We start from the raw sequence: 64,579 nt of genomic DNA on the forward strand, positions 1-64,579 counted from the left end.
CATGCTCCCACTGTAAATCATATGATGTCCAAACACCTGTGGGAAGCTGATCAATGACTCCTGAGTCTGACTCCTGACCCTCAGGACCAAGACTCTTAAACTTTCTATAACCAAAGCTTCTCCTTCACCCACCTGGAAAGCAAATGGAAGCCATCATGTCAGGGGCAGCTGAGGCAAGGACCACAGCACTGTCTGGGGAAATGGCTGGTACTGGGGGGTTGAGGGGAGGGGGCGGGTAATTTTCATTTTAAATACAGCAAGGCCAGCGTTGGGAGTTTTCTCTTGACCAGTCTCTCATGATTGACACTGGAGGCCTAGGATTGCTGGGTCTTAGTGCTCACACCGAGCACAGAGCTTTGCAGTCATCGCAGCTCAAGGTTGTAAAGGAGAAGGCACTTTCTACACTTGCACTCACCTGTTGGAGCACAGAAGGAAGGCGTGACAAGGCCACCAGAATGCAGGGGCCATAGGTAGCTCCTCGTGATCCGGAACCCAGTGTCATCACAGGACTCTGGGAAGGTATTATTGCAAAGTCAATAAAAGCTGCTTGATGAGGTCAGGGTCACCGAGGAGGAGAACAAAATGGTCAAATCCAGACATCTATTCCTTTTTAAAAATATATATTTTATTGATTTCAGAAAGGGAGGGAGAGGGAGAGAGAGATAGAAACATCAGTGATGAGAGAGAATCATTGATCAGCTGCCTCCTGAGCACACCCGCTACCGGGGATCGAGCCTGCAACCTGGGCATGCACCCAGACAGGGAATCGAACTGTGACCTCCTGATTCATAGGTTGATGCTCACCACTGAGCCACACCAGCAGAGCCAGGCAGCCATTCTTGAGCCTGTATGAGATTGAAGGAACTCCGAAGGACCAAAGGAAGGCATGAGGGGTTGGAATACCTAAAGTTTGGAGGAGGAGATTAAGTCCAAGAAATACTGATTTGGACAACAGGATGGTGACAGCCAGAGGGAAGGAGGGGGACAGAAGAGGGCAAAGGGGGGATAAGTGAGGACAGAAAGAGGCTTTGCTTGGGCGATGGGCGCACGATGCAGTGTGCACATGATGTTTTACTGAGCTGTACCCATTGGTTTTGTTAACCAATGTCACCCTAATAATTTCAATAAAAAAAGAATTTTTGCTTTGTTGCAAATACGATGACTCTGCTGCATATTCCCAACACCAGATGATCGTTCCTGGGAAACTCAGGTATGTGTGTATGACTGGATTTACTGAGCTCACAAGGAGGACACGTGCACATCTGGACAGCTGGAAACCCCACTCCTGACTGCTTGCACCTGAGTGGAGAGGGAAGCAGACAGTTGGCGGCTCATCGTGGGAGCGTCATCAGCAGCGCTCGGAGAGGAATGTCATTGATTCCCATGCTGGGGCTTCCGGTCCTGATGGCATCAGGAACAACAAGCAGCCTGCTGCAGAGGTGAAAACAGCGCCTCCAGGAAGGCAGGGGAAACGCGTATTGATGTGACCAGAGGTTCTGAGTGCCCAGTGCAAGTCCTGGGTCTTAAACAGATTTCTTGGTGCACAGCCCTGACAGATGTCTGACACCCTGCTGTCCCAGCCACACTCTGAGGGTCTTGAACGCTGTTTGTGCATTCTGGAGTACTTTTCGGGGGGAGGGGAGGGTGTTGCTAGATATATTCAAGCTTGCTTTTAATGTAATTGTTAAAGTAAATACTGCACCCCCATGGTCAGACATGGTGGACATAACTTTTTAGTTCAATTACATGCAGCCCACTCCTGCCCTTCATCGCCCAGTTGCTGTCATGTCCTCACACCGCTGTTGTCATTCGTGATCTGTTTTCTTCCAGAGCTTCATTTGCACAGAAATGAATATATATATTCATAATTCTCACCTCCCTTTGACCCCAAAATAATATAGCATAAAGCTGTGTTTTGTTTTATTTGGGGACTTGTATGTTTGTATTTTTTTATCTTAATTTTTTTACTTAAAAAATGGGTATCTTTGATACCTTCCAGGTCAAGAAGTTTTCTTATTGTTTGAACAGTGAACGACCATAATTTTTAAACTTGTCCCATTATATAATCGTAATTTAGGTGGGATACAATATTTTGCACTTGCAAATAACTTGTCAAGAACAGAGCCAGGAGAAGCTTGGAGCAACGGTCATTTTGCATGTGGGCAAGTCTATCCGGAAAATAAATTCTCAGAAGTGGGAAGGGCATTCAGATTCATAATTCTGAAGATATTGTGTGTCTAAGTATGTGTGTGTGCATGACTTATTTTAGAATCATTTTAGATTTACGGAAAAGTTGTCAAGATAACACCAAGTTCCCATATACTCCTAACAATACTGTTTGTTTTTTATATGCATACAAGAACATTTTTATGTATTCAAATCTATCTTTTGCTTTGTAGTTTTAACTTTGGCAGAAAAATAATCCATGATTTTTGTTTAGTTATGTTTTGGTTTCATCTTTTACATTGAATTCTCAAACTCATCTGAATGTATTTTGGTATATGATACAAAGTTTAGGTAGCAATATACATTTTTCCTTTTTAAATGGAAATTTCCAAGTATCCTAGCATCTTTCATTGGCTGATTTTTCTTCTATCTCCTGGTTTGTAATTCTTCCTTTATTACATACAAAACTTTTATTCGTACCTGGATTTACTTGTGGGCTCTCTATAACAATCCAATCAAAAAAATGGGCAAAGGACCTATTACTTTAATCTGGCTTTTAAGTATTGATGTTTGAGGGATAACTTCATATTTTCATTAACTCATTACTTTTTCTCTTGTTTTCTATTTTAGCTATTTTTCTTGGCTTGATAGGTAAGCCATTATACTTGTTAATAGCAGTGATTTTGTCCCCTTTTAAAAGAATACTTATTGCGCTTGCTCTCACTCCTTGTTTTATTCCATTGGCTGGAACGGAAGCGATGGGAAAGGATGGTACCAAGTGCACAAACAAAGGGGCCTAGAGAGGAACGCCTCTTCCCATGGGTGCAAGAGGGAAAGACAAACGGGTCAGAGTAGTGGGAAGTGGGAAGGTGGAAAACTGAAGGCCTTCCCATCGGATGGCTCATGTCTCTGCAGAGTGGGAGGCAAGGTTGTCCTCTTAGGGATGTGGGTGTGGGGGTGGGGGAGGAGGCAATGAATGAGCAGCTTCCTCTGGTGAGGACTGCACGGGACTGTGTCCCCAGGATAAGAACCAGGTTTCAGCTAAGGTGAGAAGGTAAAAGGAACATCGTGAGAGAGGCTGGGGGTAGGGAGCGTGTTCTAAAAGGGCACTGTGGGAGTGTTTAGGAGCGAAGGGAGCCGGAGAAGTTTGGGTCATGGAGAGAAGGCTCAGAGCACTGTGGGCAGGAGCGCATTGGAGGGGCTAAGTGGTCAGGGAAGCGTCCACCTGGGGTCTGGCCGAGGATGACCGGGCTGTGAGGATGACTTTGTTGGTGCAAAGCTCCTGAAAGGAGGGGTGTCAGCGTCCCGTGACACAGGCAAGTGTGGAGCTGAGAGTTGCCACAGTGAGAACTGATTGTCCTTCTAAGAGGGTCCTAATCCAGGAGAGTAGACAAATGGACCCCTCAGCACATGGTCAAGCTCAGCCGTGCCAGGGCGTCCAGTGCTGGCCACTACAGCCTGTCTCTGCTGCTGATCACAGCCCAAGTTCTAGACAAAATAGGAAAATCAAATACCCAAGGGCTCTGAGAAGTAAAGGGTAGCAGCTAGATTGGGAGGAAAGTCCAGACCTAAATGACTAGTATTACAATGCGTTTCTTACTTTTTGTTTTCTTCCTTTAACCCCTGGTTTTGGCCTGAGGGTGGCCGGAGTGGCCAAACTGCATAGCAGGTCCCATTAGCAAAAACTGAGAGAAAACCCCTTCTTTCTGGCCACAAGACCAGGTAAAAGGCCATGTTCTGTGAGCCGGAAAGAGTGGAAGAAACCCTCATGGTTTTCTCTTTTTCCCACCACGGCAGGGACAGCAGAGGTACAGACACAGAAAATTGAAGAATGAAGCTGCTGTGATCCTAAGGTCAGAGCAAAAAGAAAGTGAGAATAATCCCAAGTACTTTTTTGTCTTTTCTCCTGTCGGTTGGCCCCGAGGGCGGTCCAATCACTTGACGCACAGGCGTGGTAGGTACCAAAACTCTGTGAGAAACCTGTATTTCTGGGCAGAGGAAGAAGAACCAGAAGCCCATGAAATCAGAGAATGAGGGGTGGGTAATTCTGAGGAGCAGAGACCAGGAGCAGCGGCCGCAATAATTTTGTGTATGAACCAACACAGATCCCACGATCGCCATTAAACCCCATGAGTGTGGAACAGACCCAAAGAAGTCCAGTAAAGTCTGTGCGAACAGGACTATGATATAAACTGCTGACCAAGTCCCAGACTACACCCTGTGTGGGGCCAATTTACACAGCATAGCCAAGGTTTTGGACACCCAACTGCCACTGGACCAGCCCACACATAGTAGGTGAAATAGAACTTGCAAGCTGAACAGAATCAGGTTGCTTGCCTGCTGAAACAAAAATAAATAAATAAATAAATAAATAAATAAATAAATAAATAAATGAATAAATAAATAAATAAATACACTTTGTCCAGTGGATTTTAATAGGACTTAGATTCTCACAACATAATATTCAAAGTGTTCAGGATACAAACTAAAATCACTCAACATTCCAACAACTAGGAAAATGTGGCCAATTCTTTTTTTTATGTTTTTATTGATTTCAGAGAGAGGAAAGGAGGGAGAGATAGAAACATCAATGAGGAGAGAGAACCATCAATCGGCTGTCTCCTGCATGCCCCCTACTGGGGATCAATTCCACAACCCTGGTATATGCCCTGATGGGGAATGGAACCGTGATCTCCTGGTTCATGGGTTGATGCTCAACCACTGAGCCACACCAGCTGGACAAATGTAGCCAAATCTTTAAAAATAGACATTTAAAAGATGCCAACCCTGTGATAACCTAGATGTCGAAATGATTAGACAAAGACTTTAAAAGAGTATTATAACCAAACTCCATGAGATATAGGTATACATTTTTTTTAATTAATTAATTTATTTATTTATTTATTGCTTAAAGTATTACAAAAAGTATTACATATGTCTCCTTTTTTTCCCCCCTGCCCTTGACAATCCCTTGGCCTCCCATACCCCCCAGTGTCTTGTGTCCATTGGTTATGCTTATATGCATGCATACAAGTCCTTCGGTTGATCTCTTACCCCCTCCCTGCCCCCGCCCCCCCCCCCACCCTCCCCGGCCTTCCTGCTATAGTTTGACAGCCTGTTCAAGGCAGCTCTGCCTCTGTATCTATTTTTGTTCATAAGTTTATAATGGCCTTTATTATCCAGAAATGAGTGAGATCATGTGGTATTTTTCCTTCATTTAGGTATACATTTTTGACAAGAATGTAAAGATAGACATTCTCATAAGAGAAAAACGATTTTATAAAAGGTGAAAAATATAGAACTAAAAAAATATGATATCTGAAATAAAGATTTCACTGGATGTGTTCAAAAGAAGAATGACAATAACAAAAAGAAAAGAAAGTGAGTGAACCTGAAGGTAGATCAATAGTAATTTTCCAATCTAAAAACAGAGAGAAAAAGAATAAATTAAGTTTTAGAGACTTCTGGGATGATATCAAAAGTTCTAACATTTGCCGAAACTGGTTTGGCTCAGTGGATAGAGCGTCAGCCTGTGGACTGAAAGGTCCCAGGTTTGATTCCAGTCAAGGGCATGTACCTTGGTTGTGGGCACATCCCCAGTGGGAGATGTGCAGGAGGCAGCTGATCAATGTTTCTCTCTCATCAATGTTTCTAACTCTCGATCTCTCTCCCTTCCTCTCTGTAAAAAATCAATAAAATATATTTTTTTAAAAAAAGTTCTAACATTCATGTCATTGAAGTCCCTGATTGAGAGGAGATTGGTACGGAAACAATATTTGAAGAAATAAAGGTGAAAATTTTCCAAATTTTATGGAAGACATAGATTTACAAACTTAAAAATATTGGTGAGCCCCAGGCAAGAAAAACTCAGCAAATCATAATCAAAATGAAAAAAATCTTGAAAACATCTAGAGAAAAATGGCACATGACATATATGAGACACTAGTCCAATGACAGCAGACTTCTCATCAGGAACCATGGAGGCCAGAAGACAATGGACAGAACCTCTAAATCGCTGAAAGAGAATTTTCACCCCAAGCTTTATATCCTTTGAATATAGTCCCGGCAAAATAGAGACATTTTCAGATTAAGAAACACTAATAATTTTTCACCAGAAGATCTGCTCTAAAGGAAATTTTAAAGGATGCTCCTTAAGCTGAAGGGAAATGACAGCAAAGGGAAACCTAGGACTTCAGAATAAAGAAAGATGATGAGTAATAGAAAATAAAAAATCTGGATTAAAATAATAGGTCATTTTTCTTGTCTCAAGTTCTTTAAAATATGTATGGTCACTGAGAGCAGAAAGTATTTTATATTGGTTAGTGCAACTGGAATTATCATACATTGCTGGTGGGAATGCAAAATGACAGCCATTTTAGAAAACTATTTGGCAGGTTCTTATAAAGTTAAACATTTACTTGCCATATAACCCAGCAATCCCATTTCTAAACATATATCCCTAGATAAGTGAAAACTTAAGTTTACACAAAACTTGTATGCAGATGTTTAGAGAAGCTTTATTCATAATCATCAAAAGGTAGAAGCAACCTAAATGCCCTTCAATCGATGAATGGATAAACAAACTGTGGTACATCCATACAAAAGACAATCATCTACAAGTTATATGACAGTCTGAAAAAGGCAAAACTATAGAGATAGACAACAATTTGTCAAGGATTAAGGGTGGAAAGACTACAAAAAGGCAACACAAGGAACTTTGGGGGAGGGATGTATATTCATAATGGTGATTACATGACTAAGCATTTCTCCGAACTCAGAACTAAACACCAAAAAAGCTCATTATTTTCTATGTAAATTTATAAATAAGATTTTTTTTAATTTAGCCATCTGTTCATTTTCTCAATTTAACATGTCCCTCCCTTAAGTCACTGTACATATTTCTAAAAACTGAATGCAAGTTGGACTCTCTTAAATTTAAATATTTAAAAATTCACCGAGGGAGCTTGCTTTTAAAAAGAATATTACTGTGAATTCTTTTGCAAAGTAAACTTGGTTAGTGCAGCTGACACTTGCTATTGTCCATGTAACCTGGAGTTTTGAATTTCATCTGTCTAAGGTAAAGTAAATATGCAACTCTGATGATTTTTCAGGATATTCTTTTTTGGTTTTTTGTTTGTTTGTTGACAGCTCTGACCAAGAGTAGGTAGGGTAAGTTATTCTCACAACCTTTCCCAGTGCCATGACTGGAAGACAAAGAGTCAGAGATTCCTGGGCAGTTTGAGTGCCCAGAACCTGCCAATGGAGAAAGTTCCCTGATTCAGAGAGAAGAGGACACTGGGAGGCAGGGCTGGGGCAACCGAGTGCACAAGGACATGCCCTTGGTTAGGCTGTGCAGGCAGCTAAAGGTCACTGGGGCCCCAGCCCTGTGGAGCCCCTGGCCACATGCCTCCTCTCACCCTACCAGCCCCAGAACTCCCTGATGTCACGGCAAACAGCAGCGCCACGAGAAGGAGGAAGTTGCCTTTGTCTCCGCTTCGTGCTCAGTGATGTATGTCAGAGATGACACCTGTTCAACAAACCAGGTGAACGCTGTGTACCTTGTTCTGGCTGCTGTCTGGCTGCAGTTAGCTCAGGTGCTCTGCCCGCCAGCTTGCACATCCTGGTCACCTCTCCTCACGCCTCGCTTTCCCAAGCTGTGTTTCTGGGTCAGTAGTCTTTCAACAAAATCAGACAGCTCTGCTTTGCCCCTCCTAGCGGGGTGTTCCTCCTTTGCTCAGTAGCTTCCTGAAAACACAATGGGTGCAAATCTCATTGTTATCAGTCACGGAGCATAATAATAAATGCCGAGGGACTTCCCTATAAAGCAAGCCCCTTGGACAAACTGCAGTTTCCTTTTGTAAAGGCGCTAATCCTCCCGCCTCATCACACACACACACACACACACACACACACACACACACACAAATTTGCCAGTTTCTCCAGCTACTAACGCCTCACTGTACATGGTTGGTTTTGCTGGGGAGCAGAGAGGGGTCACTCTCCTGGCTCCTGCAATCGCCTGGGCTGTCCTGCAGGGATTCCTGGAGGCAGGACTGGCACTTAAGTGCTGGATAGCAAAACCACTTCTGGGAGCTCCGTGCTCCTGGCAAGGAATGTCCTCTTCTTTCTGCGGCACCGCTGCCTCTGCTCTTACTCCAGCTCCGCCCAGCAGCCGCACAGAAGAGGGCGGTGCCACAATTCCACACGAGGAGGATAGACTTGGAAAAGCATGCATTTGGTAAATCGGAAGAAATAGTTAGATTGCAATATGAATGTCCTCTCATATTGACCAAATACACCTTTCCTCTGGGCTCTCACTTCAACTGGAAGGGATCTATTAATACTGCTAAAAGTTCAAAGCCAAATGTAAGTCAAACTGAAATTGTGAACTCTCTTATTGCCGACCAGCCGACCAGCCAAAGAGTGTCACTAATAAGGAAGCGCCCACAGCACTGGGCTCAGTCCCTCCCTCCTTCTTCCCCGAGCTCTCCCTGCCTGCCTGACCTGCCTGCAGAGGAGCCGCAGGCCAGCGGGCTGATAACTAGCCCAGACCTACCCCATCAGGCAGGCCCAGCCGCTCGGCCTCGAGGACTCCACAAAGGCACCAGCCACAGGAGCAGAACTGCTTCACAACTGCACAGGTCCGAGTTCCTACGCCCTCCTCCCGCATCAAATCAAAAACGTTCAGTTTACCCACATCCATTAGGCCTACTGCTCAGAACCGCAGGCTGCCCCTCCGCAGGCAGAACACGCTCTGGAGCTGACCAACGAGGCCAGGGTGGGTCATGGGAGGATAAGCCTCTCCAAAGGGCAGGAACCTCCCACACTGAGCTCCTTCTCCAGCATCACCCCTCAGTGTCCCCTCCTCCCCTGGGCAGTGCCCTACCTGAACCGGCGGCTGGGCATCAGGACACACAGTCCAGCCCCATGGGTTAGGGTTGCCGGGGGCGGGGGGAGTGGAGGGGGGACCTATACTTTCAGGTACTTTCAGGTCACACCTGACACAGCCCAGTGACCTCCTTCAGCTTCGGAGAAAGCCCTGACGAAGCAAGGGCTGTTGCTTTGATGAAACGCACACAGATCGCAAGGCCTGGGCTGTGAGCACCTGTGTGCCTTCTCTGTGCAAATAGACTAAGCGCCTTCAGTGCAAAGATCGCAAAAGAAGAAAAAAAAGAGCAGTGCGAACGTGTTTCCATTGTACTTTAGCATGATTTTGACTAAAACCTTGAGATCCCCTGCCCTGTGTTGTTTTAACTTGATGGCATTTTATCAATCCCTTCCCCCGATGCTCTCATTGAAAACTAAAACCCTCAGACCATTTACATGCAAAAAACATCAGATGAGGAAATAACACACGAAGAACAACTGTCTTCCTTTGCTCACTGAGGCCGCAGCTGTGCCTGTCACATCTCTGGGCTGCAACAATAGACAGAAGTGTTAGGGGGGAAATCTTCCTTTTGTCCATTAGGTCCTTCAACAAGCAGGGCCAGACCAGAGGGTACCCTCTCTGCGCCCCACTCCCCAATCTAGAAAGCAGAGACAGTAACTGTGCTGACACCACAAACATGCTGGTGTTTGAAAAGATGCTTGGTAAACAGTAAAAAGCTATTCAGACACCAGCCATGACTACAGCCGTCCTGGCTACGGCGGCCTCACTGGCGGCCAGCCCTGGTGTGAGCAGCCAGACAGATCCTTCCCTTCTCTAACATTCAGCTGAGGTTTTACACCTCTAAGGGCACGTGTCCCGTATTGTCCTGTATCATTATTTACTGGTACAGAGACACCATGAGTCTTTTCTGCTGCCCCCCACTGACTCCAGCGCCTTGCACTTCGCATTGTTACAGTTCACCGAGGTTGCTCTCAACGTTTCCCTGGAGAAAGCACAGGTTCCTGGGCTGGCACTCAGGGCCCGGCCTGGTTGCGACCTGGCTCTACCCGCACTGACGCGCTGCTCTCCCTCTCAGCCCCCCTGGCCTGCGCACACGGCTCCCCGCACCCTCTGAGTGCTGTCCCCCCAGTTGGAACACACGCCCGATGTGACTTTCTCCATCCAACTCGCACCATCACTTAGGGTCAGCTTCACGCCACTCTCCTGTGAAACCCTCCGCAGGCCCCTTCCCACGGGCATTCCATAAGCGGCGCTGGTCCTGGGTGTCTGCTAGTGCCGCCAGCACTGCGCACGGAGCAGGGGGCACAGTGGTGAGCCTACCGGAGCTGAGCCCCTCCCTCAGAGAACCAGGGTCTCCCTGGTAATAACGGTCTGGAATGGAGACAGTTTGCCATGTGCGTTTTCCCTTTATTTCACCCACACACCTGGCTAGACGCAGCTCGAAAGCTAAACCTTTGAGTGAGGCTCTTCGCACCCGCCAACTCACGAGCAAAACAACACGTGGCACATAATAAGCTTATGTCAAAACAGTGTGCGCCTCCGCTCTTGGCTGTAGGACAAAAAAAAAGTGAGGAAGGTTCCAAAACTATGAAAGATATTCAACAAAATGATCAACTTAAAAAATAAAAATGCACCATCTTATGTACCTTGATGACTGACAGGTACAAGAGGTTTAGTTCAAGGCTCCTAGACAAACACAAGTTAATGCACATTATTCTGGAAACATTTCCAACTGAGAAAAAAGCAATCTGGTGCCATAAGGGTCCAGAAGCTGAGGCGGACGTGGGTTTCCAGTTTGAAGGGTGAGAGATGAGGTGTGTGACTTGTGTATTCATGAAAATCAGATGCCACCTTGTGGCCAGACGTAGAAATGCAGGAATTTCGCTGGCAAAAGAATTGATTGCTCTGGGAATCACTTACAGAATTACATTCCACGAAAACCATGCTCCATCCCAGTGGGGACAGTGCATTTCCACATTTACCCTCAAGACACTTCTTTTCTCTAACCTATGATGTCCTTACAGACATAATCCTTGATTCACACACATGCCACTTACAAGCCTCCTAAAGCCCGCCTTCTCTAATTCATAGGATTAGCTGTCGCCTCACCCTAAATCCAGTGATTATTAACCTCTGAAAAACTCTCAGAAAAAAATAACTTTTTGTTAAGCCTCACCCGATGGTATTTTTCCATTGATTTTTAGAGTAAATAGAAGGGAGAGACGGAGGAGAGAGAAAGAGAGAGAAATATCGATATGAGAGACACATCACTTGGTTGCCTCCTGACCAGGGCCCAGGATCGAACCCGCAACTCACGCACATACCCTGGACCGGGATTGAACCCATGACCCTTCGGTGCATGGCCAATGCTCTCACTACTGAGCCACACCAGCCATGGCACTCTCAGAAACATTTTGACCTCTGAAGAGTGAAGATGGCATCACAGATATTTTCAAGGATATTAGGTGAAACACAATTTCTTGGCAGAAGCAAAGAAATTTTCAGAGACAAGCGAATGCTAAAAGTTGTCTATATGAAGTAATTTAAAAATCTTTTATAATTTGTAATATTTATATTTTGTGAGAGCCTATGAATTAAACATTTCTATTTTACAATGTTTTAAAGCTGTTTACATTTCATAAAAGTAATAATTAATTTTGAGAGTACTGGAAAGTTCAGAATTTCCCTCAGACTGAGACTTATTCAACCGGAAAGGTCAATAGAAACATAATCATGCCTTCCTGCAGATATTATCTATTTGGATTGACAGGTGACAAACATACATCCCAAGATTCATACTTCCAGCTGAATGCAACCAGGTGAGCCAACGTGGCAGCGAGTCCTCTCCCTGATTGCATCTGTGTGAAATGTGGAGTAAAATAATGTGAAAATGTTCATGCGGCACTAGGCTTCTCAAGGTTCTAATGGGCACAGCTTTTTTTTTTTGAAATGTATTTTATTGGTTTTTTTTGTTTGTTTTTTGTTTTTGTTTTTTTACAGAGAGGAAGGTAGAGGGACAGAGCGTTAGAAACATCGATGAGAGATAAACATCCATCAGCTGCCTCCTGCACACCTCCCCACCGGGAACGTGCCCGCAACCAAGGTACATGCCCTTGACCGGTATCAAACCCAGGACCCTTCAGTCCCCAGGCTGACGCTCTATCCACTGAGCCAAACCGGCCAGGGCATGGGCACAGCTTTGTGGTGAGCATTTTCTATAATGAAAGTCCTTGACAACCGAAATCCCCGAGGACTCGGGGCAAGGTCCAAATTTCAACAGCCTGGGGCCCAAGACTGAAAGCACCAGCAGCAGCCTGGTAGCCGAAGACCCAGGGCTGGCAGCTTCCTGCGGTTGTTTCTTATCCTCTAGCACAGTGGCTCTCAACCTTCCTAACGCCGCGACCCCTTTAAGACAGTTCCTCATGTTGTGGTGACCCCCAACCATAAAATTATTTTTGTTGCTACTTCATAACTGTCATGTTGCTACTGTTATGAATCGTAATGTAAATATCTGATATGCAGGATGTATTTTCAGAGGTCTCCACCCACAGTAGCACATCTAGTCATCTTATCCATAGTTTCGTTTGTGAGCATAATAATGAAACTCTGTGGTCAGTTCACAATCTTTAGGCAGGGTACAGGGTCTGAGGGACAATTGTCCTGTATGACTACCCCTCAAGCTCATGATATGAGTAAAACCTGGGTAAATTACACATTAAGGGGGTCCTTTAATGGTACTGAGTAGGCAGTGCTACTGGGAGGAGCAGCCAGGAAAAAAAATGATCTGGCCCGGCTGGTGTGGCTCAGTGGTTGAGCACCCACCTATGAACAAGGAGGCCATGATTCAATTCCCAGTCAGGCCACATGCCCAGGTTGTGGGCTCGATCCCCAGTGGGGGATGTGCAGGAGGCCGCTCATCAATGATTCTCTGTCATCATTGATGTTTCTATCTCTCTCTCCCTCTCCCTCCCTCTCTCTGAAATCAATAAAAAATATATTTTAAAAAATAATGTTCTGAATGGAAAGACTGGACCAAACCCTGAGCCTATTATTCATTGTGGACGAAAAAAATTCCTTCACACAAAACGGAACATGAGGTTGTAAGGCTCATGGTGTCCAATGGAAGGTGACCAAAAGCACGGATTCATTTGTAAATGTTCTTCCTTTCTTACTGTCAAAATGGGTCTATTCCAACTTTCTATGTTGAAGAGATTATTTTGACATTGACTTAGATAAATAGCAATCTGTTTATTGATGCTATCTTGAATTTTCACCTTGGCCTCTATAACAATTGTTTTAAGATCAGCCAGTTTCTGAAAGGCCAGTTTGCAAAGCATACCTTCTGTGAATACCAACACACGGATCAGCTTTTTGTTGTTGGTTTGGTAATTTTTCTCTGGTCCATTTTTCGCACTGAGCACACAGTGGATAAGTCAGCATGCCCAGGGGCCGGAGCACTAGCCCTGCAGGCCACCAGCTGGTTGGGTGATCCTGAATGGTCTTGGGCATATCTTTTCACCTCTCTGGTCTATGGTTTCCTCATCTGTAAATGAAAGGGTTGGTCCAGAGGGTCTGTGCTAGTCCCTCCAGCTGGAACACCGATGATAATGTCCTATCCAGTCTCTAAGACAGTCACGAAGGTAGCTTACATGCTTTGAACATGAGGTTAGGGAGAGAATCTTCACAGCCTTTCAGCCTGCCCGCCACAACGAACCACTCATTGTGCTTTACTCCTCACTCCCTAAACTACTCTACAAATCCTGTATAATAAAAGCCTAATATGCTATGTGTCCGGTCAGCCAGTAGGCCGTTCAACCAATCAAAGTGGAATATGCTAATAATATGCTAAGGCCACTCAACCGCTCACTATGATGTACACTGACCACCAGGGGCAGACGCTCCGACCTATAGGTTAGCTTGCTGCTGGGGTCCGGCTGATTGGTGGGGTCCCTCGGCCGGGCCTGCACCCTCTCGCAATCCAGGACCCCTCAGGGGATGTCAGAGAGCCAGTTTCGGCCCAAACCCACAGGCCAGGCCAAGGGACCCTACTGGTGCATGAATTCGTGCACTGGGCCTCTAGTAAAATATAAAACTCCAGGAGGTTGATAGAGGAAAATGATGGATATGGTTTGTAGTTGTTACATCTCTCTGCCTAAATTCGGAGTGAGGCCTGCTGACCTGGGCCCAGCACAGTGCCTGAAAGAAAACTGGTCAGACTGAGTGCCTGCAGCTAGGAGGTGTGATGGCAGCAAGGTCCTTACTTTCACGGTGCACACGTGTGGCTTTTCTATGGCCCGTTTAATAGAAGAGTCTATGTGTCTAAACTACGTATATGCCTTATTTTTTAGAACAGTTCTTGGTTCACAGTAACATTGAGAGGAAGGTACAGAGTTTCCACCCCCTGCCCCATGCATAGGCTCCCCCATTATCACATCCCCCACCAGAGTGTACACTTGTTATAACTGATGAACCTACAGTAACACACCATTATCACCTGGAATCCATAGTTTACATCAGGGTTCACTCTTTGCGTGATACATTTTATTATGTGTAGTGACCTGTGTCCAGCATCATAGTATCATGCAGGGCAATTTCATTGGCCCCCAAACCCTCCACGCTTTCCCTGATTGTATCTATTGCACCTATGTGTCTATATCTATTCATCCCTCCCTCTAACTCCTGGCAATCCTGGTTCAATTTGCTCTCTCCATAGTTCGGACTTTTCCGGAATGCCACACAGTCAGAATCATACAGTATGGAACCTATTAGATTGGCTTCTTTCACATAGTAATATGCATTTAAAGTTCCCCTGTGTCTTCTCATGGCTTGCTGGCTCATTTCCTCTTAGTGCTGAAGTATATTCCACTGTCTGGGTGTCCCACAGTTTATGTACCCACTTGCCTATGAAGGACATCTTGGTTGCTTCCAATTTTGGCAACTATGAGTAAAGCTTCTATAAACATAGTTTTCAACTCCTCTGGGTTGAAAGGCATGTGCTCACTGGGTCATAGGATAAGAACATGCTGGTGTTGTAAGAAACCGTCACATTGTCTTCCAGAGCGGCGGCACCATTTTCATTCCACCGGCGATGAGCGCGAGCTCCTGCTGCTCACGTCCTCGCCAGTGCTTGTGGTGTTAATGCTCTGGGTTTGGGCCGTTCTAGTAAGTGTGGAGTGATATCTCATGTTTTTAATTTGCATTATCCTGGTGACATATGATGTGGAGCATCTTTTCATGCACGTATCTGCCATCTGTGTATCTTCTTGGAGAGGCATCTGCTAAGGCCTTTGGCCTATCTTAAAATCAGATTATTTTCTTCTTGCTGGATTGTAATGGTTCTTTGTATATTTTGAATATTAATCCTGTATCTGACAGGGCTTTTTGTATATATATATATATGCCCGGTCTGTGGCTTATCTTTTCATTCTCATGACAGTGTCCTTTGTAGAGCAGAAATTGTTTATTTTAATGAAGTCCAGCTTATCAATGATTTCTTTCCTAGATCATGCCTTTGATGTTGTATCTAAAAAGTCATTCATCGCCAAAACCAAGGTTGGCCATCTAGATTTCATCCATTGTTGTCTTCTAGTTTTATAGTTTTGCATTTTACATTTAGGCCTGTGATCCATTTAGAGTTTATTTTGGTGAAGGGGGTAAGGTTAGTGTCTGGAGTATTTGGCATGTGGATGTCCAATTGTTCCCGCACCATTGTATCGCTGTCAATTTCTCCCTTCAGATTCGTTAATGTTTGTATTCTGGTGTTCCTATGTTAGGTGCATATGTATTCATAAACATTACATCATCTTGCATGATTGAAACCTTTACCATTATGTACCGCCTCGCTTCATCTTTTATCACAGTCTGTTTTAAAGTCTATTTTTTCTAATATGAGTATAACTGCACCAGCCTTCTTTTCATTTGCATTTGCATAAGATCTTTTCCTCCCTTCACTTTCAGTCTGTGTGTCCTTGCTTCTGAAGTGAGTCTCTTACAGGCAGCATTTAAGGGTCTTATGCATCCATGATGCTGTCTCATACTGTTGCTCTCTTATTCCTTCACTCGTGGGTGGAGCTAAATTGGGCACTGGCATGGTAGGGGAGCCTATTCCTACATTCGATGAACAATGAGGAGTCCTTAAAGGTTTTGAGCCAGTGAGCAACATGGTAAGTCCCTGAAGCACGGGCAGGAGTCCGGAGTTGGGGGTGAGGGGGGAGTGGAGATCTGGGTGATCTCCAGCAGGCGCCGGGACATTTAGATCTGGAGCCCAGGAGGGAAGATGGGGTGCTACCTCCACATCTAGGAGTCACCTTTCCAGCTGAAGCTGCGAGGACAGATCAGCACCAAGAGGTGGAGATGACAGCAGGTGCACGGGCGGGACCTTCCTGAGCAGCCACCCTGCAGTGACCAGGAAGGAAGTGCAGCTGGTGGGGAGAGCCAAAGGGAGTCCCCACGGGTGACCTGAAGGGCGGAGAAATGGAAGCCAAGAAAGGGAGCAAGAGAGGGAGCTGCACCTGCCCAGGCAGAGTGAGGACTACGGGGAGGCCAGGGGTCTGCAGACAAGGCACCACCTGCCACGCCTCCCAGACAGCCTGCTGTCATCCTGCCCTTCCACCAGGCCCCTGCCGATCCATGTTGATTCTGCCTCTGCACTCATCGGTTGCACTTATTCTGTTCCAGTGTCCCTTGCCTTTCCCTTAGTCATCCTTCTTCTGGACAATCCCGCTGTGACACCAAATACCTGGCCTCCTCTGCATCCCTTCTCCACTCCGTCCCGTCTGCTGCTGCCAGATGACTCTTCCCGAAGCTGAGCCCGGTCACGATGTCCTCGGAAGGAAGACCCCAATGGCTCCCCGTTGCCTATTAAAGGTCAGGCTCCTTGTGACGGCAGCCAAGCTCTTATCTACAGCTTGTCACCATCGGGGAGACAAGTCTTCATGTTCCTGGGAGCAGTACTAGCCCGGCTCTACTGCCACCCAGTGGCCGTCTCTCTCTTGTGCAACACTGGGCCTCGAAAGAGCCCGGAGGCTAGCGCTTGTCTATTTCTGGGTATAGATTCCTACGTTCGCCGATTTCCAGCCAGCAGCACGTTACTGAATGCGAAGCTCGGAAGGGATGCAGACCATCCGCTCCAGGGGCTGTGCGGGCGCGGCTCCAGCCCACCACTGGTGGGGACAGAGCCAGGAACGGATGGGCCAGCTTGGCAATGGTATCAGTTACTGTTCCAATTCTGACAGACTAACTGGAACTTAAGAAAACACAATCAGCTCGGAGGGTCTATGGCCGCGGTTCTCAACCTGTGGGTCGCGACCCCTTTGGGGGTCGAACGACCCTTTCATAGGGGTCGCCTAAGACCATCGGAAAACAAATATATAATTATTGTTTTTGTGATTAATCACTATGCTTTAATTATGTTCAATTTGTAACAGTGAAAATACATCCTATCAGATATTTACATTATGATTCATAACAGTAGCAAAATTACAGTTATGAAGTAGCAACGAAAATAATTTTATGGTTGGGGGTCACCACAACATGAGGAACTGTCTTAAAGGGGTCGCAGCATGAGGAAGGTTGAGAACCACTGGCCTATGGGAAGGGCTGGGCTTACGGAGGTCCCTCCAGGAGCTCTATGCCCACGTGGGGCTCTCTGGTTCTAACTTCCCTTCCCTTAACTTCCTCTTCCCGTGGCTAACCGCCCCTCCATTGTGGCATGTACTCCAGAGTGTGCCGTGGCTTGCCATGTCTGCGTGCACTGGGTTGCAACCCTTGCTTTTCCCTGAATAAAGCCTCTTGGTGAGGAAACACCTAGTCAACACTAACTTCCAGCGGACACTTCCATGGCAGCCTCCGCTACATCTTGGTGGGCGAGATTTGATTGCCTCAAGGAAGTCTGGTCTTCCCGGGTGGCCTTGTGTCCGGCTGCAGGCCTGGAAGGGTGAGAACCCCACTTACACTTGCCTCTTTGCCCACAACACAGGCACAGCGCTCGGCTCACGGGAGGAACCAGGTTTGGTGGCAGACTGACTTCGTGGGGCAGGCAGGGGACCATCTGCTGAATGCATGCACATTCACTGGGAGCAGGTGGGCCTCCCATACCTGCCCCCAACCCCCATGTGGAAGCAACTACAAGCTACAAGTCTGCTTTGAGAAGCACAAGATTGGTCTTCAGTAAACTGCCAAGCGGGAAGTGTATCTCCAGCCTTCCTCACCCGCTGATCGGCCCCCTTCCCACCTCCTGGCACCTTGCCATGGGTGCCCAGGCCCTCAGTGAAGTAGGTGCTCTGGCCTCCAGAATCACGTGAAGAATCGAGAGTTGTCCTGGCTTCCCCGAGAGGTCTGAGACACCCCAGCCCCAGCCCCACTCCCTCCCCAGAAAAGGGTCAGTTCTCAGGTGTAAGCGGTGACCTTTAGGAAGCGTGTGTGGATCCTGGCCACCCCTCTGCCTTCCACTCAGAGGGACTCTGACCCTCCACAGAGGGGTCATCAGTGTGCATGTGAGAGAAACAGGCATGAGCATTCCGTGCACAGTGCCTGTCACCCTCACGCTCCCACACTAGGGAGAACAGCTGCCACACTCCGTGCAGGGTGAGCACTGCCAGGATGCAATAACATGACCTCTGGCTGGCGTGACCTCTGGCTGGCCGCCAGGGCACTCAGCTTCCATCTAGATAAAAGGGTGGAAAGGGACCATTCTGTCAGCATCACAGACCCTGGTCCTTAGTGCACGAGACTGGCATGGGCACACCCCATAGATTCGTTTCTGCTCTCCACCCACTTTCCTCACACTCTGGGACTCCCACACTGAGCCCACAACACTTCAAAGACCAAGGCTTTATTTGTCTCTAGCTCCAGTGTTACAACTGTAGCAGCACATCAGAACCCCCACACATGAACACACATTTCTCCCCTTCAAACAGCGGGCAACAATTGAGGCAGGAACTACGATATTTACTACAGTAAACACCCTTATAACATTCACTGTGTCTAGCAGGTAGGAAGCAGCAGTACCTTTGCCTTTAACAGGCACAATCGTCCTTACATAAAGTTACTGGCATAACAAAGTGTTGGAGATGCAGCCTTCAGGGCACAGGGCTGGGAATAAGACATCAGCATTAAAGAAGGAAAGAAAAAGAAACCATACAAAAGGATGTGGGCCAGTAAATACCTAGATTTCACCCCAAATTTTAAAAATATAGTCATGGACTGGATTGTTATCCCATTTGAAAAAAATCCATGTTTTATTCAAAAATAAAACTGATGAACAAGTGGGTGAATCTCCAATCAAGGTCTGACACACACATGCGCACACTCGCTCAGAGCTGAGCATTGTACCAAGAGGCATTGGCTGCCTGCAGGTGCCACTCCAAAGACACCACCAGCCAAGAGCAGGCCAGTTATGCTGAGTGGCCATCATGGGGGCGGGGAGGACACTTTCCTAGTTAGCCCTTCACAACCACAAAGTCACGATCAACAAGTGGACTGCTGTCGGCACAAGGCAACAGCACAAACTTCGGAGCTCAGGATGAGCCGGGAAATTAATTCCCACAAAATAAGCGATCATTTGTCTATGTGTAGTGCTCATGCAGCCCCAGGGAGACCCGGTGGGGAAGGCAGGACAGGTGGCATCACCCCCACTTCTATGCGATCCACTGCACAGTGGGGATCAGACCTCCCACCGGAGCCCAGAGCTCTGAACTCTCCCTCCATCTGCTCCTTGCCTCTCGCAGCCTAAGGGGTTTTCCCAGAGAAGTAAACAGCTTCTTCTCTGAATAATAGCAAAAACAAAATCCTGTAAGGAATAAGAAACATTGTGCAACAATGTGGTGAGTATAAGTGGACAAAAGGGGTGGTTGGGTAATTATTTTAGAATTTGATCTGTTTTTTCCATTCACAGAATTTAACAGAACACTGGACATGTTTAGAGAGTCGTAAACACTTGCCACAGCAACATGGTCGCCATGGGCTTTTGCACCCCAGGGGGGCAGATGCTGGTTAACCCTGAGCTGGGACAGGCCAGCAGCTGACCCCACCCAGGAGGATGGCCCACACATGGGAGCTGCCAGCGCCCTCTCCTGTCCCTCATCTGAGACTCCCAGCACGAGTGTCCCAAGATGAAAACTGTCCCAGCGCCACCTGGGTTCTTCCCAGGAAGTTATAGGAGCCGGGTCTGCGCCTCAGTGAGCGGCTCAGCACTGACTGCCTGAGGCCAAGGGCCAAGGGCGAAGGCTGGACCAGGCCTGCAGGAATGAAGCACACTTGTGCTCTGCTCCCTTTAAAAAGCCGGGCTCTGAAAGGAGGCCATCAGCTCATCCCTTGCAAGTCTGGCCGCCAATGGAGAGCCGTGGCCAGAGGAACAGGCCTGCCCGCTCTCCGTGATAATCTGGCCCAGACTCACCATCGCAGAGAACAAGGTAGTTAGGCCTCGTGTTCTCCACTGATGAGGACCTATGGGGGCTGAAGGAGGCTCCGGAGGCACCCGGACTTGTGCCTGAGGGTCTGGGCCTTGCTTCAGCGGCCAGGCCCCGGCTGGGGGGCCTGCCGCCTATCACTGCAGTGAGAGAAATGCCATATACTTGCTATGTGTTTTCAAATCCCTAAATCTGCACAGGGAAACAGATCAGGAGATTTAGTCAAAGCACAAACAAGAACACTAGAGCCGCCTGGGTTACCAGGGGGATGTGGAAAGAAGTCCTAGGAAATGGTGGGACTAATCCCAGCTGGTAGCCAGACGCTGGCGTTTCACGGGCTTCCAAGTGCTGGCCCAGGGAGGCGCACGCTCCGCCCCCGGGAAGGAGCCCCGTCATTCTAATTCTGCCGGGGCCACTGTCCTTCAGGCGGTCCTGTCGCCAGCACACGTGTGCGCCCACAGCAGAAGAGGGCGTCCCAGGGCCCGGTCTCTGGTCCTGGAATTTTAAGGAAAGACAAAGGCTAAAGGCACATGAAGGGAATGAATGAATGAAAGGGGAAAAAAAATAGCTGAAAGATACATATTATTTGTGTGTTTTTTCAATGTACCTCCCCCCAAGCCCCATAAAAAGAGAAATTCAAAAATATAAACATATTTATTATTTTACATTCAAGTGAAACTCCCATTTGGGGGCTCAACACAACTCTAGGCCACATTTAGCAATTTATTACTTGGGTGCCTTTTTATCTAACCCAATGGAAGAATTCCACCCTCCGTTTTTTAAAATCAGCTTTGTATTCCTAGCTGTCACACTTATCCGTACACACACAGGCGCACACACACACAAATCCAAAAACCTCTACGTAGAAAAATAAAGAATAAACATTACCCATCCATTTTATGCTGTGTACTAGAACTTTTATATACATAATGTGCTCTTTCTGCGTTCATGGTTTTCAGTCATGCACTTTCTTCCCCACTGTGTGACCTATGATTCGAGGGGCGGGGCCTGCCACAGCGAAGCAGGAAAGCTACATTCCTCGTAGGGGAGGAAATAGAAAGCAATTTCTCACTTTCCTTCCAAAGTCTTTCCCCCCCTACCACCACCTCGGACATCCCTGCGGACGGCCTCTGGGAGGCGGCTGTCCCATCCTCTCCTCTCTCCAAGGCGTCAGGGAACGGAAGGCCCCCCCTGAGAAGACCCTGCAAAAATAATCCCGCTGTGAGGGTGCGGGAAGGGAAGCAGGCAGGGAAAACCTTTTAAAAACACAAGATTCTGGAATCGCTGCCCACAGCCTGTTCCTTTAGTACGGAGTTCGATTCTCCAGCTTGTGCTTGGTGAGGAAGTACTTGAAAAATTCGTAGACAGACCAGGAGATGGCAGTGGAGGGCATCTGGTAGACGATGCGGGCCTGCATGCCCTTGAAGTAGCCTGGCAGGCCATTGAGCTGGTACACCGTCCGGAAGGCATTGGCCATGCCCGTGAGCCGGCCGCTGATGTTGGCCAGGCTGAGGGCCATGTTCTCCTGAGTGTTGAGAAGGGTCTTACAGACGTCCAGGGGGGTGGTGGCGGCCGCGGCCAGGGCCCCGGCCAGCCCGCCGGAGAGGATGTGGGACTGTGGGTTGTAGCCCCGGTGGGGGTTGACCTGTTCCTGCAGGAACTCGTAGGTGATGAAGTGGATGGACTGGAAGGGAATGTTCATGGTCAGCTGCGTGGTATAGCTCCGGTAGAAGGCCCGCAGGCCCTCGGTCCTCCAAACCGTCCGGATGCAGCCGAGGGCCGACCGGTGTGGCGAGTTGTACATCTGCATGCGCTGTTTCACAACTGTAGGTGGGCCGCAGGGTGTGGTGGACAGGCAGGCAGGGGGCAGTGGGTTGGTTTGGCCCCACCCCGGGTCAGAGTGCAATGGGAAGCCAAGCCATAAAGAAAAACAAGCAAGTTTAGACACGCTGGTAACAGGTCAGAGCGCGCACACACAGCCACAGCCGGAGACCACAGAGGGCCAGCTGCAGGCGGGCCGCGCGCCCACCCCAAACCTGAACCCTGCCCCTGGCCCTCCGGCCCTCCTGTCTTCACCTCCTGGACACGTGTCCCGTCTCTCCTTTCCTGGTCTGACAGGGTCATTAGCTTCTGTGTCACAGTGCTCTGGGAAGACTCTAGGGCAGTGATGGCGAACCTTTTGAGCTCGGCGTGTCAGCACTTTGAAAAACCCTAACTTAACTCTGGTGCCGTGTCACATATAGAAATTTTTTGATATTTGCAACCATAGTAAAACAAAGACTTACGTTTTTGATATTTATTTTATATGTTTAAATGCCATTTAACAAAGAAAAATAAACCAAAAAAATGAGTTCGCGTGTCACCTCTGACACGCATGTCATAGGTTCGCCATCACTGCTCTGGAATTACGCCAGCTCACTTCACGGACAACCTCCAGTGAAGGCCCCTGCTTGGTTCATACAAAAGTAGCTGAGGGTCAAAGGCCACGAGGCAAATGAGGGCCCACTGTGGTCCCTTAGGCTTGGAGTTGTAGTCATCCCCACCCATTGCCCAAATGAACACACAGTGTGCTTTTCTTTATTGTTAAAGGAATAAAGCCCATCAATCAACACGATGTCAAGGAGAAGAGGTGGAGGTTGACACTGGTTTTCTGCTCCTTTGAGAAGCGAACAATTCTCGCCTGGTTGGCATGCGCTAGCTGGTCACTGACCAGGCCCCCACATGAATCGCCTTAAACTCACACAGAGAAACCCACCTCCCAGTTGGAGCCGTCATGTCCCTGAAGGACAGAACAAGTCCCTGTCTGCTAGGTCCGGGGAGGCAGCTGACTACAAGTAAGAAATTTTAACCTTAAAAAACAAACTTGTAAGACAAGATTTAAAATGTTGACATTTCTCCCTTCTGGAAAGGGGTGGTTTTATGGGGGAGGAAGGGGAGAGAGTCCCTCCTCTCGCGGAGCCTAACCCAGCAGAAAGCAGGCCAGCACCAGGCCCCAAAGCTCCCTGTTACTCCGACCCGTCGGCTAGGGCCACTGGGACACAGAAAAGGCTGACGCGAGCCTGCACAGCTGAGAGCTGTTGCTCAATGCTCCCAAAATTCAAAAGGAAAAAGAGGTACGTGGGAGGAGATAGCTAAGCTAAAACAAAACGGCCAGATGTTCGCTTATGAACTCGAGTGATGCATACATGGGATTCAGAATACTCTCATCTCTACTCATGTACTCATGTTTGAAATGTTCCATGATGATTTCAACTTCCTTTTAAAAAAGCAAATTGAACATAAGCCTCCATGAAGGGCCTTTGACAGCCCCCCCCCCAAAAAAAAATGTGTCTAAGGTTGAGAAATGTTGACAAGGGCCAGAGGGCGTGTGTGTGTGTGTGTGTGTGTGTGTGTGTGTACAAAGATTTCAGACTAGTGCAGAAGGCGCACCAGGAGGGCTTGTTCAAACTAATTCCCTACTCCTACCCCCAGGTTCTGATTGATAGAGTATATTCGGATGGGATCTAAAAATTTGCATTTCTAATACGCTCCCAGGAGATGCTGATGGCTGCTACTCCCCAGATCACACCCCTGAGTAGCTCTGTTTGAGAGAACAGGAATACCAGAAGCTCAAAAACTAGTGCCCCTTCTTGAGGCCTTTACTAAAATGTGGTAAAAAAAAAAAAAAAAAAAAAAAAAAAAAAAAAAAAAAAAAAAGGATGTTCTTATTCTGCCTGGGGACCAGGAGTCCCCTTGCCCGACCTTCTGCCCCCACCCCCCGCCACCGCTTTTCCTGCCCCTCCGGCATCCCACTGCCACTCCCTGGGACCAGGAGACATTACCTTCTGCCGGGTTCATTACTGCATCGTGGAGCAGGGTGGCCATACTCCCAGCTATCCCTGCAAAACAAACTCCAGAAAATTACCCTCTGGGACCAGGCGCTCTGAGAAAGTTCCTGGAGCCTAAAATCAGATGGAACCCTGGGCACAGCTTTCTAAGAAGCAAAATTCACTACCAACTCCACCCAGGTGCGTGCTGACTTTCTTAAAGCCTTAACGTAATCATGGAAATACTAGAGAACAATGGGGAAGGAAGGTAAGAGGCACAGGTACCCAGGTTTTCATCCTGTAGAAACTCATTTTCTCTCTGGCAGTCAATCCTGGGCAAAGGTTAGACCGGCTAACGCTGGATGGTACCCAGAAAACACACCTCGTGGCTTTCCCCACCGTCTGGGTTTTAATGCTAGCTTGTCCCTCGCCTTGTCTACCCATGAACGCCCTCTGCACATACGCTGGGGCAATCAGAGGGGACGACACCATGCACACGGCTGAGAGGCAGGAAACACCAGGAAAGAAATCTTTAAGAAAATGCCTTAATAAGACCTAGGGCAGTAGTCGGCAAACTCATTAGTCAACAGAGCCAAATATCAACAGTACAATGACTGAATTTCTTTTGAGAGCCAAATTGTTTCAACTTAAACTATATAGGTAGGTACATTGTTATTAACTTAATTAGGGTACTCCTAAGGCTTAGGAAGAGCCACACTCAAGGGGCCAAAGAGCCGCATGTGGCTCTCGAGCCGCAGTTTGCCGGCCACGGACCTAGGCAATAGAGCACGGGAAGAGGACGTCAGGAAGACCTGCCCCTGGTGGATTTTCAGGGTTAATTTGCAAAGATATGACTTGTCTCGGACAGGGCCAATCATCTGGCTTCAAAAACCAGGAGTTTCAAAATCCTGGTTCAGGCCTGGGACTTTGCTTTTGGATTTGGGCTTCCTCCCTCTGTGGGTCACATGCCCAGTGATGAAGATGACTGCTGGAAGGTGAAAGGAATGAGTGACCCCAGGGTAAGGCTTCAGAAATATATGCTCACCCCCTCCCTCCACACACACTGCTGACTCTCCCCAGAAAGGTCAAAGTGCAATCAACCAGAGCACACACCACAGTGAAGCAGGCACAGCTGGGCAGACCCTGGCATAAACTGGGCACCATTTGGCATAACTTGCCATAAACTGGGCACCATCAAACCGCAGTCAAGGGGTCCAGTGGCCAAGGAGCTACACCATTACATAGGCAGTTTCAGCAAAAGGAGAGCCTTGAACTCAGGGATGGCTCAGTGGAGGCTCTTCGTGACCATCTCAATAAACGCAACTCATGCCCAATTTTTAAAAAGCAAAACAAATGTCTGCACACCAGCCAGATACAGTTATTACGACCAAGGTTGGCTGATGGGAAGGACACTTGGGGTTCTGCACAGAAAAGAGAAGGGGGAAAAATTGTTGCTGGTCACATCTACCTCTCCATTGTTGAACAATTAATTTTGTTAAAATAAGAGCACCGTGCACTGCCATCCACAGTCCCATTCCATACCCACACAGAAACCAAATGAGCCAAACCCCACAGGAGAAGCAAAACCACCACTCAGTGGGCCCGGTAAGACATGTCTAGGTAAGAGCTGCCCTCCAAACCCAAGCCCCCACCCAACTCCCAAACAACAAAAGAGAACTATTCCAGCCCTTGATCGCAGAGAGATGCCACTCAAACAAACAGAAGAGGGTGGGGGTGAAATTCCCAAGCCCCCAGAAGCTTAAGGTGGGAAAGGCCGTCTGCGCTGGAGCAAATCCTTTGTCAGCCATAAAACTTCTTGACCTTTTAAAGCTTAGTTACATCTTGACGTTGCAGAGACCTGTTGAACCAGTTTTTAAATAGTCTCAAAGAAGCTGTCCAGACAACTTTTTTTTGGAATCCAGCATTCAAAAGTTTTGTGTCTATTCGGGGTGTGTTTCCTAGATCTGATCATGAATGGCTTTTGAATGTGTCAAAAACAAAAACAAAACAAAAAAGTGAAAAGCCCACACAACAATGAAAACGGAAACACCTCTGTCACCAATCTCCCCAGCCTTCAGAAAGCGAAGAAGGGGAACGGGAAAAAGCATGTGTGCACGTGTGCGTGTGCTTGGGGGTGCGCGCGCACACACGGCGCTAGAGTTCTTTATTCACAAGCAAGCGTGGCGGAGACGAGGCCTCAGGCTGCTGGGTCACAGGGAGAAGAACCCTGGGGAAGGGTCTGTTGAGGACAGAACTTTCTAACTGCAGACAAACGCTTTCAAATACCATTGGCTATGTGGCTGTTTCCGTGGTGGTGGAAAACGGCATTTAAAGTCCTTTTCATTTTCTCATAGCAGCCAAAATACATGGCATGGGCCGGCCCTGCGCCCATGACCATCACGTTGAGCCCTCGCAAGGGCCTCCAGAAGCCTTCAGTCCGTACGATTTTCTTGAGGGCTCCGTAGATGCTTGTGTACTGGGCTTTGGGATCTGGATTCAAACTCTGCATTCGTGTCTGGGGGAGGGCAACAAAACAAGAAAAGAGGGGCATTAGTGAGGGCAGTCAAGAGGGACCCAGAGAGAGTGAGAGAAAACAGTCCATTTTCATCGTTTCACAGAATCTCTTGGTGAAGAAAACACGGGTTCTCTCCTTCCTGGATTGCTCACTGCTCATCTCTCCTCCCTCCCAGACATCTACACATTCACATGGATTTCATTACAGCCGGCCAAGGGGGTAAGGATGAGAGACAGGAGTTAAGACTAGGAAGACCTGCCCTGCCACTGGCAAGCTGTGTGACCTTTGACGCGTCCCTTAACCTCTTTGGACCTTGGGAATCCTTTACTAAAAAAAAAAAAAAAAAAAAATAGCCCTGGCCAGTGTGGCTCAGTTGGTTGAGCATCATCTCATGCACCGAGAGGTCGCTGGATCAATTCCCCATCAGGGCACATGCCAGGGTTGCTGCCAGCTCGATCCCCAATAGGGAGTGTGTAGAAGGCAGCCAATCGATGTTTCTCTCTCATCGATGTTTCTCTCTGCCTCTCCCTTCCTCTCTCTCTAAAATAAATAAAAAATATATATTTTTAAAATAGTCATGGGAATATAAAGTACAGCATAGGGAATAGAGTTAATAATATTGTAACAGCCCAGCTGGAGTGGCTCAGTGGTTGAGCGTCAACCTATGAACCAGGAGGTCACAGTTCAATTCCTGGTCTGGCACATGCTGGGGTCGTGGGTTCAATCCCAGTAGGGGTCGTGCAGGAGGCAACCGATCAGTGATGTTTCTCTCTCATCACTGATGTTTCTATCCCGCTCTTCCTCTCTCCTTCTATTTTCTGAAATCAATAAAATTATATGCTTAAATAATAATATTGTAATAACTATGTAAGGTGCCAGGTGGGTACTAGAATTATCAGGGAGAACAATTCATCCTATCTAATAATAGACAAACATGGTAATTAACCGTACCCCTGACACGCTTCCCACTGGCTAATCAGCGAGATATGCAAATTAACTGCCAACCAAGATGGCGGCCGGCAGCCAGGCAGCTGAAGCGAACAGGAGGCTTGCTTGCTCCAGTGATGGAGGAAGCCAAGGTTCCCCGCCTGCTGCTGCCAGCCTCTGAGCTTGCACTCTAAGCAACTATGTTGCAATTATAGAACCTAAACAATCCCCAGAAACCTGCTTTCAGGAGTCAGAGCTGGAGCGAGCAGGACCGCAACAGTGTTACACTTATAGAACCCAAACAAACCCAGATACCTGCTTTCAGCAGCAGAGGTCTCAGAGCTGGAGCCGAGCCTCAGAGCTAAAGCCAGCTCTCAGCTCCAGTGACAGCCATAGAAGGTAAATAAATCCCAGAATAAAAAAAAAAAGAAAAAAAGGAGAGGTTGGGAGTTTCAGTCACCCGCCAGCCTGAAAATGGCCCTCAGCCCCTCACCCAGACTGGCCAGGCACCCCAGTGGGGACGCCCACCCTGAAGGGGGTGTGACCAGCTGCAAACAGCCATCATCCCCTCATCCAGGCTGACCAGGCACCCAAGCAAGACCCCCACCCTGATCCAGGACAGCCTTCAGGGCAAACCAGCCGGCCCCCACCCGTGCACAAGGCCTCTATCCTATATAGTAAAAGGGTAATATGCAAACTGACCCTAACAGCAGAAAGACTGGGAATGACTGGTCACTATGACACACACTGACCACTAGGGGGCAGACGCTCAATGCAGGAGCTGCCCTCTGGTGGTCAGGCGCTCTCACATGGGAGGAGCTCTGCTCAGCTGCAAGCCAGGCTGATGGCTGCCAGTACAGCAGTGGTGGTGGGAGCCTCTCCTGCCTCCTCAGCAGCACTAAGGATGTCCGACTGCAGTTTAGGCCTGCTCCCTGCTGGAAAGTGGACATCCCCCGAGGGCTGCCGGGCTGCCAGAGGGATGTCTGATTGCCATCTTAGGCCCAACCCCCCAGGGAGTGGGCCTAAGCCCTGAGCGGTCCCAGACTGGGAGAGGGCACAGGCCGGGCTGAGGGACCCCCCCTTCCCCCCACCCCCGAGTGCACAAATTTTTGTGCACTGGGCCTCTAGTAAATTATATAAATCTCTAATCACTACCCTGTATACCTGAAACTAATACCATATTGAATGTCAAATGTAATTGATAAATTAAAAACAAAACAGGGTTTTCATGACCGTAAGTGAAACAATGCATGTGAAAATCTTCAATAAACTCGGAGACCTAGGGAAACATGAGAACTGGGTTTTGCCCTGACAGGCGGGGCTCAGATGGGCATTCTCCCAGGCACCGAAAGGTCACTGGTTCAATTCCTGGTCAGAGCACATGCCTGGGTTGTGGGCTCGATCCCCAGTTGGGGCGTATGGGAGGCAGCCAATAGATGTTTTTCTTCTCTCTCTTCCCCTCTATCTAAAATCAATAAAAACATGTTTTCAAAGAAACTAAGTATCATTATTATTATCCTGTTGTTCCCACTCCGGTTCTCGTCTTCTGTGTCCTCACTTATCTGAGACCTCCACGTTCTGAAAGCTCCTGTTCAATCCCTACCATGAAATCTCCCCGGATTCTAGAGCCCGTCTGGCATTTTTGCCATATGCATTTTGCTGTAAGCATCTTTGCCACAATCATTTTTGCAGCACAACTAATTGGCCACAAGGCAATTTTGCTGTAAAAAAATAATAAAAAATTAAAAAGGGGCATAAAAAGGGACACAATGAAACATGAAAAATTAAAAGGACTTTATTGCACAAAATGAAAATACATCATCTTCCACATCTTCCAAGTTTATCTGCTTGTTGATTCGCCTCCTCGTATGACATCACACTTTTTCTTTTTCCGCAACAATTTCTTCCTTCAAGTCTGTTTCCAGCTAAAGAACCGGTAATGCTCTCGAAGACTGTTGTGTTGTGAATCAGTAGCCACCGCTCTGGTATTCGCAAAGCTTGATAAACTTTTGGTGTTGATGGGTGTGAGGGCTGACTGTGGTCCCCAAAGGATTTGTAAACTGATGCGTGAACCATTTTCTACAATAGGATGAAATCTGGCTTCCCAGGTAGTTTTGTAATCTGCTTTCTAAATACTTGTTATCATCCACTATTTTAAGGCCACCACGACTGCTTGTCACTGTATAGACCATTACGAAAACTGAGATTATGTAATACACAAAGGGGAGTAACTGTGAGAAATTCGTTTATGGAGAAATGAAACCAAACTCACAACTAGGTTAAACACACGATGTCTGCCAAATTGTAAGCCAAACTATCAACTAGTCATTTTTATCTTTTACAGTGAAATTGCCTTAGGGCAAAAATGCTTATGGTGAAAATACCTAGAACCCCCCTCATTTCCTCTAAATACCTTTTACATCTCATCCTTGTAAGACAGCACCTACATATACAGGGTGCTGTTCCTAAATTTTTAACATGTAGTCTGGACTCCTGGAGGCAGAGATGGGCTCTCCCATCTCTGTTAGTGCCATCATGCTCCCCAGGCACCCGAGTGGATGCGATGGTTAATCTTATCCGTCAACCTGGTGAGTCCATGTTACCCGCACTGGCACCAGATATGGTCAAACGCTAGGCTAGGTGTTGCTATGATGGTACTTTTTGGATGAGCTTCACATGTAAATCAGTAGACTTTAAGAAAAACTCCATAGTGTGGGTGGGCCTCATCTAATCTCAAAGGCCTGAAGAGGAAAATACTGACATCCCCCAAGGAAGAAAGAATGCTGCCTCCAGACAGTCCTTGAACTTGAGCTGCAACATCAACTCTTCCCTGGGTCTCCGGCCAACCTGCCCTGCAGAGTTTGGACCGGCCAGGCTCCATCGTCACTCGGTTCGGAGAACCACTAAAGAAAGACCGCTCCCAGACCTAGCAGTTTCTGGTAATGACCTCCATCTGGCCTGTGCAATAAGAGAGTCACCTCTGGTTATGTGAGGAGGAGTGGCGAGGGGTGCCTGGGGAGGGCAGTGTGTGTGGAGGGGGCGGAGGCAGACAGCAGTGGGGCACCTGGTGCCAAGGCTCCAGAGCCAGCCGAGCCAACACCATCTATCTGAATTCTAGCTCTGGGACTCAGCTGGTTCCTTAACTTGGGGGCATAAAGTAACCCCAGAGAGCCACTGGCATGCGATAGCCTGGGAAACACCTGCTGTGGACGGGCAGTCAACAATGCCCAAACCTCTCCTGCCCGCCTCCAGGGATGTGCAGAACTCTCCCTTACAAAGCTGCTCACATCAACTTACAGAGGAAATTTCTGATTAGGTTCTCACCTCCCCTTTTTAAAACCAGGGGTGAGGCAGTGGGAGGAGTAGATATTACTGAACCCAAACGCACCGTCCTCCTATGGGAAAGAGACAGAAAACGGGGCATCTTTGCATATCCGTGGACTTCTCCATCCTCGGGGGCTGGTCCACTCAAGGCAGGCCACATTTAATGGCACGTGCCTAGAACAGAGAGAGACCCAGCCAAGGCCCCTCGGGCCCATCACAGCCATGGTTTGGGGGCGGAGCCTCTTCAGTCCTACAGCACCTTTGTTTCTTCAACCTGCCGGCAGGGAGCGCCCACTTGGGTCGGGCACCAGGACACAGAGAGGAAAAGTCAAGGGGGAAACAAGCAAAGTATGTGATAAGGGGAGAATGACACAGACTGTTCAGGGTGCCCAAAAGGAACTCAGAGAGACCAGGTTGCACCCTTACAGTCATGGTGCCTTTCAGCAGAGAGGCTGAGAGAAGCTGGAGGCGGCCAGGTAAGAAGTGAGGCAGAAGAGGCCGGAGCCAGAAAGGAAACCATCAGTTTAGTTTCTCTTTTTCCCGTTCAATGACTCTGCCAGTAAAACACTCAACTGAGACCAGAGACCAGTAAAAAACACACCTGTGGACCGGAGACGAAGAAAAAGTCACGGTGGCGAGAGACAACCCAAGTGTTCATCAATGGACGGACGGGTGGATAAGCAAAATGTGGTCCATCCATACCATGAACTGTTACTCAGCCTGGAAAAGGAAGGCCACTCTGACACCTGCTACAACATGGGTGCGCTTGGAGGAAATGATGCTAAGTAAAATAAGCCAGTAACAAAACGCAAATGGTGTATGATTCCACTTATGAGGTACCTATAGTCAAATTCATCTGGACAAAGAGTAGAATGGTGGTTACCAGGGGCTTAGGGGAGGAGGGGAGGGCAGTTAGTGTTTAAAGGGGACACAGTTGCCCGGTCTGGTGTCTCAGTTGTTTAGAGCATCATCCCAATACACCAAGGTTGTGAGTTTGATCCCTGATCGGGGCACATACAAGAATCAACCAAGAAATGTATAAGTAAGTGAAACAACAAATTGATGCTTCTTGTTCTCTCTCTAAAAATCAATTTTTTTTTTTTTTAATTTAAAGGAAACAGAGTTTTGGTTTTGCAACTTGTAGAGTTCTGCAGATGGATAGTGGTGACGGTGGCCCAACAATGTGAATGTATTTAGGGCCACTGAACTGCACACTTTAAAATGGTTAAGATGGTTCCTATGCTATTATGTGCACTTTACCACAAATTTTTAAAAAGTCAGGGAGAAGGTGAGAAAAAGGGAAAATAAAATGAATGAAGTAGGATGCATGGAGGGAGGGCAGAGCTTAAAAAACAACAACACAATCACAAACCAAAAACAACGGAAACAGAGAATTTCACAATCCACCTTTCCGGTCCTGGGTTTCAGTTCCTGCTCAAGGCCTTGCTACATGGCTCTCCATTTCCTCATAATAACCTCCCGCTCTGCATTTTAATTCTCCCTTCTTAGAAACTCAGGATGCGCATCGGTGTGTTCAAGGCCCTGGAAGCCCTTCGGGAAAGCCGCCTGTTGAACTCGGTGTCACCAGGCACGCCTTAAACGTCTGTCTTTGGCGATGGAAGCCGTGGCTCTCTGAATAACCAGCTCTGCCCGCAGAGCGCACTTGAGAACACGCGGCTGTAGCCAACGGGCCCTGGAAGCAGGAAGTGCACAACCAGCTGCAGGTGTCAGAGGACCCCCGGCAGCCCCTGCAGCGTGGGCAGCCTGGGGGACAGGGCCCGAGAAGGTAGTGGAAATAGCAGGAGGAGCCCCCTGCTGCGTGCTGTCATGCTACCCCCACACTGCTAACTGCCGTCGGCCCTAAAGGGGCAGGTAGAGAAAAGTGCCTTGGCCCGGAAACCAGGAAACCTGGGCCTCTGGCCTGGTTCTGCCACTCACTGTGTGACCTGAGCAAGCCCCTCAGGCGCTGCTACAGGAGGTGCCACGTCAATGATACCAACTCTGTACCTGCACTGGCCTGGCCAGCATGGAGTGAGGGGTGGCCGGGCCCCTTGCTCAGTAACTCCCCCAAGAAGACAAGACAGGACCAGCCTGCCTGGCTGGCCCATCCTCTCACTGATGGGGGGGGGGGGCGGGGAGGGAGAGGGGGGGCGAGTGGGGGAACAGGGAGAGTGGAAAATACGCTGCTGTCCCAGGTGAGCTGGCAGGATCAGATGACGGGAGCTGCGAGGGCCCTGGGCACAGAGCACATCTAGCTCAGCACCTGCCTTTTCAGATGCGACACTGGGACCCGAGTGGGAAAACCCGTGCCCGAGATCGTGCCAGGAGAAGATAATACAGTATCTGCCCACTGATCCATCCCAAAGCACCTGCTGAGATCCTACTCTGAGGAGGTGAATGGGGAGACGGGCAGGGGTGGGGGCTCCCGGTTCCTGGTGCAAGCGAGTGAACAAACATCACAGCTCAGCGAGGGACACAGCTCCCACCCAGGGACCAGGGCTGCACCCCAGAGGCCAGCCAGGAATTTGTTCCTTTCTTTCTCCCAGAGAAAGGAATGCAAGTTCAGGTACCTAGAAAGAGCTAGAGAAACACCAACTAATGTTAGCATCTGCCACCAGTGTCTGCTTCAAAATGAGAAATCAAATTGCTAAGTTGAAGTTTATCCCTTCCGCCAGCTGTCCACAAGTAGCACTATCACTAAGTTGAACCAAGTAAAATCTCTAAGCCAAGGGCAGGCCCAATCCCAGCCCCCTTCCCACGGTCGCAGGCCTCACCCATAACTCCGTGGCTGGCAGCTCTCCCGTGGCCCGTTCACCGCGGCACTGTGTGCTCACTGCTCTGTGGTCCGCTGATGACACCCCAGCTCCCACCCACAACCACCAAGGACAGAGCGCGCTGGGCCTGAGAGCCCATTCCCACGCAGGCCTCCCTGGCCAAGATGCCACCATGGATTGCAGCTAAGCTGGGAGGAAGAGCATCTGGGGCACAGTGACCTGTGGGGAGAGGACCGCCTTCCAGAGCAAAGCCACAGGCCTCACTGAGGGCTTGGAAAACCTTCCTTGCCTCACGTTCCAGAAGCCGTGGAGGCACACAAACCACACCGGGGAGAACCAGGCTCAGTAAAACTTTCAGCACTCCGAGTCCAAATCTGCCAGCGAGGCTTCACGCCCAGCCCTTTGGAAACACATGCAGAAGCATCCAAAACGAGGCATCGGCACACCATCAGCATCACCCCCCCCCCCCCACACACACACACACACACACACACTCACGCTCCCGCAACAGAGCCATGCGGAACCCTCTGAGGGAGCCGGGCCCTCACAGCGCGCTGAGGCTCATCAAAGTGTATTCCCAAGTTCGGATTTCCAATCACGTCTCTTTACATCTCCCAAACGGGCAAAAGTGTGCACAAAGAAAACATACTTTGTCTCTTTCCTTTAATCAAAAGGAAAACTTGATCCTCTTGAAGTTCAGGAATCAGCGAGAGAGAAAAATGACTCGTCGAAAGCAGTCCTTGCCTCCCCCCGCAATAAAAGCGGCGGGGGAGTGATTACATTCCGGAAGCAGGTGGCAGGTGTGCACAGAGTTCCAGGCCTAGCCCTTCCCAAAGCCCCTGTCAAGAACCATCATTTTAGAGAAGCAACTGGCCAGCTCCTAAGAAAATTGGGCAGAAGACCGGAAGAGAGAAAGATGACAGGTGGCAGCTAAATCCTATCAGCACCAAGTTTCCTGTCTCCTCTAGGAATCCCAGACACCCCTCAGTTTCCACATCACACTGATGTCAGGAGGGTGGGAGGAAGTGGCACAACACGTGAGAACAAAGCACCAAGGCTGTGCAGCCTTCTCACTTGTGTCCCCCGGGCCCGGCGTCAGAAGTCACATTCGCCCTCAGAGCAGACCGGTCACTCCAACGTTCTGTCACCTGCCGCCCCCGAGGTGCGCGCCTGGACCGCAAGGGGTCACACCTGTCATGAACACTCTCCATGCACAATCCTGAAACCTTCAGGGCTCCTTAGGGGCACTGCTGTCTCTAGGGACAAAATGACAAAGTGAAGAGCCTTCGTCACAAATTTGGTAAAAAATACGAATCCCATCCAGACAACCAAAACCAAGTTCCTCGATCCCCCAGGGAAGAAGCCCAGCGCAGTACCAACCACCACTCCTCCTGGGACCAGGGCACAGTGGGAGGAGTCAGACCCCATCCCAGCCAGCCCAGGAGGGGGGCAGCAGAAGGGCCATTTGAGCTGCAGACAGAGGGAAGACACAGCAACAGATGTGGAACGGAGCTGTCACCAAATACTACTGGACTTTTGGACTATGTGTCTGTGTTGCTCTAGAGCCCAGAAAAGGCCGAGAGAGCAGGGAGAGGAAGAGAACAACCCTGGCTGAGGGGGATGTGAAGGTGCTGGGGGGCCTGGGAAATGGGAAAGGGTTGAGGGAGGGATGTGCACGGGACGCAGAGGTGAGGTACGGATGCACGGGGAGCCCCGGACTCAGGAGGGTGGCTGAGCATGAGATGGTCGATACATATTTGCTGGGAGAAAAGCAGGTTATGGCTGGACTATGGGAGGCCCCGCATAACTTGCTAGGGCGTTTGGAATTTCTTGTATAGTCAAGTGTTTTCCACATTACGTATTGCAAAGGACACTGGGAGCCATAGCGAGCGGCACAGGAAGCAAGACTGAAGGGCTCCCCTGCACCTGAGAGGAGGGAGCTGCCTCTGCAGCAGAAGCCCTCCTCATGGGTCTCCTTTCAGGATGCCCACTCTCTTCAAAGCCGTGGCTGCCTGCACGGCCCCGGTAACGGCACAGGCCACTGCAGGCTGCATCCCCACCGGGGACACCAGCCGCTCCCCACCCTGCTACTCTCCCCTTCTCTAGAAAATTCTACAGCAGGATGAAGGAGAGATTAAAGAATCTGTGCCTGGCTTGGGCCCAATGTACCCAGGACACACTCGGTTGCGGCCCGCCCAAAGGATTAAATTATTTCTGCTCTACAAGTGGGCAAATGCCCAAGATCCCAGGCAATAGGCTCGTGTTTCATGGGTGGGATTGGTGACCTCACTGAGAGCCAGAGGACACGGAGGACTGGGCTGGGGGAGGGGGGGGGAGCCAGAACCAGCGGCCGGCACTCCTACCCACCTTGCCTGGCTCTAGCAAGACTAGCAGGGGCTGGGGTCCCGCAACTCAAAATGGTGTGGTCCTAGGCCAGTGATGGCAAACCTTTTGAGCTCGGCGTGTCAGCATTTTGAAAAACCCTAACTTAACTCTGGTGCCATGTCACATATAGAAATTTTTGATATTTGCAATCATAGTAAAACAAAGACATATTTTTGATATTTATTTTATATATTTAAATGCCATTTAACAAAGAAAAAATCAACCAACCAAAAAAATGAGTTCGCGTGTCAGAGGTGTCATAGGTTCGCCATCACCGTCCTAGGCAAACCAACTTGCTTCTCGGAGACCCAATGCCTCTATTCACAAAACAGTTCGAATGAAAACAGCCATGTTAGCAGGTAACTGTCCCCATTTACAAACTAGGAAACTGAAGCACAGAGGCACTGAGCGACTTGCCCCCCAGGTCACAGATGCAGACAGAACTAGAAGCCGGGCGGCTGGATCCAGGGGCATGCCCTTAACCACAAGGCAACCACCTCTCACCACAGGGTGGACTGGAAGGGCTCACAGGTGAACTTCAACTTCCTCTAAGACACCAAGGCATGTATACCCCACCCCCAAGTGGAAGAAGGAGTAGGCTTGACTGTGTCCGTCACCCGTCCTCACTGGTGCAGTGTATGCAGCTCCTGGCGGGGTCCATGTGCACCCTGCAAGCAGGTGTTCTCACAGGCAGACACAAGCACAGTCCCATGGAGGGCACTCAGCTTCACTGTTTCCCAATCCCGGTCCTGGGCCTGGCCACTGGCCCCAAATGGAACTGGCTGGTTCAACACAAACCCATTCTCTCTCTTTCAAAGGTGCTTGAGCCATTGGCCCACCCAGACGGAAACCTTTTGCCCATCAATGAAAGCCTGGCACTCCATCGGTATTCAAAGGCCAAGACGGAATATTTCAACAGCCAAGCTGTTTTAACTCACTGCTAGTCACCTGGACTCCCAGGGCCACCCTGGCTTGGCTCCCTTGTCCATATCATTGGCTCATGAACACCTCACCTACCAGTAAGCACGAGATGTCAGAGGCAGAACTGGAGAAACAACTCATTCTCAAAAACAGTTTATTTTCCTGGTAGATAGGTAAACTCGCTAAAGCACCATAACGCCACATAGAAAAACAAGCTTTTAACACAAGAAGCCACCCAGAAGTGCCCTAGAAGCATGTGCAGCCCCGAGCACCAGGAACCTACCGCATGCAAAACAGAATCCAGGAATGTTCCAAGACTCTCTACACAACAGCTACGGTCCCTGCTCCCTACTTCAGCCAGCAGCTCTGCCACCATCTGTCTTGCATGGTAGGGCTCCCTACAGGCTTTTGTTTGATTTTAGAGTTCTGCTACCCTCTTAGCCTCTTCACCCCAACTTTGCTCTGCTAGTGAGGAAACCTTTATGGAACTTGTCCAAGCTCCCAGAGCTGGTCACAGAGCCAGGATCCTAGTGCACTCCATCTCCCAGACCCCGCCAATCTGACCATCAACCATATTTTGCTGAAAATCCCAATCACAGAATCTCGAAGAAACTGCATTCAACCACCCATCCACCCAGTGCTGACACAGTTCCTGGGCTTTGCAGTTCATCCATTTGCTCGACAATTACATACTGAGTTTCTGGTCCATGCCCGAGGCCAGTTTAGGACCTGAGGACACAAACATGGCCCCTGTCCTCAACCGCCTCACAATAAAAATCCTATTATATTTTTTAACTGGATGCACTTGGGGAAGTAACTGAACTCTGAACTTCCGCTCCCTCGCCTGTAAAAACCCCTCCCTCACACGCCAACTGCAACAGATGAATTAGAAAACGTAAGCACATCAATCACCTAGTGCAGTACAGTAGGTGCTCAATACACATTCGTCATCATTGTGATTCTTTCTAGGTGGACTGAGTATGTCCCCTAAACCACCACCTATGTAATCGAATGGCTGTGAAATCTTAAGCACCACCACGAAAACTAGCTTGATGTTGCCCAGAAAGTGTGGGTGCTCTCCCCTGCCTGCTGATACATGGCCATTCGACACAAAGGACCTCCTGTCAGGTTTGCTCTGAACCGTTAGAGTACAGAAGAGGACAGGCCACAACCCACACAACAGACCCCAGGGTTCCAGAAGGAAGCTACCCGCCACAGGGCGCTGCTGTTTGGGACCCCAGGCCGCAGTTCCTACAACCTCACAAGGCAGGGACGGGAATGAGAGCGAACCCCCACTCCCTCTGATCAGAAGGAGGCTGGGCCTCAGAGGCCAGGAGGTCTCCAGCCTTCACAGTGACAAAGAACAGGCCCTGGGGCCCACCTTCAGCTCCAACCCAGCTCTGCTGCTTCCTCCTCCCACCATCACCTTACCCAGGTTATTCGATCTCTCTGGGCCATAATTGCGCCCATCTCCCCAAGTCTCAGTGAGGATTAAAGGCAATAATGAATGAAAGGCCCTTTGCCTGAGGGCTGGCATACAGCTGCTGTTGCTTTTCTTTAAGCTTTTTTTTTTTTTTTTTTAATAAACAGTGAATTCCTAGGTCGATGTCACATTTACTCTAATTCCTTCATAAAACTCTCCTTCCCTGAGGATTGGCCCTGGTTGGGAGCAAACCCACCAGCAATCATTGCTCACAGACTGGCCACCTGAGTCGCTGTCAGGACTGCCTGCACAGCCCCTTAGTTCCCTGCCCCTTTTGACAGAAGAGAAACCGAGGCCCAGAGAAGAGAGGGGATTTGTGAAGGGACCCCCCCCCCCCCACTCACCCACACCCAAGGGCACCTTTCTTCCCTCTCCATTTCCATATGAAAGGACCTGGTGCTTACACTAATCCTGGTTATGTAACAAGGTAACTTAGAGAGCAAGAGAGGTAGGGAAATCACCAGTGTCAAGTTTACCTAGGCACAAAGCGTCCAAGATGACCGGGCTACAGAAGCTGGCTCACCTGGTCTGACTGCTCAGTGCCAAGGGCAGCCCTGCGGACCTTGAACTGGTGCTAAGTCTGAGGCTGCGGCCAGGACCTTAAATACCAAGGTTCCCTGACACTGCTGACTGGCACCCATTCCCACGAGGTCACCGCCGTGTAGAAGGCCCTCCCCGCTGTTCAAGGACTCACTGGCCTCTAAACTGCAGAAAACAGCCAGATGGGGCCAAGCTGAGCTACAGGACCAGGCACGGGGAGCCCTCTGTGGATTCTGCTCCCTCCCCTTGCTCCAGCCACCCCCACAGGTCCATGTGGCACCGCACAACACAGATGTTCCCACCAAGTGTGCATCACTTTCCCAACAGGACGATCCCCCCAAGCATGCACCTACATGTATGTGAGCATGACAGACGGAGAGCCCTGTTCTAGGAGTCAGAGGACCCAAACTCCCGTCAGCTCTGCCTCCAGATCCCTACGGAGCCTGGAGTAAGCCTATCACCTGCCCAGGCATCAACACGATTCCCACCAGCAGGTAAACCCAAGAGGGCAGGGACTTCTTCTGTTCTGTTTACCCAACTCCGACAATGGTAAATTCTTGTCGAATAAATAAATGGAGTCCATAGACTGTCTCAATTGACCTCTAGCATTCTCAACCAATGAAATCGGAAAAGAATCCTTTGAAAATCAGTTTTATTTGGGGGGAGGTAGGCCTACATAACTATAATTTTTAAACGCCTGTATAAAAAAAACTTCCAGGAGAAATTGGAACCCTTGTACGGAGGAAATGTAAAATGGTGCAACCCTATAGAAAACAGTATGGAGGTTCCTAAAACTATTAAATACAGAATTACCATACGATCCAGCAATCCCACTGCTAGGTATATAGCCAAAATAATTGAAAGTAGGGACTCAACGAAATACTTGTACACCCATGATCATAGCAGCATTATTCACAAAAGTCAAAGGTGAAAGCAACCCAAGTGTTCATCCATGGGTGAGTGGATAAAATGCAGTATATATGTAGAATGGACTATTATTCAGCCTCAAAAAGGAGGGAAATTCTGAAACATGCTATAACTCGGATAAGCCTTAAGAACATTACGTAATAAGGCAGACGCTATCCCAAAAGCCAAGAATTGTATGATTCCACTTACGTAAGGTACATACAACAGTCAAATTCATAGCAAGTTAGAATGATGGTTGCCAGGGACTGGGGTCAGGGGGCAATAGGGAATTACTGTTTAATGGGCACAGAGTTTCAGTTTGAGAAGATAAAAAAGTTCTGGAGATTGGTCGCAGGACAACATAAATGTACTTCACACTGCTGATCTGTATGCTTAGAAAAGGTTACGACAGTGAATTTTATGTTCAGTGTATTTCATCCTAATTTTTTAATCCTAAATCTAATCAACAGCTTATCCCACATGCATTGCATAGTCTGCAGTCCTGCCACAATCACATAACTCCCTCAGGTTTCCCTATCTCCTCGGCGTTTGCCTGTCTGTTTTGGTGAAGGCAGCCAGGGGCCCCAGATGTGCAGTGTGACCCCGGACGCAGCAGTATTCCTGGCTCCAGAGCCTTCCTCGGAAGGAAGCACCTGGAGGTCAGCCCAGGGGCTCTTGGTCGGAAGGCAGAGCTTTAACGGAAAGCAGAAACGCTTAAGAGGCACTTTGAATCCTTGCCCTTTCCCACACACTGACCCCTGGCCCCAGTGATACACACTGGCCTGAACCACCCCAAACGGTATTTTCTCAGAATCAGGACTCCAGCTGCTCCGCTGGGGAGGTAGCTGCCGAAAACCAGCCAAATGGGAGAGACTTGGGGCTGATGCGGTGGCTCCAAGGTACCACTTTACTGCCAGAGCCAAGTAGCCGGGTGCTAGGGACGACAGCGCCCCTGGAATCCGCCCCGGACAGGCCCAGGGAGCTGGGCACCTCAGAAGCCCTAAGCACCACTGGTTCTCAAGTCAAGTGTGGTCCTGCAGCTTCTGCAAGACCGGCTTCCACGCCCTTCACCGAAGCCGCACCTTCTAAAGCATGCCCCACTATTAGCCTATTAGCCACAGGGAAAAAAGACTTCTCAAAGCAGCCCTGTCGCCAGCCTTCTATTGCTCATTCCTCTACTTATAATTATATCAGGTGACGTGGCTGCGGGCCTGTCTCCCATGAAAGTCTGAGAGACACAAAGGAAGGACAGCTGCCTCCATTTGTGGTCTCCAAGCCCCAGCACTGTGCCTTGACTAAGACAAGAACCCCTCCAATTGTCAAGGACTCAGACATGCACTAAATTTCACCCACAGGCAACACAAAGCAAGGACTTCAAGTCCCTTCTCCAAACAGCTACCGACCAGATGCAGATCTGTGTTCCAAAGCTGATGCACCTCCCCATTTTCCGGGTCTACCACCCAGGGTACAGCCAAGGGCATAAGCCCCCTCAAAGCCAGCTCCAGGGTTCAGGGAACACTGGAGATCTAAATAGGTGTCCGGGGTAAATTTCCCAGACATTACCGAAGCCAGACTTCCCACAAACACAACTACTCACGTCTCTCCATAATGCTGGACAATTTACATGTAGGCGGGGCCAGGTCACAGCTGGAGGGGACATTCTCCCACTTCCCTCACACACCTTTCATACCAGACAATAACAAGAAAGACGATTAAAGTACCAGAAACACCAGGCCTGATGTTCTCAGGGTCTGGGGGGAAAGACTCAAAAGGAAGCACCTTGGAGACTTACCTTTCAGCCTCTGGAATCCACTTGCCCGCACAAATATTTGCAGTACGAATTATTTCATGAGCTTTGTGGGGCGTCACTTTTAACTTTTACTGGATGCCAAAGGAATGGCAGGAACCCTCAATCCTGGGTGAGACTTCGTGCTGACTCAAACCCTCGCCCCAGAAACAAGAGCTCGGATGCGCGATTTAATGCTCAGCCGCCTGAGGAAGGGTTTCCAGAAGGAAGGCCAGGCATGAGCGTGAGTGGCCGGGCTGCAGCAGCCTCAAGTTGGTACAACAGGGTCGTGCTACCAGAACGTTCTCCCTGCTCCATAAATGTCAGATGAGCAGAGCAGGCATGGGGTCCTTGCCTTCAAGGAGTGTCTAGACCAGGGGGTGGGAAGAGTAAGCCAAGAATCACACAAATAAATACACACTTGCGTCCTGAAGAAAGTGGGAGGTGAAGGTGCTGTGGAGAAAGGCAGGGGACCCAGACCGGTTAGATCTGGGGAGGGGTCCGGGCGGTGACTCTGGAATGGAGACCTGCGGGCTGGGGAAGCCAGGCAGGTGAAGCACGGAGAAAAGGGCTGCCTAGGGCACAGGTAGTGGCAGGTGAGACGGGACAGAGGCCCCCGAGAAGGCTGCTGAGCACCAGGAGATGAGCGCCCACGCTGAGCACTGAACACAGGAGGGTCATTTTGGTCCTTCGAGCTGTGTGCCATCTGCCTGGTCCTGACCTCCTGCCGTGGATTCACAAATGGAGGAGAAGGAAGGGGGGAAGGAATGAGGCAGATGAAACAGGAGGGTTCTCACTGTGAAATCTAAACTGTGTGGAGCAGTAGCATTCCTGTCACTATGGGGAAGAGGCTGCTGCAAGCCTTCCCCACCCTCCACTCCCACCAACACTACCCCAAAACGCTCAGGTCTGTGGGCTAACCCCATCTGTGCTGCTGGCAACACTGGAGACCTGAGCCATGCGCCAACCCCCTCGATGACTCAGCTTCCTGGTAGTGAACTTATAAAAGGTCCCGTCAGGAAGGAGTCAGGGAGCTATAAACGGCCTTCTAGAAGCATCAGCTCCACGGCTCCCCTCGAGTCCAGGGTGGGGCTGTGGCCAGTCAGCATTTCTGGAATTGCCTGAATGAATGGTTTGCAGTCCTTAAGTGTTGTAGTTGGAGGTTTCAAAAAACTAAACACACGGTAACTTCTAGTCAGGCACTTAGGGTGTAGGATCCCCAAATGGTATATCAGCAGCTGGGTCCTTTCCCTGCTCCTCCGCCCTGGGTAGAATTCTAGGGATCTTCCTAGCTTCCTCCTCCTCAAAAAAAAAAACCAAAAAAAACAAACAAGCACGTGCTTATAAGTCTATACTCTACATTCAAAGTCATCGTACTTATGTCTGGAAGGGCTCCATTATGTCTCCTGAACCAAGGTCATACTGCCCCATGGGACAATAAGGAGTGGAAATTTTGGAACTGGGAACTTCCGAGGAGACCATTCACTCTTGCCATTCTACAGATGAAGAAACTGAGACTCAGACGAATGACGTGCCTCCCAGGACACTCAGCTGGCAGGCCTCTGGTTACCTTAACCTAATTATCATTCGCCCTTAAGTGCAAATATAAATGTTACGTGTGGGCACGCACAGAAGGGACCTGCGCTGGCCTTGCTTCTCCCAGTTTCGCTCGCTGCCCTCCCCTCACCCGGGGCCCGCATTTCTGGGCTGACAAAGCTTCTCCCGTCCCTAAACTCCGGCTGCTCAGAGAGCACAGGTCTGCTTCGTCTCAAGCAGCTTCTGGTAATGCAGGCCCAGGTCTGTGGCAACTCTGAGGTTTTAGGATCTGCAGGAGAATTTCAGAAGCTTCTTACAACTGGATGACCGGGAAATACAAACGACCCTCGGAAGGAACACTAGGGAGCTTATTAAAACAACTCTGTCCCTGGCTCAGGGAAAGCACCTGGCCAGCCGCTCTCAGAAGCCGCGGCAGGAAGGACACTAATTCCCGGGATAGATGGGCCGGCGGCCACCGAAAACTGAACCAACTGGTGCCCCATCACGACAAACTGCGGCTTCAGCTGCCTCTCTGCCTTCTTTCAAAACTTGAAAGCTTTTGTTTTTGTTTTTTTTTGGAAGCAAAGAAGGAGCTACGCGTCATTTCAACTTGTCGATATATTCCCAGTTGTTAATATATTGTTTTTACAATGAAGTCATTTCTGAAGCTGATATTCTCGAAGCTCTAATGGCTAACTAGAAATCTTCAGTCATTTTCAAAGTAAGTTCATTTAACGCGGCACCCTTCCTGGCCTGTGTAGTAAATAATGTACATCAATTCAGTGACTGAGAAGCCAAAACACAAGGGGGTGAAAATGCAAACGCAATTACACTACAGGAGAGCTCGCTAGTCTCACATACAGGTTCGGTTCTTCTCCCTTTCACTGGGCCCCTCTCCCTGCAGGGCGTTTTCTGTGGCGGAACTTCAACCAGATCAAATCTTTGTTTGTGTTCTGTTTTGTCTGGGTAACAGCTCAGCATTGTCTAACGACACTGAAAAAGGCCCACACATGTCCTCCTGGAAACACCCAGCAAACAGACTTAGCAACAGAGACCGCCTGTGCCAGAGAATCCACCGACACAGAAGCCGAGGGCTGGCCTTGGGGTCACCGGCTCTCGCCCAGGTCACCAGACTGGCTGTTTGGAGAAACAGGACTCAGCTTCCAGAAGCTGCAAGATCCAGGAGCATCTGTCCAAACCCTGGACGGATACAGACACCGGGAGAAAAATCTTAGGGCCCAGTTTCAGGCCTTTATCAGAATCAGCGGAGACTGATGGACAAGCCCAGGGACCCGAAGCTCTGCATCTCATAGGAGGTGCCACGGGGGGGGGGGGGGGGGGGGGGGAGAAGGAAAGAGAGGGCGGGGAAACCGCTCCGCTGCACATTCCTTTAAAAGGTGACAAGGAATGACACACAAACCCGAGTGTCCAGAACAGCCAGCTCTGTCACCTACACTTCCCGTCAAGTCTCTCTCCTCAACCTGTAACCTGTGCTGTGGGCTGGTAGGGGTCACTAGGCAACACCTAAACCTCCACAGATCACGTGGCTGCATTTAACTTTTTTAGCCACTTACCTGGCAGCTGCTCCAGCTGGCATGTGCCACTGATGTCACCATTAATTAAGAATGATTTATGAGCAGAAAGGCCTCTGACATCACAGCTTTCCTCCCACCCTCTGCTGGCCTTCGGCTGCCAGCGCAAGTTCCCACCCAGGGCGGGGGCGGGCTTCCCTGGATGCCACCAGATAGTCGTTTGGTGGCCAAACAGGAAATGAAAATTTCAGAACAGGTGGATGAAGAAATTTCAGAAAAGGAGGGCAGGTCCCACCTGGAGTCCCCGGTGTGGTGACCCCAAACCACAAAATCTTTCTCAGCTGACTCTGTGGTCAGGAGGCTCACAGCAGAACCCCAAAAGTCAGACTGTCAGGGGCAGTGCAGCTACCCTAATGACAGCCAGGCACCTTGGGGACAGGCCGTGGGTATGAACACCGACGTCTGCTTCAGTCTGGGTCTGGACAGTGAGGTGGGCCCTTTCTGGACGCCTTCCTAGGAGGTTCAGTTCCCTGCAGACAGGCGAGACCTCAGAGGCGTCGACCTCCTGGCTCCCTCATGCCCAGTACATGTGGTCACATCCCCACTGAACCCCACTCCCTGATTAACTGAGTTATTCAATGGAGACCAGGGTTCAGGTTGCATTTTTTGCAAATACCTTTCCTCTCGGCCTCAGTAGAGACATGTCTGTGAACCAGGCTAACACAAGCCAAGATCTAGCAAACAAGCCGTGGAGACAGTGGCTAAGGAAAGACCGTCTTGGTTCTTGAGTCACGCACCCTGGGCCCACCTCCCCACTCACACACTTGCACAAACATGGGCACCTTCCCCTCCTCTCCAGCCTGACTTCTCAGATCTGATCATCAGACAGCCACGGCTCCTTTAATCCAGCTCTCGCCAGCCCCGGGTCCCCGCGGGACATCCTCTATTGCAGGGGAGGGAGCACCGGGAGTCACAGGCAGTGCCACTGTGTGCCCGGCCCCAGTGATTCTGGCTGGCCCTGCAGGCTGCCACACCCACCCTGCACCTTCCTTGCCCGCTGCCAAGGCCAGAGGCCAGCAAAAAAACCTCCATGTGAGCAGCATAAGGAAAGGGGGCCAGGGACCCCAAGACAAAGGCATGTGTCCTTCCTCCTTCCCCTCTTACTTCACTGTGTCAGCATCATGAGCAAACAAGGAAAACAGAGACGGGAGGGACCGTGGTGGGAACGTCCCCAGCCTCATCTGCCTGGTACTCAAAGGGCAGACTCCTTTATAAAGTAAAAGTGCACCTCTGAGATCATAACCCTACGGAGATGACTGGGCCCTAACTGCCTGGGCACACTGCTGTCCTCCGTGAGGGCAGCCTGGTCCCTCACTAGCCTTCATCACGGTGGCTGTATGCAGCTCCCCCCACCGCCGGGCCAACATGATCAATTTTAAATGCATTTCTGAGCACGCCCGCATATAATTACCTCGTTACCCAGCTAAAGAGGCAGCAGCAGACGGCCACCCTGGTCTTTACCCAACAGATGGGAGCCGCTGTGTAAGGGGAGAGGTTAAGTGCCCGAGGCCACGCAGCTGCAGTGAATCCTACCGCAGTCCCTGGGGCAGGAGCCTGTATTTTCCATTCCAACGAGCTAACCTCACCCCTTTAACAGGATCCACTTTGATAATAAATACCGTGACCTGGCACCTACAGGGAGCTTTATAATGTTTAAACTGTGTTCACCGCAAACCTGGTTGCAATTTCTTCCTGGATTCAGTAAGTGGACCTGAAAGGTGGGCAAGACAGGCACTGTGACTCTTCCCTATTTAAGAAGAGAAAATTGCAGCCCTAACAGTCCAAGGAGCTTGATTTAGCAGTGCTCTTCCTAAAAGGTCATCTTTATGCTGTGATCTGGAAAGGAATCCTCAGGCCAGTCCAAACTCAAATCACTATATTGAGTCCAATTTTGACCCCTGACAAATTGAGAAGGTGCAATAAGAAAGAAGCCAGACAAGACCAAAAACAGCTGTGGCAATAACTGTTTGTCACCATCCCTTTGCCCTCAATAGTGGAGTATTTGACCAAGAAACTCCTATGTATATGTGAGAGCCCCAAGTTCCATGCCCTACTCTAATTTCCTGCTGGCACTCCTTCCACTCCAGATCCTCCTTCTCAAGAATGCAGCTGGGGCCCCATTATCTTCTCTCTCAGAACGCAGATCAAGGGCTCTGCCATCATTAATATCTAACTTGGCACCCCAGCTCCTCACTCGCTTGCTCCCACCTAATTCCCTTCCTCAATTCTCCCCCTTCAGCACGGGTATAGCAGAAAGAGGCCTGAATTCCAACATATGTTATTATGCTAAAGCTCAGTTTTCTCACCTATGAAATGAGGGACAATACATGCCTTTTCCCACCTGCAAAGGAGAACTAAGAGGATCGAATGACAGTACAGGTTGAAACAATACAAAAATATTGCAATATACAATAGCAACAGCAACATAGAAGCAAACCCAGGCATTCAAGTAATATGACTTTTAGAAATGATAGAAGCTAATATTATTTGAGTGCTTACCATGTAACTGACACTATTCTTAACATCCTAGGAGTGTCATAAATAATTCCCATAGCAACAGGTGGGTAGTGTTATTATCCCCATTTCACAGATGAGAAAAATAAGGCACAGAGAGGTTTCATAACTTGACCTGGTGCCACTCCAGTCAGTCTGGCCCCAGCACCTGAGGCTGCTAACCTGAACTGTCCTTTTTCTAATTAATTAGAGGCCCGATACATGGATTTGTGCACCGGTAGGGTCCCTCTGCCAGGCCTGTGCCCTCTCGAAATCCAGGACCCCTTGGGGAATGTCGGACTGCCGGTTTGGGCCCAATCCCCACAGGCCAGGCTGAGGGACGCCATCGGTGCACAAATTTGTGCACCAGGCCTCCAGTATACATATAAGATCTTTGGTTAATCTCTTCCTACCCTCCCCATTCCCCCCTTCCCTCTGAGATTCATCAGTCTGTTCCATGTTTCCATGCCTGTGCACTGAGCATCTGCCTCCTGGTGGTCAGTGCACATCATAGCTACTGGTCGAACAGTCAGTCACTTAGGCTTTTATATATACATATACATAGACTAGAGGCCCAGTGCACGAATTCGTGCACTGGGCGGGGGGGGGGGGTGTCTCTCAGCCCAGATTGTGAGAGGGCACAGGCCAGGCCAAGGGACCCCCACCAGTGCCCAATCGGGGCCAGGGAGGGACGTGGGATGTTACCAGAGAGGGACCACAGGAGGACTCCAGGGAATGTCTGGCCCATCTCGTTCAGTCCCAATTGGCCAGACCCCAGCAGCAAGCTAACCTACTGGTAGGAGCATCTGCCCCCTGGTAGTCAGTGCATGTCATGCGACTGGTTGACCGGTCGACTGTCTGCCCCTTGGTGGTCAGTGCACATCATAACGAGCGGTTGAGGGGGTCTTAGCATATCATTAGCATATTATGCTTTGATTGGTTGAATGGCCGACCGGACACTTAGCATATTAGGCTTTTATTATATAGGATAAGCATAATGCCTCTGATTCGATCGGTCATTAGCTAAGCATGTTAAGGTTTACAAAAGCCACCCATGTATGTAAACCCACCTGAGTTTCTCAACAAGTAGGTAAACAAATGATGTTATTCTAGGAGACAGCAGCCCAGAGAACTAACTTGTCCAAGGATTCAAAACCGGTTAATGGTGGAACTTGGACTTAAATTCATGAGCTTTCCCCCCATCCCCTCACTTTGGAGCCCTTTCTACAGGCCTCCACACCAGCACCAGCCTGATACTCATACACCCTGCCCCTGCCCCTGCCCACAGGAGCATCTCCAATGTAGCCCTGCGGCCATGCCAGGGTACAAAAGCTGTGACCACAATGACAGATCAGATCAGGGGCTTTAGCCAGCCAGACCACAGGGCACCACAGCTTTTGAGTCTCCCACTGGATGTGTCCAATGGATCCAGAGGCTGGCGGCCCCAGAGGAAGTCCTCTCAGTGACACGGAACTACAGCCCCAAATGGACCCATGATGGCCAGACTTTCCCTAAACCTATTATGCAACCATGTTCTGGGATGTCTCTAAATTTCAACATATTCTATTTTCTCTTCGGAGAGGAAGCATGAATGTGAGACCATAACACCTTGCAGGAACCAGACAACGGCCCTTCCCACTTGTCTGGGGTTCCTGGTAGGATAGGAAATGTTTTCAAATCTGTCTTCTATGAGCCAATTGTGGCTTCCAGAATGACTAACAACCTCAGGAGTGAGGAAGGGTGGGGGGAGGGAGGGTGTACAACTGAGGGCCACTGTTTGTTACAGGGCAAGGAGCCAGCTCAAGAGTGGCCGGCAGAGAAGCCCGGAGTGATGCTCCCGACAGGCGCCAGGCCTTCGAGAAGGCAGCCTGAACACCCCTGAGTCCAGGCACCCCAGACCTTGCGCCCATTTGAAAGTTAAGATCAAGTTGGGCCAATCTTCTCTTTAAAGGATCTAATTATAGGGAGCACGCTCTGGGAACAGGGGCTTATCTTTGTTGTCTGGCGTCCAGCACAGAGCCTGCAGGGAGGGGCGGGCACGTGGGGATGAATGAAGTGGGTGGCCAGGTGAACCCGCAGTCTCCCTGGGATGTAACTGTGACTTGCGGGACAAACGAAAGAGCAGAGAAAGTCTCTTTGTGGCCAAGACACATGCAATCAACAAAAACAACACAAAATAAAAGGGAGCATTTGTTTAGTAGCAGTTTTAACAGCTCTCTTCTTCACATCCCTTGAAAACAACAGTGTCTTCACTCATTCACCCACCACCCACAGGTACCTGTGTCTCACTCGGGTGGACAAGCTGTGTATGTGTGTGTAGGGGTGTGTCTGGGTCTCTGTGAGTGCCACGTGAGGTAGTTCAGGATTTATTATGAAAGCAACAGGGACAGCTAGGGGAATATTAGGGGGGACCCCACCCGCTGTGAACTGCGGACATGGGGCTGCTCCTTGGCCCCCTGTCCCAGGCTCTGCTACCCCCTGAGGAAGGGCCTGGATTTTCCTTGAGCAGGATCCCAATTTGGTAATACACACCAATGGAACTGGCACCTACACAGAGCCTTATACTGTTTTTTAATATATATTTTTATTGATTTCAGCGAGGAAGGCAGGAGAGAGAGATGGAAAAATCAATGATGAGAAAGAATCAATGATCAGCTGCCTCCTGCATGCCCTCTACTGGGGATGGAGCCTGCAACCCGGGCATGTGCCCTGATGAGGAATCAAACTGTAACCTCCCGGTTCATAGGTCGACGCTCAACCACTGAGCCACACGGGCCAGTCCTTTATACTTTTCAAACAGAAGAAAGGTGTGTTCATTGCAAACCAGGCTGCATTTTTCCCCAGGTGCAGTAAGTGGGCAGGATGGGCATTGTTAATCTACTCCAGAAATTTTTAACCTTTTTCATCTCTGGCACATATAAACTAATTACTGAAATTCTGCAGCACATTAAAAAATACAGTTTTTGCCAAATGACAAAATGATAGGTATAATTTTGATTCATTCATACCAGACAGCTCCTGTTGTATTTGCTGTTGTCATTTTTTTTATCTGACAATCTAAGGGAAAAGAGGTCAGTGCCCCTGACTAAATAGTCAGGTAGTGCATGTTTTAAAAATTCCTGCAGTGCACCGATTGAAAATCACTGTTCTACCCTATTTAAGAAGAGAAAACTGCAGGTCTCCGGGAAGCTGGAGGGCTGCGAGGTGGGAGTGAGCAGGGCTGGCTGCGGAGGATCTGCGGTAACTCAGTACACAAACACTTCACTGAGCAACTTACTATGTGCCCGCTCCTGTTTCTGGCAATGAGAATGAGAGAGCACAGAATTCCTGCCCACGGAGAGCTTACATGTGAATGAGGGGAGACGGACCATAAACAAAATAAATGACAGATATAAAACATGTAAATAATGTAAATAACATAGATATCAATGAAATACTAGTACATAAGCAATATAAATAATAAATATAAGTCAATGGTACGATATTTTTGAAGGTAATAAATGCTGTGGAGAAGATAAAAGCAGGACCAGACCCTAGGGAAGTGTGGGTGAGGGGCAGGTGGACTCAGCTGTGACTCGGGCGGTCAGAGAAGTTGTCAATGAAAAGGAGACCACAGTGTCCCCTGAACCAAGGTCATAGCAGTGGGGACAGGGAGACAACAACGAACTGAAGAGGTGTTACGGGATGCAGGAATGGCCAGGTCTAGGAAGCATGTGGTGGGGAGAAGGAAGGGGGCAGGGCAGAGAAAAAATGAAGAGGAACCAAGTTTCTGAGACGGGCCTGGGCCGAGAGGAGGTGAGGGTGTCCACACTGGACACACCGAGGCCAAGGAGCCCAGGAGGCTGCCAAGTGGACATGTCTGCGAGGCAACTGGATACCCAGCTCCTGGAGACACTGGACCACAGACACGGATCTGCAAGTTATCAGGACCCAGGCGAAAACTGAGACGAGTCCTGGGGGGGGAAAAAGAGAGTGGAGGGCAGCATTCTGCAGAAGGCCAGCGGCTGCACAGGGGCCAGCAATAGCCAGACCCAAAGGGGATGCCAAGAGCTCAGGGTCACAGGGTCACGAGGCACCCCTCACAGAGAGATGGCTGCAGCAGGGGCTGGCAGCAATCCTGGGGATCGCTAGCGGCCTCCTGAGGTTTCAGTGGAGTGGGGGGTGGGGGGGGCCACAAAGCCAGTGACCTGGGAGGGGGTGACAAAGTAAGGGAGTAGAGACCAAGTGTCAATGATCCTTTTATAACATCTATTATTTTAAGGAGGAAAAATAAAAAGAGCAACAAGAGTTTATCTGTTTCCAGGAAGAAAGAGGGTGGTACTTGGGGCCCACGGGCTTAAGGTAAGATGTCTATGGTTTGTGAATTTTACAAAGGACAGGCCTGGACCTGGATAAATGGTTTCAAGAAGGAACCAATGCGGGGGAAGCTAAAGGTACTGGAACTGGGTTACTCAAGAGAGAGATGACCAAAATAGCTACAGCTGTGGGCCTTCCCCGAGAACGCAGGCTCCAGACACTGCAGCGAGAGCTCTGCATGTGCCGCATGCAACTTCCAACAGCCCTGGAAGGCAGGTGTCGGTGTTCACGTCCCGCTCTGCACACAAGAAAACTGAGCCTAGAGAGGTCACGCAGTGCGCCCCGGGTGTGTAGCCAGGATTCAATTCCAGCGTGAGGGTGGTTCCCACACAGCCCTTCCCTGCCCCCTCTGAGTCACCCAAGAGGAAGAAAGGACCCTCGTTACCTTTCGGAGGAGGGGCAGGGGACAGAGGGCGAGCTGGAAGGCAGTGACAAGACGAAGACTTTGATTGCGGTCCTGGTTCCTCTGTGAACTAGGAAGCAAGATGCCACGCAGAGGCTGAAAAAGTGGAGGGGTGGGAGCCGCTTACCGAGCAGAGCCTGGTCTGAAGCAGCTGCCGGGGAGGACGGAAGTGGCCTGACCACACACTTGGAAGGACAGGCTGCGGGCCCAGAGGCATGGACACACGGAGAGTCACTGTGGCCGTGGCTTTCTCCTGTACCCAGACAGTCTGTCCAGAACCGGCCAGTCTGGGCCGGCCAGTGTTAGAAGAACCAGAGACAAAGAAACTGAAGGCCCAGTGGCAGCAGTGATGGCCAGGGTCCAGGCGAGATGAGCAAGGCAGGACAGGATGGGAGGGGAAGACCTAGCATGACCGTGAGAAAGCTATGGCCAGCCTATGAGATGTCCCAGTTTAGGATTCCAGAGGCAGAAGGTTCTGAATTACGGGCAGGCCCCAGGAGGTAAGACCATCAACCTGAGGGGTGTCAAGAACAGAGGGATGTGAATGGTGGGGAACAAGAGGACATGTTCTCAGGGTGAGGACGGGATTTGTGGAGAAGCAGTCTGTGAGCCAACACCAAAGTGCGCAGAGAATGAGGAAGAGGGACTGCACGCTGATGATGATGAAGATGACAATGCAGATGACGAAGATGGCAGCCACCTGGGGACAGCAGTACCACCTTTTCCCCTTTTCACAGATGGGAAAACTGGGCACAGAGAGGTGAAGAGACCTAAGTGGGAACGGGGTCCGGGTCCAAGCAGTCTGACTCGGGTCCATGCTCTAATCATTCTACTATCCTGCCCCTCAGCATGAGAATCCGGCTGCAGTCTCAGGGGAGGAGATGACAAGAGACAGAGAGTGGCTGATGCTGGTGAAAGTGGCTGGCAGGAGCCTCGAAGGGGAAGGAGAGGTGCATAGGAGAGAAGGAAATGACCCCACCCCACCCCTCGCTGAGACCCGGAGGTACCTGGGTTTGTACTGATGGGAACCACCTTTACTTGGATTTCTATCAGGACAGGGAGACGGAAGGACCACTCAGCATAGAGGTGAGGGAGTTGGTTACAAGAACTCCCACAGGTACAGTGGAAAACAAAGGAAGAAGGAAGCAAGGGAACCTTGGATCCGGGGAGAGAAAGCAGGAAGAAAATGAGTACCTGCATTTCACAGGTAAGGGAATGAGATCTCAGGAAAGCTAAATGTCCTGCCCGACCAGGAAGTCAAAGACGGGGTTCTGAGGTCCCCAAGATAGTTCTCTGAGGGTGAGAAATCTCAGCTCCGAAGGCTAGAGGGAAGGATTACAGTTAAACAAAGAGAAAGTGATTAGACACACCTTCCTATGAAAAATGTCCCCTGTGAGCATTCAGGGTGGAGGTGGGGAGGGGCGGGCAGGCAGGCTGTGGGAGAAGCAGGGCTCCCCAGGCGCCTGGAGTGCTCCAGCAAACATGTCTGTGGTCAGCACCCACGGGACCAGACAACTGGCGGAAGATGCAGAACACACACACAGAAAATTCTTTCAGAGGGAAAGGCTGGGTACTAGGAAAAGACCCGGGACATTCTAGGGTTCAAAAGACATTCACAGGCTTCATTCAGCACAAGCAAGCCCTTCCCCGGGGGGGTCAGGAAAGGCAGCCCCCCTCAAGTGGGAAGGGGGCCAAGAGCCCCAGCCTGTCCGAAAGGGGAAGTGGGACTGAAGTCCTGAGACTGGTCCCTGCTCCAAAGAGCACGGAGTGGGTGAGGGCCACAGGTGGCTAAAATGTGCCCAAGTGGAAACCAGGAAAGGGGTGGGAAGTATACATAGAGCACCACTCTCCCTCCCACGTGACAGCCCCCAACATCCATGTGCACACCCCTGCCTGGTCGCAGTCACTTAAATCCCCCCATTAAGCCAAGTGCCTCTCCCTATGGATGAGTTTAAGTCACCTGAGACCACGTTCGCTGCCCACTGAAATGCTCGGGGCTTCCCTTTAAGCCCTCTGCCCAGCCTCCCCCTTCCCCATTTCCAGGAAGAGGGAGCCAGCAGCAGGCAGGAAAGTGGCCGCTCGTGGGGCCAAGTGCTGACGCTGGGACTGGGTAAGATCCCCACCCCCATGACCTCAGCAGCAGGCCTTCGGGCTTAGGTGCCACACTGGGTCCCACCCTGCCGCCTGGGAGTTCATGACACAAAGACTAAGGCAAAAACTCAAGAACACTCCTTTTCTGACTCCCTGCCCCTCCTCCATCCACCTTTTAGAAAGGACAGAAGAGGAGGGGAGGAATCTGAAGACAAGGCTGGGGAAGGGAGACAGAAAAATCACTATAATTTTACTGCAAGAACTACAGCAATTTGGGATCTCACACCCTTTTGAAGTTCAAGGGCATCCACCACACTGTACTTTGTTTGGGAAGCAATGAAATGGGTGGGCGGGCACTCTGGCAGCTGCCTTCACCATCCTGAGCACCTTCCTACCAGCCGACCTCAAGCTGAGGGATGCTGGGCCGTCCTGGCACCTGCCTGGCTCAGAGCTGCTCGGAGCTGCTCAGAGCTGAGCAGAGCCAGCTATAGCCCTCTCCTCCACTCCCCGCAAACCCTGCCCCCCACCCCCCGCCCCCGAGGCCAACCCACGGCTTCCAAATGGTTCAGCACCCACAGCCCCTGGAAAGAACACTGTCAACCACCCACCCGCGCCCTGGCTGGGAAGGAAGGCTCTTCCTAGCAGAGTTCAGGGCGGCAGTTTCCCTGACAAGCAAAGCAAGAGAAGGGCTGTGAAAGGGTCAGCGGAAGTTCCCTCGCTTCAAATCTTTCCTGTTTCCTCTCACCCCTGCTTTCCCCACCACGGGACGCAGCATGGTCTACAAGTGGTGTGCCTAATCTGGTTGGAATTTCCTCCTCCACCCACCTGGCATTCTCCCCGCAGTCATGAGCACTCCCGACCCGGGGTTCTCACATCCACCCCACGTGCTGGGCTAGGCCACCTCGCTGCTTGGCACTCTGGCACTTGCCACTTCGGAGCCCCAGGAAGAAGGTCATGGAAACCCTGCTGCAAACGCCAGGTGGGGAGGAGCAAGTAGCTGCTAACCATTTGGAGAAGCCCGAAGCCCGAAGGAGTGGAGTGGCCGCGCTCTCTCCCTCGTGCCACCACCACCGTGGGGACTCAGAGCTGATGGCAGAAAACAGGCAGCCCAGAGTCCCAGGAGCCTGGCCCTTCACAGATGAGTGAACACTCACATCCCACCACCGTGAAACGAGGAGAGGACACAGAAGGGGCAGGAAAGTTGCCGAAGGTCTTCCGACACCCATTTAGTAATCGCAGGCTGATGCCAGCGGGAGCCCAGGGATTAGTATCGTCGGGTTCAGGGTTACTCATGTTTTGGCCATAACCCCCGGCCAAAAGAGCACTTTACACAGCCACTCAGGAACACACACACACACACACACACACACACACACACACACACCAGAGTTTCATGGAGCAACACTTCCTGCATGCCATGCACGCTTAAACCCTGTCCTCACCCATCTGTCATTTTTAAAATGTTGATCCTGCTAACGGGTCACCTCCCAAAGTTTAAAAAACACAGGGGTGGGATGGGAATAGTATTGAATATTACAATTTTAAGCATCAGCGAGGCTAGACTTCCGGACCTATAACCATAAAACCAAGCAGTTTGCTTAAGCTCTATAGTCCACACTATCTGGGACAGAAACATCGAAAAAAGCAGGCCCACCCACCACTCATTTAACTTCACAACATCAAAGTGAAAAATCAAAGAAAATGCCTTAGAAAAAAACAAATTTTTCTTCCAAGATGCAATTTACGTTGATGTGGCTTCAGTCGACATAGTTATCTGAAATTTCAAGTAACATAAAAGAGGACAATGGGTGCTCTGTGTTTACAGAAAGGGGGGGGGGGGAGGTAAGGTTAAAAATGGGGAGAAATACTGAACTGGTCCCCAGGCCCCATTTTATTTACGAGTGACAAAACTAAGAGACAGAACAGCGCCTGAGGCATAAAGCAAGTTAGGGGCAGGGCTTGAAATCCAACCCCGGGCTCCTGACTCAATTACTCACAGTCTCCATTATCCAAAATATTTAAAAACACAGTCAAGGTCTCTCCAAGTGAAGCTTTGCCATGACTGAAGCGTGGAGAGGCCCTGATAACTCACGGTCGGCGCAGACAACCGTGCTGATCTTGGCAGACCTTGGCACTCCGCGCAGCCTCACTGGGGTCCCGCAAGGGGCTCACACACTTAACTCTCTCTGTGCCTCTTCTCAGAGAAGAATTAAGCCTTGCTACCCCTTCCAAAAATGTAGCAAAAAAAATGAGAGGTGCTTTAAAACCAAACCTACATGCTCAGAAACAGAAGAACCCCAATGGGTCATTTATTCAGGGTCAGAGTTAGAATCCCAGAACTCAGGAGACCTTATTAGCTGACCCAAGCCTTCATTTTACAGTCAAGCCCCATAAGGTAACAGCCAAACCAGTTCCTTCTTCACACACTATATTAACCCGTCCACTGGTGAAAACTGCCACAGAAAGTTACACAAAATACCAGCCTCTAAGGGGCAGGAGGAGGGGTAGGGAGGAAGCTAAACACAGATCACACAATTTTAATACATGAGACGAATGCCTCTTTACAGTGTCCAAGGGAGCTCAAAAGGCATGACTGTTTTTCCACTGATCCTAAAGGTAAGCTGAAATGATGCTCTGAACCAAACTCGGAGCACAGAGGCCTCAAAGTGGTATGGTTCCTTGCGGCAACATTCATCTCCCCGCCCCCGTGGGTCTTGGTGCCTGCTCAGATGACATCTCCCTGCTCCTAACTTTCCCTACACTCTGTCCAAGGCACTTGAGACAACAGCTTCAAATATGGGGAATTTTATTACATGGGAGGGATTCTTTCCTATGCAAATGCCACCTGGTATCTGTCCAGGGTGTTTGCCGGAGGAGCGCTGTAAACCTAAGAGACAAGACCTCCCCCACCCACTCCGTAATCCTGGCAGGTGAGGACCATTCCTCTAATTCCCCGCGGGGACACTGAAGGGGCAGAAAGGGTGATGGCTCAGGCCCAATGGCACAGATTCTCACCTTACCATGAAAGCCCATGCCATCTCTCACTGGACCTGTGCCTCTCCAGCCATGGACTGCCAGCTCTGAGAGCCGCCCAGGACAGGGAAACCCTCTGAGTTAGACGTTCTGGCCTTCACACGGCTCACGTGGGGCCAGCATCAGCAATAAGATACAGCCGGGAAGGGGGGGGCGGGAGGACTCTGTGGGCCTGCCATTCAAGGTAACTGCCACCTAGAGAGGCCCCCAATCTTCCAAAGCACAGTGGGGCTGGAATCAGAGGATGAAAGTGGGCAAGTTCATCAGTTCACCTCTCTGTGCCTCGGTTTCTCCATCGGTTCAGCGCCAGGGTTGCTGTATGAATTAGATGAGTGATGCCTGCACAAATGCAATGTGTCAGCAGTAGCATTACTTCCCTGCACTAGTCTATCCCCGAGGCATGGCGTGTCCTGAACACACTGACAGCAGCTCTGTCAGACAGACAGTATCTCCCTGGCTAAAGCTGCCTCCTTACAGGAACGCATTAAAAACTACCTGGCGAAGTGTGGGGCAAACTGAGCGCCGATTACACAACCCACAGTCGAGGGCTGCGTAGCACACCCTCTGCCCACCTGCCGGCCTCCCTGACACAGAAAGAGAAGGCAACCGTCACTGCAGGTCTCGCCGCCTCCCTGCGGCTCCGCTGCCCCAACTCCAGGGGAAGAGGAGCGGAACCACTAAGGGAAGGGGATCAACAGGGCACCGCCGAACCGGCACCCCCAAGGGAGCCGCCAAGACCCAAGAGAACCCCTGCCACTCCCTAGACCCCCAAAACACCCGGGGAGCAGGAACCACACGCCGGGGCCGGCGGGCGTCCACACGCGGGGACGGGAAGGCACGCGGCCCGTCGGGAGACACGTTTCTCAGCGCGGGCGTGGTGAGCGCTCCCGGCCGCCAGCTCCCTCGGAAACGGCGCACGTGTGGGCGGCCCCGGGCTCCGCGCGCGGGCGGCGCGCTCCTCTCGCTGCGCCTCGGACACCGGGCGCGCCAGCGGGAGCCGCGAGGAGCCGGGACTCTCACACCCTCGGGTCGCGTGGGCAGGGCAGGCGTGGAGACCGTGCAAAGCTGCACCGATCGCCTCCCTCGGGGACCCCGCACGCACGCGCGCGCTCTCCTCTGCTCGCTCGTCCCTCGAGTCTCCTCGCGCCTCACCTTCACTGAGTCTACCGGGTACATGACCATGTGCTCCATGATCCCGGCCATCGCTCCGGCTGTCATGTGGGTGGATAAGGAGGCGCTGGTCGGCAGGTTCTCATAGTCCTCCGACCCGGCGTCCTTGCCGCCGCCGCCGCCATCTCGGCAGTCCCCATCCATCCTGCGCCCCACAGCCTGGCTCCCCATGCCGCCGCAGCGCAGCTCCATCCGCCAGCTCCACCGCCGCGGGAGGCTGCAGGAGGTGGGCAGGGAGGGGGAGGGGGGGAAAACTTCACTTCTTAAAGTGGGAACCACCTCCCGGGTGCTACGGCGCCTGACGCCATGGCGGGCTGGGGTGGAGCGGAGGGGCCCAAGACACCAATCACTGGAAAAGAAGAGGCCCGCGGCGGCCGCGCCATTGGTGTGCGGGCCAGTGAGGACCCGCCTCCCTGTGTGACGTCACTGTCCAGTGCAAATTTCCAAGCAACCGGAGGGGGGCGAGAAGAGACATTGGGGAGTCCCGGGAAGTTGTACCACCTCAAGGCTGGTGCTGCCTCCCTTGGGGCAGTCAGTGGGGGCGGTCCCTGGAGAGGGTCCGCCTGGCCACAGAGGCGCTATGCATAGGGTTGCAGGGGGAGCAGGAACAGAGGCTCAGGGGAAATGGCCCCCAGAGCCCAGGGTTTTGCAAACAGTACTGCTCAGCAAGCTTTGGCATTCCTCAGGCCTGAAGGTGACTGCAAATGTCGCTTATGGAGCAATTATGGTGGCTGGATGGGGAAGGGAGTGGCGTTGGAGAATTGAGGACATGCTGCGTCATAGCAGCGATGCACCTACTTTTGTGCAACACAAGGGGACAGAGTTGAAATTCAAGGTCCTGTGATAGGCTGCTTGGTAGGGGAGATTCCCCATATATTTGAAATGTTTTCTCTCACTGCAAACACATCATAATAGAGCTAAGTTTATTCCTCCCCTTATTCTCACAGAGGCTAAATCCACCCTGCCCTGGACTAACCAAGACAATGAGGAGTAACCAAGATGGATCCCTTCTGGGCAGGCACCCCCAGCCCATTTTCCTTGGAGCTGACATGCCTAGAAGGTGGTTAGAGGCTTGCTCCCATTGGAGAGCTGCAAAGTGGCTGAGAGTAACATCTTGCAGCCTTGCACCTACCTGCCTGTCTTCTAAGACTCTGGTCTCCTAGTTCTTAAGTTCATTCTTTATTTTAACCTAAATAGCACTGTCTTGCTCCATCTGTGGGAAGGGAAAGGAATCAGAAAGTGGAGGAGTGACCTGTTTATGGACGTCTCCGTGAAAGCATGACATTTGCAAGTCTAAATGTATGTGTTCCGGGCTAAAGATTTGGCTCTAGCTGATCAACTTCTCCCTCACCAGACACCTTATCCAGAGGCAGCTTCTGGTCAGGAAAGCTGGGCTCTGAGATAGGAAAGGGAGGAGACCCTGAAGATGCTGTGCCCACACCCCAGTCCCAAGGTTCACGCTACAGCAACCCTGGCGGCTCTCGGGGAATTGAGATACAGTGATGTGAGCATTGTCAGTAGAGGCTTCAAGGCCAAGGGCCCCCATTGCCCCATTTTTGGGAGCTGCCAATAGTGGCTCCCAAAGTGAGTGCTAAGGATGTGATGGAAGCAAGCTCTGTGTTCAGCGTTTAGAGAGAAGAATTTCCCTGCTTTTGCCAAGGGTGATTTTTAAGAAACATTGATCAAAAGCTGTTGATATTCACTTACAAATGGATACCCCTTAACCAGTACATATTAGCCCATTGTCCAGTTTCTGGAAATGTGACACAAAAGTCTGAAAATGCATGAAGCTCTTCTTCAAAGCATTATTTGTAGCCATAAATAATTGGAAATGACCTAAATGTTCAACTAGAGAGGAATGGCTAAGTAAATGATGGCACGTGTAGTAATGAAATATTATGGGCCCATTAAAAATTGTGGTCACATTATGCAGCATGGGAAATGGTGAGGATGCATGTTAGGTAAAAAAACAAAACAAGATTTTATAGATATTACATCCACAGTAATGTAAATATGCATATCAAGAGTGAAGGGGTTATAGTGATAGTGCTGTAGGATTACAGGTAACTATTTTTATTATATTTTTCATACTTAAATAATACTTGTGTTATTTTCACAATTTAAAAAAATGAAAGTGAATCATTATTTTTGGGATATAATCTCCCAATGCATGAGAAACCTTCTGAACTTTGCCATGGTGATGTTGGTGGAGAAAAGTCATCCTTGGGATGGTTAAGAGGACTCTCAGCATATATGAACATGCCCATTAATCTTCAGAGATATAGATTTTTAATTTTTTTATTGAATAAATGTTAACCCAGAACCATTTGAAATATTTATTAAAAGCAGTATTTTTAGCTCACCATATAAAGTAGGTATAGTGGCCTGGCACTCAGCATCCATTTAAACTCCTCCTTGTACGGCAGTTGCTAGAAAATTTTAAACTACAATTCTCTGACTCCTTTGCAGCTAGGAGTCTAGAGTGAATTATATTCTGCCAATTAGATGAACTAAGAGCTCTGGGAGGTGGAAGGGAGATAGAGGCCACCTTCCTGCTGCTTTCATCTTCCATTGCCTTGCATGGTCGTAGACATTTGGGTTAGGAGCAGTTGGGGGAGGCAGTAGCTTCTCTATTGCAACAGCTTTGCAGTGCCTGGTCTCCAGGTGCATAGTTGCTGCAAGGCAGTGCAGCAGGGGGACGGCAACAGTGATGGCAGCATCCTCCTGAGCCCTGCACCATAGCTTCTCACCTAGGTGGCGGAGGTTCCTTTAAGAGGCCAGTTTGGACCTGGGAGTTATCCCTGAAGGCCCAGCAAAGGGTCGGCTCCTCGCCCATATTCTAACAATATTGTGTATAGTAGACAAAACCTGCTTAGAGACAGGTGGCATCCCAGACACTATAACCAAGTGTTTTGACCACACTGCCAACAAGGAAGGAGCAGTGTGGGGGCCCCGGAGCACAGCAGTGATCCTCTCCTGTGGGATGGGCCATACACTCAGAATGACTTGTTGGTTCCACCAAAGTCTTACGTAAAGTTCCTGAACGTTGAAATTCTGAAAATGTCATGATATTGCCCTAGCCCTACCGGGAACCAAGCTCCACATAGAAAGAGGAAGCCACGGAGGGTGTCTGGTGAAGAGCACTTGACTTGGAGTCATGGGCCCTTCAAGCCCTGCTTCTACCATTTACTAGGTGTGTGGCTCTGGCCAATTTGGTTGGCATGCTCCCTCCTCTGTTGACCATGGGCACTGATACTTAACACATGGTGAATGAAATATAGAGAAAAGTAGACTAACATCTTATGAGGAATTATATATAATTTGGGGGTATTGGAAGAAAAGAAGACGGAGAGGAGTTATGGGTACAGAGGGAGGAGGCTCAGGCTTCTCCAAAATCCTACTTTTTTCACTGTCATTCCTCTAGACCTGACATCTGCCTGCCCGCACAGATACCTTAGCACCCTACCCAGATGTAGCCAGTGCTGTGCCTCCCCTGGGGCCCCGCCAGTGCCCTCCCAGAGAGGAGGCCCGTTTTATGGAGCAGCTGCAGCGGGTGATGGCTCCTGGGGCCCCATGTGGTGTGGCCCCAGGGTGGAGCGTGTGCTCTCCGTCTTTGTTTTTGTCAATGTACGCCATCCACATCCCCATTAATTTTAAGCCAACTTTATATGTTGAGCCAGCGCCTCTGGACATGCAGGTCCCTCCCCCAAATACAGGTCTGTCCTGTAATCCCAGAATCCCTTGATTTCCCAAGGATGGCACTGGGTTTCTTAAAAGTTTAGACTTAGGCATGAGTCTCCCATTGAGAAAGAAGAAATGGAGATAAAAATCTAGCCATACTCAGGATCCCCAGACCAAATAAGGAGAGGGTGGGAGAGAGCCATCAGAGGCAGAGAACCCAGTGCGGTCTCACTTTAGCAGGTGTTGTTTACAAAGGGCGCTGACTGGCCAGGGCCAGAGCTGGGGGTGAGAGAAGTGTTGACCTGCCCTGCCTCCTAAGAGCCTGGCAGGCTCGTGCTTCCGCAGACACCACTGCTGAATCCAATCGTCCCATGTGATGTGGACCGGGTCCCTCTGCTGTGAGACCATCCTCTGGCTCCTGTGCCATCCTCCTTGGCAGCTGCCCCGTATACCTTTACTGAAGAGACCCAACAGTGCCCAGCCGGTGTGGCTCAGTGGTTGAGCACCCACCTATGAACCAGAAGGTCACGGTCATATGCCCTGACCGGGTGTGGGCTCAATCCCCAGTAGGGGGCGTTCAGGAGGCAGCCGATCTATGATTCTCTCTCATCATTGATGCCATATATCTCTATCTCTATCTCTATATACCAACAGTTCCAGCTGCCCCCTCATCACCCCAGGGGCCACACTGTCTCTGTGCTGTTCTCATGTCCACTCTCATTCAAGAGTCCGGCCCCTACTGGATGGCTCAAAGCCCGAGAGGACAGAGGGGGTGACAGAGGAGAGCTGAGGTCCCCGTGGAGGCAAAGGATTGGCTAAATTCTGGGTAGGGTGTGACATATCTGTGTGTTGCAGGGGTTGGCCTTGGCCATCCTTAGCCACCCACCCCAAGAGCTTACATCTATCATTTTCTGCTCTCCTCACCTTTCTCCACAAATACATTCAATTCTCTACAGCCTAATACAAGCCCTTTTCCCAGCTGCACACCTTAAGCTATGGTCCTACTGCTCTCCTGGTTCTGAAGTCCCTGAAAGAATAATCTCCCCGCCAATCTCTCCTTACTCACAATGCACTCATTCCCCAAGGCTTGGTCTGGTAGTTTCTAACCCCTGCACTTTTTCAAAGGTGCTCTTGAAAAGGTCGCTCATGACATGAACGCTAAGTCAGCCCCCTCTCCCAGTGTGACCTCTTGACCTCTGCCTCCTCAGGAATTCCTCCCTCACTTTTGCTCTCTTCCTGCCCTTCCCACCTGCCCCTTCACTACCTCTCCTTCCTCTCTACAGCCTGTCCTCAGAGTTCCTCTCTTGGCGGCTCTTTCTTTGGATCTCTCTTCCATTCCCACGTTCCCGTCACCAGCCCTGGTTCTGTTTCAAATCCTGACCTTCCTCTGCATCCCAGCCCCACATTTGCATGTGCCTCCTAGACAGCTCTGCCTGAATACTCCACCTGAACCTAAAGCTTAGAAAGTGTATCCGTGTCCTGGGGCTGCCATCACAAAAGACCACAAAATGGGTGGCCTACACCCGTGGTCGGCAAACTGCGGCTCGCAAGACACATGCGGCTCTTTGGCCCCTTGAGTGTGGCTCTTCCTAAGCCTTAGGAGTACCCTAATTAAGTTAATAACAATGTACCTACCTATATAGTTTAAGTTTAAAAAATTTGGCTCTCAAAAGAAATTTCAATCGTTGTACTGTTGATATTTGGCTCTGTTGACTAATGAGTTTGCCGACCACTGGCCTAAACCAATAGACATATACTCTCTTGTGGTTTTTTGAGGCTTGATGTTCAAGATCAAGGTGTCGATAGGGCCATACTTCCTTCAAAGGCTCTCAGGGGAGGATCTTCCCCTGCCTCTTCCTACCTTCTGGTGGCTCCTCGCAATCCTTAGCTGGTAGATGCACCACTCCATCTTGACCTCTGTTGTCATATGGCCTTTTTCCTGTGTGTCTCTGTGTTTGTGTCCATATTTCCCTCCTCTTAGAAGAACACTTGTCATACTAGATTAGGAGCCCACACTACGCCTGTATGACCTTGTCTTAACTTCATTATATCTGCAAAGACCCTATTTCCAAATAAGGTCACATTCACAGGTTTCGCGCAGACCTGAATTTGGAGGGACACTCTAACACAGTACAGTGAGGCAGAGAAGCAAGAACTTCCAACAAGAGTGCAGGAGGCCTGAATGCCAATACTGTCAAATATCTCTGGGAAAGGAGGGGTTGGAACCAATGGTGTGCAAGGCCCCCTCCAGCTCTATCTTTCTAATCTAAAACTGAATTCACAGTCTTTCCTCATAATTGGCAATTCCTTCTAGTGCCATTTTTTTTTCTGTATTTACCTCTGTTTTATCAGGCAACCAGCTAGAGAGCTTAAAGTCATTCCTGCTTCTCAGAT

The 64,579-nt window shown here is 49.9% G+C and overlaps 1 protein-coding gene across 3 annotated transcripts; it reads right to left on the bottom strand.

The window, feature by feature from the left end:
* Positions 1 to 21,098: 21,098 nt before the first annotated feature.
* Positions 21,099 to 58,827, bottom strand: SLC25A37 (solute carrier family 25 member 37). 3 transcript variants are annotated; one of them, XM_059695962.1, is made up of 4 exons: positions 58,487 to 58,827; positions 26,556 to 26,784; positions 24,285 to 24,341; positions 21,099 to 22,287 (listed from the first exon to the last, which is right to left on the bottom strand). In XM_059695962.1, exons 1-4 carry the CDS (start codon positions 58,694 to 58,696, stop codon positions 21,767 to 21,769), a joined length of 1,017 nt encoding a protein of 338 aa, XP_059551945.1. In that variant the 5' UTR covers positions 58,697 to 58,827; the 3' UTR covers positions 21,099 to 21,766. The 3 variants fall into 3 exon arrangements, with proteins under 3 accessions (XP_059551945.1, XP_059551947.1, XP_059551946.1); XM_059695964.1 differs by lacking the exon at positions 26,556 to 26,784 and having other exon boundaries at positions 58,487 to 58,613; XM_059695963.1 differs by lacking the exons at positions 26,556 to 26,784; positions 58,487 to 58,827 and adding an exon at positions 26,091 to 26,549.
* Positions 58,828 to 64,579: the final 5,752 nt, after the last annotated feature.

This window comes from Myotis daubentonii, chromosome 5 (assembly GCF_963259705.1).
Source record: "Myotis daubentonii chromosome 5, mMyoDau2.1, whole genome shotgun sequence".
Classification (NCBI taxonomy): Eukaryota; Metazoa; Chordata; class Mammalia; order Chiroptera; family Vespertilionidae; genus Myotis; species Myotis daubentonii.

Coding starts and splice junctions, on each gene's coding strand:
- SLC25A37 (XM_059695962.1), bottom strand. CDS start 58,696: ATGGAGCTGCGCTGCGGCGGCATGGGGAGCCAGGCTGTGGGGCGCAGG. Junction 26,785..58,486: donor ACCCGGTAGACTCAGTGAAG/GTGAGGCGCGAG, acceptor GCCCTCCCCCAG/ACACGAATGCAGAGTTTGAA. Junction 24,342..26,555: donor AAACAGCCACATAGCCAATG/GTATTTGAAAGC, acceptor TTTGTTTTGCAG/GGATAGCTGGGAGTATGGCC.